The 71,293-nt window shown below is 32.2% G+C and overlaps 7 protein-coding genes and 1 long non-coding RNA gene across 12 annotated transcripts; 5 read left to right on the top strand and 3 right to left on the bottom strand.

Moving 5' to 3' along the window:
- Positions 1 to 1,108: 1,108 nt before the first annotated feature.
- Positions 1,109 to 1,961, top strand: LOC142629538 (uncharacterized). The gene is made up of 3 exons (XR_012843074.1): positions 1,109 to 1,256; positions 1,355 to 1,413; positions 1,631 to 1,961. It is a non-coding gene; the product is annotated as an uncharacterized LOC142629538 (long non-coding RNA).
- A 16,490-nt stretch (positions 1,962 to 18,451) lies between these two features.
- LOC142627443 (myb family transcription factor PHL8) lies at positions 18,452 to 20,442 on the top strand. The gene is made up of 6 exons (XM_075801306.1): positions 18,452 to 18,903; positions 18,993 to 19,069; positions 19,163 to 19,220; positions 19,313 to 19,391; positions 19,486 to 19,555; positions 19,646 to 20,442. Exons 1-6 carry the CDS (start codon positions 18,771 to 18,773, stop codon positions 20,291 to 20,293), a joined length of 1,065 nt encoding a protein of 354 aa, XP_075657421.1. The 5' UTR covers positions 18,452 to 18,770; the 3' UTR covers positions 20,294 to 20,442.
- A 665-nt stretch (positions 20,443 to 21,107) lies between these two features.
- On the top strand, positions 21,108 to 23,167 carry LOC142629670 ((R)-mandelonitrile lyase-like). The gene is made up of 3 exons (XM_075803697.1): positions 21,108 to 21,251; positions 21,351 to 21,992; positions 22,150 to 23,167. The coding sequence occupies exons 1-3, from the start codon at positions 21,155 to 21,157 to the stop codon at positions 23,025 to 23,027; spliced, it is 1,617 nt and encodes a 538-aa protein (XP_075659812.1). The 5' UTR covers positions 21,108 to 21,154; the 3' UTR covers positions 23,028 to 23,167.
- An 82-nt stretch (positions 23,168 to 23,249) lies between these two features.
- LOC142629671 (E3 ubiquitin-protein ligase MPSR1-like) lies at positions 23,250 to 24,326 on the bottom strand. Its single transcript, XM_075803698.1, has one exon. It carries the CDS (start codon positions 24,046 to 24,048, stop codon positions 23,368 to 23,370), a length of 681 nt encoding a protein of 226 aa, XP_075659813.1. The 5' UTR covers positions 24,049 to 24,326; the 3' UTR covers positions 23,250 to 23,367.
- A 2,345-nt stretch (positions 24,327 to 26,671) lies between these two features.
- On the top strand, positions 26,672 to 29,092 carry LOC142627617 (uncharacterized). 4 transcript variants are annotated; one of them, XM_075801492.1, is made up of 5 exons: positions 26,672 to 26,790; positions 27,150 to 27,325; positions 27,598 to 27,692; positions 28,365 to 28,517; positions 28,783 to 29,092. In XM_075801492.1, the coding sequence occupies exons 2-5, from the start codon at positions 27,214 to 27,216 to the stop codon at positions 28,936 to 28,938; spliced, it is 516 nt and encodes a 171-aa protein (XP_075657607.1). In that variant the 5' UTR covers positions 26,672 to 26,790; positions 27,150 to 27,213; the 3' UTR covers positions 28,939 to 29,092. The 4 variants fall into 4 exon arrangements, with proteins under 4 accessions (XP_075657607.1, XP_075657608.1, XP_075657605.1 ...); XM_075801493.1 differs by having other exon boundaries at positions 26,728 to 26,790; positions 27,145 to 27,325; XM_075801490.1 differs by lacking the exon at positions 26,672 to 26,790 and adding an exon at positions 26,813 to 26,941.
- A 2,272-nt stretch (positions 29,093 to 31,364) lies between these two features.
- On the top strand, positions 31,365 to 32,015 carry LOC142629185 (protein DMP9-like). Its single transcript, XM_075803155.1, has one exon. The coding sequence runs from the start codon at positions 31,365 to 31,367 to the stop codon at positions 32,013 to 32,015; it is 651 nt and encodes a 216-aa protein (XP_075659270.1).
- A 1,375-nt stretch (positions 32,016 to 33,390) lies between these two features.
- On the bottom strand, positions 33,391 to 39,394 carry LOC142629477 (beta-1,3-galactosyltransferase GALT1). Of its 2 annotated transcripts, none has more exons than XM_075803479.1 (9): positions 39,182 to 39,394; positions 37,582 to 37,688; positions 36,649 to 37,458; positions 35,703 to 35,932; positions 35,302 to 35,583; positions 34,830 to 34,958; positions 34,579 to 34,758; positions 34,198 to 34,305; positions 33,391 to 34,028 (listed from the first exon to the last, which is right to left on the bottom strand). In XM_075803479.1, the coding sequence occupies exons 3-9, from the start codon at positions 37,451 to 37,453 to the stop codon at positions 33,819 to 33,821; spliced, it is 1,944 nt and encodes a 647-aa protein (XP_075659594.1). In that variant the 5' UTR covers positions 37,454 to 37,458; positions 37,582 to 37,688; positions 39,182 to 39,394; the 3' UTR covers positions 33,391 to 33,818. The 2 variants fall into 2 exon arrangements, with proteins under 2 accessions (XP_075659594.1, XP_075659593.1); XM_075803478.1 differs by having other exon boundaries at positions 37,582 to 37,772; positions 39,182 to 39,376.
- A 20,543-nt stretch (positions 39,395 to 59,937) lies between these two features.
- On the bottom strand, positions 59,938 to 62,925 carry LOC142629435 (ribonuclease 3-like). Its single transcript, XM_075803426.1, has 3 exons — positions 62,725 to 62,925; positions 62,464 to 62,619; positions 59,938 to 60,632 (listed from the first exon to the last, which is right to left on the bottom strand). The coding sequence occupies exons 1-3, from the start codon at positions 62,824 to 62,826 to the stop codon at positions 60,210 to 60,212; spliced, it is 681 nt and encodes a 226-aa protein (XP_075659541.1). The 5' UTR covers positions 62,827 to 62,925; the 3' UTR covers positions 59,938 to 60,209.
- Between the last annotated feature and the right edge of the window lie 8,368 nt (positions 62,926 to 71,293).

The following is a 71,293-nucleotide window of genomic DNA, read 5'->3' as shown; positions in this document are numbered from 1 at the left end:
AAGTAGATAATCATCTTCAAAGTTCACAAATTTTTTTCTAAAAAGTACCATCTTTGAACAACATTTCAAACCTTTGTATTGATTGACATTTGACACAATTTGGATTTTCTCAAAGCTGATGGCCTTTTAAAAAGATATTTTTTTACTTCACCCTAGGGTTAAAACGGCACACAACTAATGTCAATTTCTCTCTCTCTCTCTTGTCATCCCCCACTTCCATGGTGATTGTACTTTCCAAACTGTTTTCAGTCTTCCTTTTATTATTTTCTTCTTGACATTTTCTCGCGATGGAACTCCACTATAATTGAACTATTGAACTCCTAGACCTTACTGACCTTAGAAAAGTCAGAGCGTCACCTTAATTTAGTTAATATTTTTTAATTTTGCTAGGCTAAGTAGTCTAACTTATCCGATTAAAGTCACTTTTTGTATTATTATTATTTTTTCAATAATAATTTGATAGTTAAGGGAGAAGAAAAACAAATCTTAGAAATCTATGTTAGGTGTGTGTTTGACTCTAAATTAAAAAGTCAGTTTATTTTACTATTTAGTTTATTTTTGTTATTATTTATAAGTTTTACTTCATTTTTTGATACTATTTATATGTCACACCGTATTATTTCAACTCACTTTTACCTTTTTCTACGGTACTTTTAGCAAAAAAATTTTAGTTTCAGTAAAATAAATAGAATCTAAACAGACGATAGAAGTACTTAAAAATTAATTAATGTAAGTTGAACTTGAACTATAAGGTTTTTTTTTGCTATTTTGTCGCTTTCAAGCAAACTAACTTAGCCAAAACATGGTGCTTAACAACTATTATTAGCACTCTTGAGCAAATCCTTGAAAGACACCTGAGGTTCCTTTCTTTTCTAGGCAGAAAGTTTGCTTTTTGTAGAGAAAGAGAGAGAACCGAGCCCTGGGGAGTTTTTATTTATTTATTTTTTTTATGGGGGGAGTAGGGTTCATGTATACAAGTTTGGTAATCCTCCATACGATAGTGTGCTCTCTGCCTTTTTGACTTTGGTGAAACTACGTATATATTTCAGCTTATTCACCAACCCCAACCTAAAAAAATATATATTAAATTTACTTCACTATAAAAGCAGAACTATAGCTCAGTGAGAAACAAATGATTATCATCATTAACTTGTGTTTAATGAGAATGGCAGGCAATAACCTTCATCTACTTTTGATCATATTGATATTGGTTTTCTCCAACTTTTTCTTCTTGGATGCTGTCCCAATATTTCCAAGTGAAGATCCAAAGCTTATTTATCCATCTATCAATCTCAAAGTGGTACTATTTCTGTTCTAGTTCATGCTGAAGCATTGCTTTGTTTTGTGATTACAGGAGGAAGAAATTTATTGCATGCCAGTCAAGATATTGTAGCTTCTAGGAGTATTCACAGGGTATATGATCAAATACTTACTCTTTTTTTGGCAAAACTGATCAAATACTTACTCTTGTTTATGTACTTTTTAATCAAGAATATGTGACACTCAGTATATATTAATTAGGCTGTTGATATATATATAGAGGCCAGTGAAGATGAAATTGCAGTTATGTTTTCATCTCTTTTTTCCCATTTTTTTTGGGTTTGTTTGTTTGTTTGTCTCATGAAAACAGGCTAGCACAAAGCAACCTGAGGAAGAAGAGCTCACCCATGGCAGGAATGATTTGGAATTCACTGATTATCCAGGATCAGGAGCTAATAACCACCACACTCCAACGCCACCAGCAGTGAAAGTCTAAGTTATTTGTTTAGTTCTTGCTGATATATGCTAAATTTACAACCTTAAGTAAGAATTATATATATATAAGTATAGTTGCTTGTGTTTATTAAGTTACTGTAATAAAAAAAAGGGCAGTATGAAAGCCCACTTCAGTAGGAGGCAAGAAGAGTGACTCCATACATGTCTTCTATTGGATTGAAATAAAATTGTAATATGATCAAATATATAGTAGGAAGGACTTGGGCAATGTTTGTATTGGGAAAACATTTACATTAGTACCAACAAATGGTTAATTAATCATAGTCATCATACTGTTACCTGCTACATATATGTTTCTACCACAACATATAAATTCTTTGTTCAATATTTACTTCTAGGGTAGATTATAATTTACTTCATTTTGGTTGACAGGTTGAGCCTAATTATTACCTCCATGATGTTTAAAATGTTACACTGCACCTTCTTATAGTTTTAAACAAAATTGATATGTTTTGTTAAACTATTAAATGATGTCACACCATCATCATTTAACATTCTAGTTGTATCAGATGTTCTTCCTCCTTTTTCCTTAAATATTCCATCCAAAGTGTATTAATTAATAAAATCCAATTCATGAAGAGGCCATAACCATTTTTTTTTCTAAAAAAAAAAAAAAACTATGAAAAGAAAAGATTATAGACAACAAGTGTCAATTAATTGATGATGTGTCATCACTTGGTTAATTCAACTAAAATTTATAAATACAATCCATTTTATAATATATATATATATATATTAATAGGTAAAACAGAGAGAAAATTCAATTAGATTTTAAATTGGATTCTAATTAATGTTGCCTAATTTTGTGCCACAAGTCCTATTTAATTTTTTATTTATTTAAATTTTGTTCTAGGTGAGTTAATGAGATGCAAAAGACGAAAGGTCTAATATAAATAAATCATCAAAAACTCAATAAAAAAGAAAAAGAAAAAGTAAACTCATGTGTATATTCAAAAGAAATTAAAATTAAAAAAAATAAAAGAGAGAGAGAGAGTATAATTTGAATCCATATACGTATATATGTGTAATTATAATTTTTTTTTATAATTGTACCGTGCATATGCACCAGTTATAAACTAGTAGAAAATAAAAGAAAGAAACAGAGATAGAGTCCATGTACCACAACCAATTTGGCATTCACATGGAGTGGATTAGAGGTGGAGACGCAACGTAAGTCGACAAGCAGCATGGTATGGTGTTGAGTTAGGGAAAGCTCTAATACTAGATTGCTGAACAAAAGACTAAACAATAAGCTTTTATTTAAAACTTGACTCTTTGAATTACAATACTTTACAAGCTTTGACATAAATTAATTAATAGTTTACCCTCCTTATTTTCATATACCACGTTTTATTATTTTATTAAAAAAATTACTTACAATAGTGAGGGATAAGGATACAAATTTTAGTTCTCTTCATAAAGAAGAACAAGCAATGCCAATAAACTTCAACACTTTTAGCTTTTATATATATAATGTAGGGTCACATAAGTTTATGAGCTCTTCTTGTTGGTTTTGGATTCTAAATTGATAAGTAAACTAGTATTTGAAAATCTACATAATAAACTAATGTATGAAAAGTCCGAATTTGGTAAGGATGGGGTGTAAAACCTATATTTTACTCTATCTAATAAGAAATTGTTACATCAGCTTTTAGTAAAACTCAATATATCCTGCCACATCTAATAACATCTCAATAAACTCTCAATTAATTTAGTTAAATTTTCAAATGAGTATTAGAATGGATTGAGTTTCGTTGTACTTATTTTTAATACATGATAAGATGATGTGATATATTAAGATTGAAGGGTGTAAAACTTGAATTTTATACCACATTCTTATAAAATTTAATATCATATAAGAATAGTAGTTCGCACTTCACATTGATAAGGAGAGTAGGGGGTGTGGCCTTCGCTATAAATTAGTGGTAGTATTAGTTTAACTTTTTTTTGTATATGAAAGTCAAAAGAAAAGCTTTTTCTAGCATATGAATTAGTATGGGAATACCTTCAAGTGTATTTGGGATTTTGGTTTTGAGAATAAAGTCCGAGAATAGTAAAAGCTTGTGCTTGGTATCCTTAATACTGAATGAATTTGTAAATTTTTTTTTTGAGAAATAAATAATGTAGGCAATCGGCCAGCAAACTATGTTTAAACCTTTTGCTGTTTTGCTTTATGTGTTCTTCTCCGACACATTCCTCTCGAGCATAAAAAGCAAGAGTTTTTATTTTTTATTTTTTTATGCCTAAATTCTCTCGAGGTAGCAAGGATTCTTCCACCGAGAAAGGGATCATATTTAAAGAGGCTAATAAGTAGTGAATTTGACATTTCATTCTAGTGACCATTCAGTTTGTTTATCAGAATAAAATATTTTGATACTAATCTATATATCACAAAATAGATACATCTAACTTTTCATCACAAAAAAGTAGAAGAAGATATAGAATCAGTAATTATAAACATTATCTTATTATCCTCAGCATTCATGCATTTGTCATTGTTTACATTACTGTAGGAGCTGGAATCTGAATATTTCTCAATCAATTTAGTACTTTCTGTTCAGAAATCCGAATATTAATCAATCAGTTATCAAAAGAATCATGTTCCCAATACTAATCAATCAATTACCAAGAGAACCTGTTATGTGTGGATGATCTGTGACTTTAAAGCATTAGTGTTTGCGCGTCCTTTTCTGCTCCAAGATGAAGGTTTCCAAGAAATAAGCAAAATCAATGAGAGAAAGAAAGAGAGATAGAATGTTAGGATAAAACCCTTGACGATTACATTTTTATTGTCTCAATTGTTCATCTTACAATGAACCCTAAATAGGGTTTATATAGGGATTGCGAGATATGGTTAGGATTACATGGGTTGAGGAATTAATAAAATTGGATCTTTGGGCTAATACACATAAATTTAATATCTCTAACTCGAGGGATGTGTGTCATGTGACCAAATGTCTGGTATATAAGATATGCCACACCTTTTGTTATTCTATGATTCACTTTCATTATCGTTGTTGTAGTAGTAGTAGTAGTAGTAGTATTGTAATGTGGTGAAAGTTCAAATGTTTGAGGATATCGTGTATAAATAGACAACGAGTCGTCGTTTTGTTTTCTTTTTCTTTTTCTATAGGTAACTAATTGAAGGAGAGAAAAGATTAAGCCCATAAATGAGTGATACACACACACACACACACACACACACACACATATATATATATTGTCCTTATACTTTCTTATAAACAATTGTTTTTACGCTTTAAAATGTTAGTATTTATATATTCCATAAAAATCCTTATCGTCATTTGATAAATAAAGAATGTTGATATGACAAATAAAATTCATGTCACATTAAAGATTTCATGTCATCAATATTGTGACCTTGATTTCATGAATTCCAATCATTACATCAGTATTTCAACATTACCCCAAATGATAGATATTTCCATTCTACCTTTGTTCTATATTAACATCTTCAATATATTACACTTCTACAGGCCCCAAATTATTATGCTAACTCCTAAGGTAAAATTTATGGTTTTGCTCCTAATGTGAATCTCTACATATGGCAGATGGCTAGTGCATAAAAAAGGTGGAATTGTGGGAGCGAGCTCCACACTAGATGACTTCACCATCCCTAGTACTAATGAATTTCATACAATTCGAATACAAGTGCTAAGGCAAAGCAAACGAGGTGCTTGAACTAAACTTATATTGTGGGGTTGCCAATGGCTAGTGCCTAGCGATACATGAATGATGATAAATATCATACAAAAGTGAGAAAAGGGATAATGAGCAAAGTAGTGGCTGGCCATCCATCATCCAAGTTATGTACCAGAAACCATAAGTCTCCATTAGCCACATCTAATTGATGAGTCCAACTCACGATGGGAATAGTTTGGAGACTTTATTATATGATTAAATTACTCATTTGAGTTCTTTCTGATGTGGAATAAAAATTCATTCATTATCAAAAAAGGTAATGTTATGTTTCTAGTCCACAAAAAATATGTATTAAAAACCTTTTATATAGATAGAGAGATAGTATTGTAAAGAATTTGGTGGAGTAGCTCTAGTGTGTGTTAAAGTTAGAAGATAAAGTTTTATCCAGTAGGAGAGTATAGTAATGTGAGATGAAGTATCATTTATGAGGTTTATGAGAATTTGTGTGGTTAAATTTGTGATTTCCATTAATTGTTGGTGGTGGATTTTTAGTTGGCGTTACTAGGTATATAGTTTATTCAAAGTTTATTCAATCGTGTTAAAATTTGTTTGTCATGATAGTATTATTTTATTATTTTACGTATAATTTTTTATATATAACAAATTAGTATCAAAGCTTTCGTTGCTACAAAACTAAAACTGGTTGGATTTCTATAAATGAAAGTGTTTAAAATAAATCTTGCCTAGATGGTGGCCATATATGCCACTAGACAATAAGCACGATATAGCCTTTGAAAAGTATGGATGTGATCGAGGAACTTTTACCATGCTCGATCAAAAGCTTCTTGTATCTAAATTACTAATTGTTTTCCTTGAATGGCTTGGGCTTCCAAGGACTTGGGCATTATTTTATTTTAACTTTAAAGTGCTAAAAAAAGCACGTTAGGTGAGTAATCATAAAGATCAAAAGCATAGAACTAGAACAACTAGTGGAGGAAGTGGGTCTGAGGTGGTAGTCACTACCTCTCCATTCTATCACTTTGATGTTTCTTTCATTTTAGCAAATGAGCATTTTGCCCAATAATAATACAACTAAAGCCCATTGGTACTGATTGGGTAGAACAAGATTGCTTTTTTTTAATTGTATTTTTGCTAACGAGGCATTTATAGCTCTCGAGAATGGATTTTAACTTTTTACATATAGTAAGAGTATTCTCATCAACAATTGTAAAATTTTAGTATTTACAATTTCAAAACACTACTTTTACGATTTTAACACCCCATTTTACAATGTACCAAACATCAAACATTCTATTTTTTTTACAATTTCATTTAAATAATCTTTCTTTCATATTTTTATTCTTTTTTTTTACAACTTCATTCAATTTTTATTCTTTCTTTAAAAGAAAGCAAGGCCGACTTGAATAAAAAATAATATAAGTTTTTCAATTTGTGAACAGTGCGGTCTCAAATTTGAGATTGCATTGTTCATCAATACCAAATATTATAGCATTTAAAACACTTGATGAAAGTAGGTTTTTAGAGTTTGGTGTGTCAAATGTCAAATATTTGGCATTCGACACACTTGATGGGAATGCTCTAAATCCATTGCAAAGTTAGTATAAATTAATTATGATAAGATATGTATTCCAAGAAAAACATTGAATAAAGTCATCACAAAATGGTTAGTTAGGAAAATTATTTTTAAAAAATTTCAAATTCACCACGTGAAGGCAAGATAACCACCCACATATATATATATATATATATATTTTAAAATCAAATCATCCATTAAGTGATTCATATAGGTCAAATGATAGTAATAGACAATGGGATTAAAAATAGACCTTTAATCCCATTGTCTATTATCATTTAAATGATAATAGACATTTAGCTAGCATGATATTTTTGACATTATCTTGTATTGGTATGGTCCTTGATTAGGCGTGAATAAAGGACAATTGATGTGCTATAATCTAAGCCACAATTAATCAATGGCTGAATAAGGACAATGCTAATTATGTGTACAACGTTAAAAATGCGTAAATATGCTAATATTTTGAGGGAGATTTTAATTGAGTAGTTAATAATAATATAACATATAGAGATACCACTTGACTCAAAAATAGACATTTAATCCCATTTTCTATTATCATTTAAATGATAATAGACATTTAGCTAGCATGATATTTGACATTTATCTTGTATTGGTATGGTCCTTGATTAGGCGTGAATAAAGGACAATTGATGTGCCATAATCTAAGCCACAATTATTCAATGGCTGAATAAGGACAATGCTAATTATGTGTACAATGTTAAAAAATGCGTAAAATATACTAACATTTTTGGGGAGATTTTAATTGAGTAGTTAATAATAATATAACATATAGAGATACCCACATGACTCAAAAGCTTAAACTAACAAATATAGACTCTATTATATTATATTAACCACTCATTCTTTTCATCAATATATATATAAAAGCAGAGACCTCATGTGAGAATGCATGAAGTCCTACCACGTGGCATTCTAATATTACATTTAACATTTTTTTAACTTTTTTCATTAAGTTTTTTTTAACTGTTACCCAATAAATCATAGTAACTCATTTTTACTATTATATAAATTTAGCATTTTTTACATTTTTTTATTAAGTTTTTTTTTTACTGCTACCCAATAGATTATAGTAACTTCTTTTTACTGTTATATAAAATATGGGTTGTTCTTGACAATTAGACCCATTAAACCAAAATTAATTCACTATAAAATAAACTACTTTTAAAAGTAGACAAAACTTTATGAAAAACTCAAACCAGTTCTTACCTTACATATTATGACCCAAGTTTGACCATTCCCACGTGTAAATAAAAAAAAAAACTCTTACCCTCTTACAAACTCTCTTCTTCCTCTTCCACCTATAGGTGATACTTCTAGAAAATCTCATCCTCATGAAATCATGTCTTCATTTTCCCCCAATTTCAATTCAATATGCATTTGTCTATTAATAATGTTCTATGCAATTTATGCAGACAAATTCTCTGTCATCGACCAGTGCAACAAAAATATATATAAATCTTAAAATCCTTGAGGTTGCTAAAACAATTGACAAGTGCATATTTCTAAAATTTATAATAACAAAAAAATCTAATAAATATCATATACTATCTCACAAAATGCCATTAACTTAATATTGTCTTTAAAAAAATTCAATGATAGGAATGGTAAAAAACATGATCCTATACAAGAAATACCAAAAATACATGCAAAAAAAATTTCATAGTAGGATTTATCTTTAAATATTATGAAGACAATAGTAAAGATAAAATGCATTGAATGAGATCTTACGAAACAAGTTTGTTAATCATTTCAATTTATACTCATTATTTACGTTAAAAAAAAAATCATACATCATATTATTTACATTAAAAAAATAATACATATTAATTTCAAAATTCATTGCAAGATGTAAACTGCTAGGGAATTGCAATAATAAGTAATATTGATACAACAATAGGTTGGTATTACATTTTATGCATACTTTGTGAAAGGAATGTCAAACCACAAGCAAAATCATTTTGGTATGCAAAATGTGAAACAAAAATAAATCTTTCTATCCCAAAGTTAGAGACACTCACATTAACTACATACTCTCCAAATATTTATAATATATTTATCTCACTATAACTACTATATATATACAATTGCAAACTACTTCAGATACATTATTCAAATTGAAGTTTTTGATGCAACTATCAAAACAAATTTTAAGATATTTGATTGAGATGCCGAGAAAATCTCAATTGAATCTACAAGATATTTTGCTGAAAAATAAACTGAGGTACAACTTATTTAAATTATTGTAAAAATATTGATATTGGAGAACGAATTCCACGTGATTTGAAAAAAAAATTAGGAAAAAAATGGATTTCTCTACTTCATTTGAATGAATTCAATCTAAAGGGTGGTTTTGAAAATTACATAGTTGCTAAGATTTTTTATGCACCTTCAAATGATAAAAAGGTATGGAAGAAAAAAAGAATACACAATTCAATATGTTATATTAATTCTTTTTGCTACACTATTCCAAAATTAACAAAAATAAAAAATAAAAATATTTACAAAAACCTGTAACATCATTGGAATTTAATATAAATGCAAATACTATGAAAAATCTTAGCGACAAAGTCCAAACTTTGTAAGATCCAATTAAGAATCTTTCGATGCCAATTCATTAGTGATCAACACAAATGATGTAACAAAAGGAAAAAAAAATGATGAAAGCTCAAAAATTGAATAAATATGGACGGACTCAACTTCAAACGTTGAAAATAGAGAAACTGATGATGATAACAAGCATCACCATACCTTAATAACAAAGATTGAAGAAACAAAAAAATAAAATAAAGATTTCGTAATGAAGTTTTTTATTACATCATATAATAAAAATCAATAATATAGAATGAATTAATATGCTTTTATCAACTTTTATTATACAACATTACTCCAAGTTGTTTTAATTATTGCTCATTGCTTGAACAAAATAATTATAATAGATATATGTAAGCAATTTATAATTGTTACTTTTTATGATGAACTCATTACTAACAAAGTTTTATAATAAATATGCTATAATATATGTCTAATATTTTCGAAAAACAAATTTACATAAAATATTACAACTGTATCTGTGTATCGCACGGAAAACTTACTAGTTAATATCTAATGTGAGACTTTACTATTTAACCAACTACAATATTTACACGGGTATCACAACAAATCTCTCATTTCATGTGTGAGCCTTTTACAAAGTCAATTCTAGCACCTTAGTTAGTCTCCCATTTGAATGTAAGTCTTTTTCTTAACAATACAAGTGTCACGCATTACCATCACTATCACTAATAGTATGTCATTTACTCAACCATAGGTGGGGTGAACATGAGAGTTTATGAGAGTCACCAACACACGTTTAGTAGAACCCTTTTACTAAACCATGGGCGGAGGTATGAAAGTCTTCTTTATTCTACTTGTGGAACCCATTAATGAACTCTTGCCCGTTAAACCATTGATGAGAACACTTGCCCGTCAAAACCATCAAATTGATACATGAATCTCTGCTGATTAATGTAGTGTTTGGTAATAATAAAAACATGTATTTATTGTAATTATCCGTTGAATTTAAGTCTAAAAGTTCATGTTTTATGTTCTGAAAGATAAAGATGAATGCAATGAAAGTTTCATCTATATAGTGAGTGGATATTCCATTGCCTAGAGGAGCATCTAGGCCCGGGAGTTGCAATGTTTATCATTGCAAAGTTGCCTTAACAACCTAAACCGTCACTTCAATATTTAAAAAATAAACGGTGCGTTTTGACGCAGAGCGGAAAAAAGATGAAACGGCAGCGTTGTAGAGCTCTTAGTCTTACCTATCTTCTTTGAAACAAAGTGGAGAAATATTTTCATTACCATATTTGTGTTCTGCTAAAGCTCAAGTCAAGCCTGGCTTAACTCTCTCATTAACATGGTTTCTCTACAGCCTCAAGAGCTCAAAAAATAGCCTACTAAAAAGAATCATTGCAATCTATTTTTATCTCAACTTCAATATATAAAAAAGAATATACAATCAATTTATTCCTTACAAAGAAAAGCATGATCAAGTTCAAAGCCTTTTTGCTATGCATTTTATTCCCAATTTTTTACAAATTTTTCCTAGATTTCCATTTCATGTTCAGTTCTAGGACTAGGACTTGAGAAAGAATCATTGGAATCTCTTGAACTATTGAAAGAAAAAAAAAATGACCCGAATCTCTTTCTCAACCCTCTTCCCCATCCTCATCATCTTTATACAACTTACATGGCATACTGAATCACGTAAACCACGTGTTTGTTCTATCTTCTTCATGTTTTCACTTATCATCCAACGTCATAGCAACTTTAACAGAACTTATGCCTAATAAAGAAAGTTCAACCAATTTTTAGCAAATAAGAAAAATCAACAAAGTGCTCATCCAAATGCATAGTAATAGCTACACATTCTCGAAATGCCACACACTGATACAGTAACCTAAGGTACGTTTCATTTAAATCTTAAACTTTTAAAATATTTTATTTGAATTTGGAAGTTTTCAAAAACATTTCATTTATATATGCGAAAAAAAAAATCATTTAAACCTAGCTAATTTTATTTAAACTTTAAACATTGAGGCTTAGAGTTTTGGATAAATTTTATTCAAATTTCAAATTTTGAAATTAACTTCATTATTAAATCTCAAAGTTTGAAATAAATTTTATTTAAACCAGTTAGTTACGTGATGTTTAGCAATGTTAACAACTTATAATAATAATAATAATAATAAGATACAATGTTAACAGGAAAATTGTGATAAAAATGGTTTAAAGGAAAATTTTAGAAAACTAGATTTAATTAACAGAAGCATTTAAAATTTTAAGATTTAAATGAAATGTTTCCAAATTTCTAAGGTTTAAAAGTACTTGTTTTTGTGAGTTACAGTTAGCTCAATGGTAAAGTTTTTTATCGTTAAATGAGATTTGAGATTCGATCCCTGCTTACTTGCTTACATAAAAAATTAATTGGATCTTAGTCTGATGATAATAAAAAAACAATTATCATGGAGCAAACTGCTTTTTTTTCTCTCAAAAAAACCTCTCTCTCTCTCTCTCTCTCTCTCTCTCTCTCTCTCTCTCTCTCTCTCTCTCTCTCTCTCTCTCTCTCTCTCTCTCTCTCTCTCTCTCTCTCTCTCTCTCTCTCTCTCTCTCTCTCTCTCTCTCTCTCTCTCTCTCAGATGACTAGCAAAACTTCATCTACACAAATCTACAATCTATGTGGTATGTCAATAAAAAATAACAAAAAATAAATAAAAAGAATTGAGGACTCACTTGAAAGAGAAGCTAGGGCTCGAAGGGAGATCTGAGGCACAGATGTTCAAGTTATTATTGGTAGGAAAAAAAAATGGTGTTAGTCTTGGTTCTAAAACTGGAGAACTAGTAAAGCTTACCAATTAAATTATTGTTAAAAAAATTTAAAAATTATTGTGTCTGTAACTTTGTATAGTATTTTATGCATATGATAATTAGGTATTTAGTTTTACCCATTTTACTCTATTATAGTAAAACACTATGACTAAATTTTTTAGTTTTTCACAAATATAGTATGGTTATATTTAATAAATAACTATAGTAGAATAATTTTTCGTTTATAAGCTAATAAAAATTAGATTTACCAAAATGGTATTGTTAAAAATTGCATATGACTTTTATTACAAAATGGACTATTTAATATTTATATTACAAATACATTATGAATTCCTAGTCACAACTCGCAAGGTCTAAAGGTTTTGCTCCATTTCTTGATGTTCAAGTCTTTTTTGTAATGGTCCTCTCCATTCCCTCGCTGACCTCTTTTATGATGGGTCACCAAGGGCTTTGGTAAGCCCCATGACTAACTGAATTGTTCAATCAACTGAAAGGGTCGACACAGGATTTTTCAAAGTACTTACTCTCCCATTTTCAAGGCTTGTTTAAATATGTGTATGAGTTTGATCGGTTAATCATCACTTATGCATAGACCCGCAATTTTCTTTTCACCAATCATATTGTCACCTGAAGAAGTTATGAAAATTTTTGTGATACTAAACTTTTTCAGTAGGCTTTCCCAAAAGTTCCAACCTGTCACTACACATTTAATGCAGCATGAGCCAAAAAAGAAAAAAGGAAAGAAGGGGGGGCTCGGTTTTATGCTATATGGTTCTGTAGTGGGCCCACAGGCCTTTGTTGAATCATGAGGCCTTATGGGCCCTCTTGATTTCAAAGTTGGGCTACCACTTTAATAATGTAAAAAAAAATAGGGAAATATGGGCCGACCTCCTCTAGTAGGACCTGTATAACTTAAATTATAATTTTCAAACCATAATAATCTCATACAAAGCCACAAGTATTGTATACTCTCTGCCTGGCTGCCTTGCCTTCCATTACTTATGCAGGTTCAACAACTCCCTCTCTCTCTCTTAGAACAAACAACAAAAGTTCATTAATAAGTGCAAATGGGTGCAAGACAAGTATGTGGAATCTAAACAAAAGGAATCCCAGAAGATAAAAACAAACATGGGAACAGACAGAGAATGAAATATATATATATATATATATGTATGTATGTATGTATGTATGTATTAAACAGTCCTAGGAATTTAAGAAGAGAAGTGGATCAACCGATCAAGGTCCTAAATTCCTTATCTTTGAGATTTTGATATATCTGACATACTTTCAAGAATGAGGTCTAGGAGGCTATGGCTTAATGGTTATGTTATCTTTTTTATCTTTTATTGGTACTCTATGATGACATTTTTTTTTTTTTTTGTAAGATACTCTCGGTGGAAATGTTATTTATGCTTATCCTCCTACTATAGATGCTGAGAAGATGAAGAAAGAAAAGTAAGTTTGGAGTACTCTGATAAGAACCATTCCAAACTCACGTACCTGCAGAATTTCAAATTCTATATTCCCTCTTTCTTCTTGATACCAAAAAAAGCCTTATCATTTCAGGAATCATTATCGCTTTTTTCTGACGCAAACTTTCAAATTTTGTATTTATGGAAAAATGCAATGTCAAGGTCTTAAATGTCTGAATTAAATATCAAAGCTCTGTATATGTTGGCCTTAGTCATCTCCACTTGTCAGGTTGAAAAAACTAGGAAAAAACAATTATTTTCCTAATAACTACAAGAGTTGTGTGTCGGCACAACTATTTGCAGCACTTATTATAGCTCTTCACTTTGAAAAAGCATGGTAATTAGAAGTTATAATTGAAGCATATATAGTACTATAGACAGTAATAAGTTTTCCATATTGGCTTTGAGGCCTCTTACACTTTGCTTCTGCCTCTATTCTTCAACAGGCTGCCTTCTCCATGCAAGTAATTAACCCATATGCTTTCTTTTGGGTTGAGTCATGTCAACCAAGAAGTATTATGGATATGGATGTACCATTTTATCAGGAATGGGTAATTCTTGCCTGAATTATTCGAGGGAATATTTCTGCATGATTCTATTTTGTCTCCATCAATCAAGTTGTGGGGTCTTAGACAAAGATGTTGTGCCTCATAAGATTCTATAAACCAGACATCACTTAATGAGATAAGTGACATTTACTGTCTTGGTGGAAAAATCAATCATCTCTACCACATATACGCAATGTGATATGTTAGATTCTTGCTTACATCTCATATTGTAAAGACATAGATGACCTTAACACCTTAAACCTTGCATCATCAGTTACCTATTTTGCACATGTAGATATTGGTGAAAAGTTTTATTACAACTAATGCAGCAAGTTGGTCGTTTTAAACACTTTTTTTTTTTTGAGCTTCAGTATATTCTGGATAATGTAGCAAATTGGATTTTTTTTTTTTTGGGTGTATATATGCTTAATATAGTAAATGGTTTACCATTTGAAAATAGAACATTTATGTTGAAGCTAGACCATGATTATTGTGTCTATGCTCCAAATGGGAGATGATTCACAGAGTTTTTTTTTTTTTTGGAAACTCCACAAAAATAGAAGAACATTATTTTGTTCAATATTGCCTAGAAAACAGCTTTAGTTTGATCTTCTCAATGCACTTAAAAATGAAACTCTTTCTCATATTTAAAAAAGAGTATAAAATGTCGTTTATGAATGTTCTATTATTACTATTATTGTATTGACATTTTTTTTTTTCCTCAAGTTTTTCACTTGATTTGAATTTCCTATAGACCTAAGCCACCCCCACCCCCAAATTATAATAATGATAACAGTAATAATAAAAGAAGAAACTCCTATAAAGTTGTAACATTCATTGAAATATGACCACCTTATAAGACTTTGGAATGGAACCCGATGACAATGATGGCATAACCAAGGTTGAGTAGACATGAGTCCTTTTGTGTATATGCTTCTATTGTTAATACTGATGACTGCATTTAGTTTGTTTTTACTTTCTATATTCTACTCCCACTGCAAACATTTATGTGCGACAAAAATATTTGTAAACGGTCATTTGAATGCAATCATGCTTATTCTTTTCCTTTCATGAAGTCCAAGATCACTTACTATACAATTCTGCTATAGGCTCCAAAAATTTCACAAAAATATTCAAACCACCATAAAGAAAGAAGAGAGAGAGTTAATTATATGCTTATGAGAAAATTTGTGAATACAACTTTTGTGCCACAATCTTGATGTGACTTACTGCGAAGTATAAAGAAAAAGTAATGAGTCCATGTAAAAAAGATCATAGTTTATCACGTCAAAGTTGCGGTAGAAAAATTGCATATTACCATTAATAAGTTAATAAATATAAATAAAATTTATTGCTGACATATTGGTGACATCAGCTTTGAGTAAGTAAGTGTGTTTCTTGACATAAAAATTTGATCAATTTAATTCCAATTATTCTTCGGTGAGATAGTGACATGTTCCTTTTGTTTCTCTTTTCCTGATTCCTGAGGCCATATTCTTCTCATCTTCTTTCCATGCTTTTAGATGTGTGAGATCTCTCATCTAATGGGACCCTTTAAAGAATAATAATTGATCATGAAGCACCTTTGTTTAAATGACTTTTGATTCACCGGACCTTCTCCTACTGATCTAAAAAATACCAGGGGGTCATTTGGCATCATCCTAGAATCTCCTTTACTTGTTACGGAATATATTAAAGTAAGAAAGTAGCTCCAAGTACAGCAGCTGGTTAAAGAGAAAGGTACTTCAATAACTCTTCCCTTCTTTTCTTGTTTTTCAAACATTCGGGCCACATACCATTAAAACTTGTCAATAATTATATTCCTTCCTTTGAATGTGAACTATGAGCTTGCCACTAAGGAATAATATTTCTCATGACAGAAGAAGCAGATGCTTGTTCAGGAAGAACCTCCCCTAGTGAATTTGGACCCACCACTTGTTTTGATCCATACAATGATCTTTCAATTAATATTTATTGAGAAAATGGTGATAGTAACAGTTTTGATCAATGAACTTCTTCTGTTTTTCACTCTAAGCTGACTGTTACGTGTCTTACTCTTTAACTGTTTACTAACATGTGGCCTGTCAACTGACTAGGATCTTTCTGTAATAACAACATATTCAAAGACTTAAAAGACATCCATGTATATATATATATATTTATCTTCTAGTTTGTTCATTAATTAATAGTTAATACTTAAGTATCTAAATTTTTCACCTTTGAATCCTGAGAAATTGTTTATCAATGCAGCAGACCAACTGAATGTTTGGCACTGAGATGGCAACACTTTGAAGATCAATCATTGGATTTTGATTCCAGTGATCAAACTCTTGACCGCAACCCAAGAAAATGTGAAGATTGATCTGATACAATTGACTTTTACGATTTGTTGTTGGCCATTGTGGTCTCCCTTTTTCTTTTTCTCTTTTCTTTTCTAGATGAAAATTTCTTTTCTTCAGTTCAGCCTTGGATATGGATTACAGAATTAAAGCTAACACTTCCCTTTGGAATATGTTTCTTTATGGGACTTTTATGCAGAGGAGTGCTATTGATTGCTTTCATATTGCAAGGAAAAGTCTGCAACCATAAATTATGTGGAACTTTTTGTCATTTCAATATGAGTTTGTGTTTGTCCCAATTAGAGAGAAAAGATTCAATGGGGATTGTGTTGCTTTCTGTGATTGTATCTCAAATCCCATGGGGTGCTGCCTAAGATATAGTAGTTTGTTACTTTTTTAGGTTTATATTGCAATCATGTGAGTATGTTAGTTCAACTTTAGGGTGTTAGTTATATAATACTAGAATTGGTCACAGAATGAGAGGTATCTCCAAGTATCTTTATAATTGAACTATGCAGAAGTTTGCAATGAAACATGCAAGTTCAGTCTTCAAAGAATAAGAACTCATAGGGTGTTCTCTTTTTTTCTTTTTTTTTCTTTGTCGTCTTTGTATATGCCATTTGATGGCTGGATGCAATTGAAATCATTTTAGAGTCTGAGCCAAAAAAGGATCTTTGGTAATGTCGGGTCTTGGATGCTCATATATCTGTAAGGCAGGACACATCACACATTGATTGATATAGATTGGTGCTATTAGTACTGTATGTTAAAAGCAATGTGTAGTAATGGCCATATTGACAGCCTCTATATAAAACTCAGGGCCTGAGATTCCCTTCTATTTGGATAATCTTGCAATTACATGACACCATTTGGTTCAATTTTCATAAAAAGAAAATAAAAAAATGGAGGATGCGGTTACGTGGGAACATCACCTACAAATTCAATAAGAGAGCTGATTTGATTCTCTTTTGCTGGAGTACTTTAAGAGAGAAAAAAAGAAAAAAAAAAAAAAAAAGAGTAAGTTTGGGTCCAAAAATCTAGGGTTAGATTCTTTGATTCCTCCTTCCCTACTAAGAACAAAAAGAATCTGCCAATGAGGCCACTCTCTTCTCAGGAAAGAAAACATGAAAGAAAAAGGGAAAGATAAATTAAAAGAAAGAAAGAAAGAAAAACCCATTTGTTATTCCCTTTCAGTCATCAAAAAGAAATATCCATACCATATCCCCATGAATTTATTTATTTTCAATAATAAAATACAATAAATTTACTAGTTTTTTCCACAACTTTTCCACAACTTGTTAGTCCAATATTACTCTCAAATGAAATCACTACTTATATACTTTTATCGTATACCAATCATAATCACCATCTCAGTAGTTGTGGAAATTTTTTTTTATGGAATTTGTTGTTTCTTCTTTTAGACATATTGATTGATTGATTTACTTAATTTTTGCTTCAAAGCTTCTCACAAGTCACAGTGCTAGGAAAGTTGCACCCATTATTCATCATGGTGGGGCTACCTAATTCAGTAAGGAATCAAGCACAAAGAGGTAGAGAGAGAGAGATTGGAAAACAGCAAGATAAAAACAAACCATACACTTTTCCTCTTTTCTCTCCTTTTAAGACTCAAATTGAAATGTGTGGGCTTTCTCTGTTTTTGCTGCATCAGAGATTCTCTCTACCTCTTTCAAGTCAAAGAAGCATGAAAAAATACATATTATAATAGAAGAAAAAAAGAAAAGAAAAAGGAAAGTGGTATGAAATGGGAAATGAGAGAGAGGTAGAGCCACAGCTCATGGCATATATTCCCCCAACATAACCCCACTTATGTTTCCAGATATGGAGTGAGAACATAGGACAGGCCAACAACTCCTCCAAATTATAAAGAGAACTATAGCTGCCACATATCCACCCAGAGCTAATCAAACACCAATATTTATGTTTCAGTCATCTACCTCTATATCTCATTCACAAAACACACATGGGTCTGCAGAATATGCAAAATCAGAACATGAATTTGGTTTTGTCCACTGATGCAAAACCCAGATTAAAATGGACTCCAGAACTTCATCAAAGATTTGTTGAAGCAGTGAATCAACTTGGAGGGCCAGACAGTGAGTCTAGAAGCTTATTGATCCCTTTGTAATATTTTAGTCATAGTATATACTATAAAGTTTCTAATGTCTTTTTATATATTGGCCAGAGGCAACACCAAAGAGTTTGATGAGGGTGATGGGAATTCCTGGCTTGACTTTGTACCACCTGAAGAGTCATTTACAGGCACTTTCTCTTGACAATGATTCTTTAGGTCTTTGTTGATTATATAACCAAACATGAAAGCTGAACTGTAAGTGTATGTGTTTATTGTTGCAGAAATACAGGCTGGGGAAAAGCCAACAGTCAGAGTCCTGCACTGACAGCAAGCAAGAAGGTAACTTTGAGGCATCAGATAAGGCAATCATAGCATGATCCATTGATTTTCTTCTCATTTTGGTTTTGATGGCATTCTTGTTATTGGTGCAGATTACAGAGAGATTCAGACAACTGATGGGCATTTCAGTAGGGAAATCACCAGTGATGCAAACCACAATCAGAATAATGAGTAATAGTTAGAGATAGATCACATCTATTTGATGAATTTGGATGGAAAATGATAATCCCAAGAGCTTCTATTGATTAAGTGTTGTGTTTATCAGAAGCTTGCAGATTGCTCAGGCTCTCAAATTGCAAATGGAAGTGCAAAGGAAACTGCATGAGCAGATTGAGGTATGACGAATAAACCGATCCCATTAGCAATATGCAAAATTTCAATTTATGTACCATTACATCCTGATCATGTTAGAATTCTGTTTGCAGGTACAGAGGCATTTGCAGCTGAGAATTGAAGCCCAAGGGAAGTACTTACAATCAGTACTAAAGAAAGCTCAGGAAACACTTGCTGGGTATAATTCTTCTTCACTGGGAGTAGAACTTGCTAAAGCTGAACTCTCTCAGTTAGTCTCAATGGTTAACACTGGCTGCCCCAGCTCTTCAATCTCAGAATTGACAGAATTAGGAGGTTTGAGTCTAAAAACTGTAGAGAGGAATCAAATGAGAGGCACAATATGTTCCATGGAGAGCTCCTTAACATCATCTGAAAGCTCTGGGAGGAAGGAAGAAAAGAGACCAATGAAAGAGAGTGGTGACCTCCAAAAGTCTAATACAACTACTCTTGAACTTTCATTAATGAACATACACCCAGAAGACAAGCCAAGGAGCATTGAAACAAGCAATCAAGCTAGTGGGAAGAAGAGAACTGGTAGTGCCATTTCTAATACTACTTGTGTAGAGCAACCAGTTGCTAAAAGATCACCAACTCACAGAGACAAAAGTAGCAACCAATTGAGAAAATCTGGATTGTTGGGGACACTAGATCTCAACAGCCAATATCAGAATGACATTGATTCAGGTCCAAAAGCAATAGACCTGAACTGCAAGGGAATGGAACAATGCAATGGGTTTTAGTCAGATAGCCTATGCAGCAAACTTAATTCTTAGAGCTAATCTTTTGTTAATAGCCTATGTATATTGTTATATGTATGGACCCTCAAGAACTTTCGAAAGTGTATTCATATTAAAAGAAGCTATTATAATATATATTTATATATATTGCGTGGATAGATCTCTCTCTCATTTTACCACGCATTGCCAAGGTTCTATTTGTGGCAAATTATTAATGACTGACAGAGAGTTCCACAAGTTTTTACTTCAAAACTTAGTTTATGGGTAATCTGTAATTATAGTTTGTAGGCAGCCTCTCCAAAAAAAGATAATAATAAATGCGGGTGCGCTATCTCCCAATTACCTCTCCAAAACCCACAAAAATAGGAGTTTTATGCACTGGATACGACTTTTTCTTCCCTGTAATCATAGTTTTAAGCGAAATTCTCAAGTTTTGTTGTATCCTGTTGTGTTGCTGCATGTCTCATGTCTCTACCCTATCCCATCAATCAGTGCGCACTATGTTCCCAACAAACATTCTGACCTAGACAATTCCAGTATCTGCTTGAATTCTTTTTATTATAATTCTCAAGAGACAGTAAAGTAGGGCATATTTAACGTTTAAGTATAGTTTTCCTCTCCATGTTCCGAGTGAGAAAGCAAAGATGGGTAAGAAATCATCATAACAGCAAAATCATTAGTTATCCAACCAACAAATACAGAATCATTGACCAAACCATGCGTATGCTTAAATATAAATGGACATAAAGGAACTGCAATCAATTTATGCCACTAAGCCTAAGACTAGATAATTATGAAGCCTGCACACAAGGTCAATAAATATTGTCCTCCTTATACTCCTCAAACCAGTGATGTGGAAACAGCATGGAGCTTTCACAAACCATTCATGGCCATGGGCTTCTCACTGCATCTTTGCTCTTACTGATTAACTTTTATTTAGCTTCTTCTTCACTGCCTCAAGGTATGAACTTCCCATTAATTAGCCTTTATATTATATATATAAGCACAACTCATTCCAGTTGACTGAGTTGAGCATTGACCTCATTCTTATTCACTGTAGGAAACAGACTTCCCTACATTACTTCAGATGTCGAGGAAGTTTCAGGTAAATCTTTCGATTACATTGTTGTTGGGGGAGGCACTGCTGGCTGCGCTCTAGCTGCAACGTTGTCTGAGAAATTCTCGGTGCTATTGGCAGAACGAGGTGGCTCACCATATGGAAACCCCTTGGTATTAGATAAAAAGTTCTACGGGTTTGCACTGATTGAAACTGATGAATACACATCAGTTGCACAAAGCTTCATCTCCAAGGATGGAGTCATGAATCAAAGAGGAAGAGTTCTTGGAGGATCATCAGCTATAAATTTTGGGTTCTATAGTAGAGCAAGCGAGTATTTTATTGAAAAAGTCGGGTTGGAGAAGGAACTAGTTAGGGATGCTTATGAATGGGTGGAATCTAGAATTGTCTCTAAACCAGAGTTGACCCTGTGGCAGACTGTCGCAGAATTTGGCCTTCTTGAAGCAGGAATTCTACCTTACAATGGTTTTAGTTTGGAACATATCGAGGGAACAAAGGTGGGTGCAACTATGTTTGATGAACATGGAATGAGACACACCTCAGCAAATCTTTTGGAGGCAGGAAATCCAGAAAATATCACAGTTGTTTTGAATGCAACAGTAAAGAATGTCATCTTCTACAATGGTAAGCAAAAAAGCTTATAGTAAAGTTCTTAAAAGTAATATGATGCTGTAAAGTTCTTATAGTCGTCTTTTGTATTGACTAAAACCTTTTGATTCAGCATTTTCTTTTAGAACATCTAGTTCTTAATTAACCGCACATTTGTCTTGAAATGATGCAGAAAACAGGAATGAGAGTAGAGCTAGGGGTATAAGGTTTATCAAGAGCAATGGCAGCCCTGATCAAACTCATGAAGCATATCTCAACCAACCTGAATGTTCCAGTTCATGGGGAGAGGTGATATTATCAGCAGGGGCTTTAGGCAGCCCCCAAATTTTATTGCTAAGTGGCATTGGACCTCAAGCACACCTCAGAGAGTTCAATATCCCAATTGTGCTTGACTTAGAGGGTGTTGGACAAAGAATGCAAGACAACCCCGGCATTGCCCTCTTAGTGGACAATAAGCCACAAAATCAGCTACCAGACACACCCCAAGTTGTTGGTATAGCAGATAACTTCAAGTTCATAGTTGAAGCAGGAATCGTACCTGTAAGCTTGAATGCAACAAGAATGACAGTTGCTGCCAAACTTGCATTCCCAGCATCAAATGGAAAGCTTGAATTGAATAGCACAGATCCAAGGGAAAATCCATCAGTGCAGTTCAACTATCTAGCAAAGGAAAAGGACATGAATGAATGTGTAAAGATGAGCCAACTGCTTGAAAGAGTTGCAAGGTCTCAATCAATTACTATGTTTGTGGGGGCGGAACACAAAAGCAAGCTCATGTCTAGTGAAGATGAGCTGAGAGAATCTTGCAAGAAAAATGTGAGGACCTTTTATCACTACCATGGTGGTTGTACAGTTGGATCAGTTGTGGACAAGGATTACAAGGTGTATGGGGTCGAGGGATTGAGAGTAGTGGATGGCTCAACATTCCTGGAATCACCAGGCACAAATCCAATGGCCACTCTCTTAATGTTAGGAAGATACCAAGGGATCAAGATTCTCAAAGAAAAATCAGATGCTGGTGCATTTAATACCCAGCAACAAAGGCCATAAGAAATTCTGCTTCAGCATGTATCAGCTGACTAAAAGTAAGAATGTGAAAACAAATATTGAAATAAAATATTTCAGTTCTTGTAATCAATCTAACTCAATAAATTTTTGTCGCCTCTAGCCAAGGTCACCTATGTGAACAATATGCCTTATGTTCTATCTTGTATGAAGTTGCTTTAGTGTGTGTCACTTTGTCCTTACCTTAGTATCCCAACTTCAATTAAATAAAGAAAAAGTATACAATCTATTTATTCCTCACAAGAAAAACATAATCAAAGTCAAAATTCTTTTTGATATACATTTTATTTTTTTTCCCAAAAACAAAAAATTTACAAAAATTTGTCTAGGCCTCCATTTCATGATCAGGTTCAGGTCCAGTAGGACTTGAGGAAGAATCATTGGGATCAGTTGAGGGAGTTTGATCGGAGTCAGGCCTATTTCTCCTACCACTATTGAAAGAAAAACTAACCCAAATCTCTCTCTCAACCCTCTTCTTGCCCACTTCATCCTCATCAACAGGCATCTTGTACCTGCAAACAGGGCAAGACCCATGAATCCCCAACCACTTCTCTATACAACTTGCATGGAATTTATGCTTACAAGGCATTTCTTTGACCACCCCACCGCAATGCTCCCACTCCTCCAAGCAAATCACACACTCCCCACTATCATCTACACTCACCTCCACATCTGGTAAGGCCTCTATAGAAGCCTTTGATGCTGGTGGCTGACCATCCTTGGTACCCAGCTCATGTATCAGTGAATCCAAGCTTGATGCTGTGTTTCCTTCAATCACTACCATGCCTTGTGTAAAAGGGTCTATGAGGATGATTCTGTCATTTGGGCTTCTGGGTCTATCTCTATTTTCAGTTTCTTGATCTGGGTGTTCTTGTTGCTGTGGTTCAGGGTCTCTTCTTGGAGTGGTGAAGCCAAAGATGAAAGGCAGCAACAGAGAGAGGTCTCTGTTTCTCACTAGCCTCTCAAACATTGGTTCATTCTCTGACACCTCAGGTTCAGAAGCCATTAGATTCACAACACACACACACACACACTCAAAAAAGTTTAGTGCTTTGTGGGATTCACAACACAAAACACAAAAAGTTTGATACTTTCTGAGATTCAGAGCACACAAAATACAAAAAGTTGAAAGCTTTATGGATTGAGAGAGAGAGAGCGAGAGAGAGAGAGAGAGATAATGGAGATGTAGGAAGTGGGATTTGGGGAGATTATAAGGTTGAAGAGAATGGGTGTGCGCCCACTGGAAGATTGTGGAAGGATCTGGAATGTGAGCACTGTACGTCTGAGACAGACAGAGACTTAGAGAGAGACTTGTAATTGTAGTACAATGTTTTTTATTTTTATTTTTTCAATTCATGATTATCATCTTCTTTTTTCTTTTTTTTTCTTTTTTTTTGAGAAACATCATCTTCATTAATCTTCAATGCAAAGTAGCAGTATTTTCCAAGTAGGGTAGAGAGGATATTTATGGGTGTGATCATATACTGATGGGCATACCCTAGTATCTCTGTAGTGTTGAATCTTTAATTTACAGCAACTTACCGGCAATGAGTTTTTTTTTTTTTTTGGGTAAAATAGGATGAGTATTTTCGTAGATTGTGATTAGTTCTTGTAAAATTGTGATTTACAACTATATTTTATGTTGATTTTAATTTCGTGTCAAATTTTATTGTAATTTTGTTCAATTATTTTTCTTGTATTTTTGTGAGATTTAATGTAAGGGCCTTAGGTGAAAGTTTGGTGAAGAATTTGTGAAAAAGTGGTTTTCACGATTAAACTCGTGACTGATGACTCACGAAACAAGTCACTTGAGAAATTCATGCTGGAATTTGAAGAGTCATTGACAGGTTGGTTTTCGCGATTGACTTGCGACTCAAGCCAAGCCTCGAGTGACTCATGAAACCCACTGCATGTTGCTTTTTGGAGTGTGACTTTTTTCATTCTTTACCAACACTATATAAACTCTCATTACCCACGAAATGTAAAGAAAAAGAAGGAGTATTTTCTGAAGAAACTTTTGAGAGAGAAACCCTAGCCAAAAACTTGAGTGTTAAAGATTGTTTTACCCGTAATCCTCTACATCGTTTCTCTAAAGTTTCCTTCTGCTCCCACCTTTCTATCTATATAGACTTTAGAGGTTCTTAGCCTAGACACTTACCTCACCCATCTTAAGTGTTGAGAGAAGTTTTGATGCCTTTGGGAAGTATTGGAAGAAGCCATTGAGTGACAGATGCAATCAGGCAAAATTGCGGGATCCGGAAAGCTAGTAAAGACAAGACCTCGAGAAGTTCGTTGGTAGCAGGAGCTTGGAGGGCTCAAGTACAATAAGAAGATTAGGCTTAGAGGGTCTTTTTGATATTCGTGTACTCCAACTTATTCACTAGTGGATCGATTTCGATTTGGAGGGCTGCGGAGAGATTTTTCACTAAGTACTTCGGTTTCCTCTTCGATAACACATCTCAGTGTTATCTTGTATTTGCATCTCTCTTCCCTACTCTTTAAGTTTTACATTTATTGCTCATTGTACTTACTTATGGCTTAGAGTAATATTACCGGTTTATTGTGTGTGCTTTACTCTTGTTCCACACTTAGATAAGTTAGAGTAAAAGCAATTAAGTCGTAATTTAAAATTGGAGGTCTAAACAAGTATTAGTATTTTCACACTAATTAAGCTTTCAGTGCTATTTTACATGAGACTATTTTTAATATCATTTATATTGAATACCAATCATAACTTATCATTTTAGCTATTTTGTAAATTTATTGTATTTCTAAACTTATTGATATGCTTGGAACAAAATTAATAGCACATTTTTCTTTATAAAATAATTTTTTAAAAAAATCATTTGTGAAACCTAATTGCGTTGAAATTCTAGATGGGCAAGGTTGGGGATACAATTTTTTATAATCTTTTTTTTTTTCATACTTATTAAGGCAATAACTTGTGATTAAAGCAATATCATTAATACATGGTTATGTTATTAAAGTCACTTTTTTTATGCACCTATTACACTTCCATGTCAATAATTGTGAACGTATTTGTGAAGGAAAATGTATTCATTAATTTATTAATTATGACTTTGTGGTTGCCTTTTAAATATATGGTTTTTTTTATTAAAAGCATAATAAAAAATTTATATATATATTTTTTTACAAAAGTCAAGGTAGTAAGATTAGTCATTTCGAGGTAAATTCTCTTCATATATGGTCCCATTAGCCATGACCCCGAATGTTAATGGTAACTTAAATCCAAACACTTATGCCGAGGACGACAAAGGTCAACTATTAAATCCCTTATCATGAGTTTTATACCGTTAATGTTTCATCTTCTTTTAACTTATTATTAACAAGTAATGATGAATTATGAAACACACAGTTACAAATGGTAAGACTCTTGGATGCTTTTATTCTTAGCTCTAATCATTGGTTTAATAGAGTTATCTTTTTTCACAAGTAATTATGCTCTTACTTTTGGCTTTTGGGATGGTGGAAGCATTGGAACTGTAAAGTAAATTGGGGACCCTTCCATCATGTAAAAGAGTGTTTCCAACTCAAGTGAATCAAGCAATTAAGTATATTTGAGTACTTCTTGGCTAAGTTGATGACATGTTGCTATGCAATTGGGGGGTTTCAATAAGTTTGCATGTGCTATTTTGTAGAAAAATGGAACCCCTTTTGTTGGTTTGGTGGGTTTGTTGATGCCTTGATGGGATGGGAACCCCTTAGTCTCCACTAGGGACAAGGCAAGGTATCTACTTTATTCTACCTAAGATGCGTGTACAAGCCACCAGTGAAGCCCTTGTATTCTTCTCTTATTTTTCTTGGCCATCATAGTCAATCTCATTTTTTGTGGAAAACCCAGAAGAAAAAAAGGCCAAAATGCTAGCTTTTAAAAATGGGTCGGTTAACGTGTGATCCTTAAAAAAAAAAAAAACCCAAATAGCTGATTTATGTATTTAACTCTTACTTTCTTTGACTTTAGATATAGTACCTGTTGTTTTGAGAATAAACTGTTTACTGACATTTGCACATAACGTGTTTGATAAAATTCCTGAACAACTAGTCTTTGTGTTTCTGAAGTTTTAACACATGTTTTAGCAAGGTAAGGTGGTCTTGTAAGTCATTGCTAAAGCGTCTTACTCAGTTCTGGGTGCTGCAAAATTTTCAAGAAATGCACAGAATGGCTCTAGTGAATGCTCCTGCACTGCAATTCAAGTCTTCAGCTATGTTTGGGATCTCTTCAAAACCATTTAACTTCCTTCCCATGCAGAGTAGAAGTAAGGGTAAGAAAACCATCAATTGACATTTCTTTACACACATAGGGGAACTCGTGGTTAGAATGTATTCTTTCCAATTTTGTGCACAGCGTTGGAGATGCATGCAGTACTCGTAGTTGTAGGTAAACGTGAGGTGCTGCATATATAGGACCAGTTAGCATATAATTATATCACAATGCCAACTTTGTATTTATAAAATAAAAAAATAAAAAAAATCACTCTGCCAACTTTGTTCCCTTTATCACTCTTGGTTGAGTTAAATGCTGGGCTTTTCATAGGTTTCTCTGTGAGGCCATTGGTTGTTGAAGCGAGAGCAAGAGCAAGAGCAAGAAAAGAAAGTCCAAAAATCAGAAACATAAGGATGCAAAAGAAGGTATGACTTCTCTTTATTTTAAAATAATTTGCTAATGTGATGCGTAGGGCATTTTATTTTTTGGTGTCATGCTTATTATTTGTACTTTATAGTGTGCTGCCCTATTTTGTAGTTGAGGAAGCTGTCTGTAGTTTAAACTAGTTTAGGTTTTCTCGAAGTAGATTCGTGTACGCTTTGGAGATATATACATTTTTCTCTTCCAACTTAATCAGGAGGGGAGAGTATTGTAGTAGACTGAACTATTGTTTTCAGGTTCTTCATGTCAGAAGCTCTCCACCTCAATGTCTTGGATGTATAGCCCTCATGAAGTTGTCTTATGTCCGTAAATAACATTCAGGGTTTATTCGTAGACTACAAAAAGCCATGATGTAATTCCATGAACTTCCTTTTCATGTACAAGTCCTCGTCACAAAATCTATGAGATAGTCTTCTTTCTTTCTTTGGGCGTCAATGAAGTTTTTATTGGGCTTATCTCTTAGAAGAACATAACTATATAACAAAAAAAAAAAAACACATAACTATAACAAGATATAACAACAGAATATGAGTCTAGATGATGCTGCTGTGCTGGATTTCTTTGGTTATACGGCACTAACCGCACAATTATTTTATGTCGTGGTAGTATGAGTCAACTAATCTATCAGAGCCATAATTTGTGTAATTCTTGACCAGTTTAATGGCACACCTACGAGTCCAAGGCTTTCGGTATTCTGTTCAGATAAGCAGTTGTATGCTATGCTGGTAGATGACAAAAATAAGAAGTGCTTGTTTTATGGAAGCACTTTGCAGAAATCTATTCGTCAGAATCCCTCTTGTACCACTATAGTAAGTATTCCATCTTCAGTTAGAGGCTGTTATCAAAATTATTAAAATAATAAATTAGTAAAAGTACATGTTTGTGGAGAGATCATGACCACTGTCATCATAGACGTCTATTTGATTGTGCAGTTTTCATACTTCAATTCCATTATTCCTTTCAAATTATTAAATGCAATCCCCCACCCCCAAGAAAAAAAACTCCCCTTAATGGTTCGTATTGTAATGCCCCATTGTCTTGATTTTGTTCTGTTTTGACTGTTGATTATATCAGGAAGCTGCTAAGCTTGTTGGTGAGGAACTTGTCAAGGCTTGTAATGATCTAAACATAAATGAAATATCATCTTATGATCGCAATGGTTTTGCTTGTGGGGAAAGAATGCAAGCATTTGAGATAGCAATTTCTCGTCATGGGTTCTTGCCACGATAGATTTGTATCTACATCAAATTGAGCACTTGATAATTTTTGTAACTAGAGCTCTGCAATAAAGAACTCGGTTAACTTCTTGCTAGCTAGGATGTTCAAACTATCACACATGGTTCTTATATATATATTGAATGTTATGCTCTCTGAGTTGCCAAAACAGAGTTTTGCCTGGTCTATTCGAAGTTGATTTTTTTCTTGGAAGTGGATGTTGCAATAAAGGGATAAATTAAATGTTATGCTCTCTGATTTATCCCCCAAAATAGCCAAAAAAGAAAAGGACAGTCTTATGTTTATACTTGGCATTTGTGGAAGTTAATATTATCCCCTCTTGTTAATAGGCGACGAGAACATTCAAATTCTTTTACCAATAGCGAAAATACTACCCCTAAGATTTCCCTGCCATATATACTCTGGCTGGTTCAGAAAACAAGAATATAACTGTTATCAACATTCTTGGTGAATGTTTTTCCTTTTTTTCCTTTGGATTGGAGGTGGGGGGTGTTTGATAATTAAGAATACTTGCATTAAGAAGAAAGAGGGGGCCCTAAACCATCTTTACCATCTGGGCAACAAACCAAGCAGGGAGGTTAGAGGTGGTTAAAGGCCCATCCCAATTACAAAAGGATGCCCAAGAAGCAACATTATGGGCCAAAAAATTCAGGTTCCTAGGCACAAAACTTAAATCCCAGCAAGAGAGATCTTAAATATTCAAAATAGGAAAAACGAAATCTGGTGTAGAGGTAGCAAAAGCCGTATTTTGGAGAGCTTCTATTATTGCCAATGAAATTTCCTTCAAATTGAACGTAAGTAAAATTGTGTTGGATAGAAAGTTTTAAGGCTAAGTGTCCATTTGGAATTTGCTTATTTTGTTAAAATTGAATTTTTTTTTTTTGCTAAAAATAAAAGTTAGCTGAAATAGTATAATTGACTTATGAATAATACCAAAAAGTACAGTAAGACTCATAAATAGTAGTAAAAATAAACTGAATAATAAAATAAGTTGACAAAAATAATCCATGTCATACACACACAAAGAGTTGTATTGACACTAAAAGAGTTGTATTGACTTTACCAAGGAGGGGGTGATGGAGGCAGTAAAGATGAATGTGTAGTTTATTGATGGGGTTACATTAAATCTAATACTCGGGAAATAGAACTTTTAGCGTTGGTTTTTTTATACCAAAAACTCATTATTATGGAAATAGTTTTGTAGTTTGACTGCTATTTACTATTGTTTTCAACTGAAAGGTTTAGAATTCCAATCTCTCTTCTTCCAACTATTGAATTATAAAATAAAATAAAAAATCATATTATCTTCTTCTTTTTTTTTGAACAAATCATATTATCTAATTGAAATCAATTTAAGACCCCCCAAAATAAGGATATATAAAAGTATATCGACATATTTAATATTGTCCATCAAATTATATTTGAGTACTTCACTAGGAGAAATTTCATATGTCTAAATAGCGAACTTATATAACATTTCTCTCACTGACATGTAGGATTCATGTGTCAGTGAGAGAGATGTATAAGCCTAGCACAAAAGATACCATCTTTTCTATATGTGGAACCTAAATGTTAGTGAGAAGAATGTTATATAAGTGTGAGAGAGATGTATAAGCCTAGCACAAAAGATACCATCTTTTCTATATGTGGAACCTAAATGTTAGTGAGAAGAATGTTATATAAGTGTGACGCAGGAGATAACATCTCTCCCACTAGGGCTCTAACAATTATACTCTCATAATAAATAAAGAATTCTGTTATTTGGTGTTATTATGAAAATTGTTAATAAATTATTTTTAAAAAAAATATTAACCCTACTTTCTTGAAAAATATAGAAAACTATTTATAAAAAAAATGAATTTCTTTTTTATTGTCCGTTTCTAAAAATATTTATTAAACTAATAACTTTAGAGCTTCCCGAAAATCAAGATCCCGAAAATTAAACACTCATTTATACCTTTTGAGATCCCTGTCGCATGCATGTTATTTCTTGGGTTTTGCTTCAACTCTCTTCGCAAATCGCAATTCTTATTGAAGAAAAAAAAAAAAAAAAAAAAACTCTCTTCGTAATTTTGCTTCTTCCCTCTTTCATTTTATTTATTTTTTATATTTTTTCTTAAATCTGTCTTTAAAAAAAAAAATTGATGATGCTTGAATCTCTCACGATGACATGGATAAGATTGTAACAACTCTACAGAGTAAACAGTGTATTTCGTGAAAATGTGTGAATTGCAACCTTTGAGAGACAGTTTCCTAACCGTTACAAACAACTTTAAAAAAAAACTACAAAAACCGACACCCCCCAAACCCCATAAACACACACATTTACGCTCACTGCTCTCTCTCACTCCATATTCATCTGTGTCTCAATTTATTTTTGGCTTTGTTACACACCAAAAAAAAAAAAAAAAAACTCAACAATGGAGCCAAAACCTGAAGACATTGGAATCAAAATCTACACCACTGAACCCGTTGAACACACAACCAAAGACCCATCTTCAGAATCCACTGACCCTCTTCAACATGGTCGAAAAAGAAGAGCAGTGGCCAAAGGGGTCCAAAAAACAATCTCAAAAACATCAATGCTTGTGAACTTTCTTCCAACAGGGACTCTTCTCACATTTGAGATGGTTCTTCCTTCTGTGTCAGGCAATGGCCTATGCTCCAATGTTACCACAATCATGATTCATGTCCTTTTAGCCATATGCGCACTCTCTTGCTTTTTCTTTCACTTCACTGACAGTTTCAAAGGCCCTGATGGGAAAACTTACTATGGCTTTGTGACAACTAAAGGTTTGGCTTTGTTTAAGACAGGGCTTGGTGTTGAGGTTCCTAAGGATGATAGGTACAAAGTTGCGTTCACTGATTTCGTCCATGCAATCATGTCTGTGATGGTTTTCGTGGCTATTGCTTTCTCGGATCATCGTGTCACGGACTGTCTTTTCCCTGGTCATGTCAAGGACATGGATGAAGTCATGGAGAGTTTCCCTTTGATGATTGGGATTATTTGTAGTGGACTGTTCTTGGTGTTTCCAAATACTCGATACGGCATTGGATGCATGTCTGCTTGATTATGATAGTATTAGTATTACTGGTTTGCTAGAATTGTTCAAAGATGACTATGTTTTGATTCAGTATGAATGTAATGTTTTTGTCATTAGAAGAAATTTGAAAAATCGAAATTTGTTTTATGAATTGTAATTATTGTCATCGTATAATGTTTGAAGTGAAGGGGGATTATGTTTTAAATTTGATTAGACTTGATATTTCATATCAAATTATTGGATGATTCTGTTTATTGACATTTGTGCATATCATGTTTGAATAAAATTCCTAAATGACCGTTCGTAGTGTTTCTAAATTTTCAGCACATGTTTTGGGATTTATATAATGGGCATTTTGCAGGGTAAGGTGGTATTGTAAGTCAGTTCAGAGTGCTTAAAATGTTTCAAGAATTGCACGGTTTGGCTCTAGTGAATGCTCTTGCACTACAATTAGGGTCTTCTGTTGTGCTTGGATTATGTTCTTTCATGTCCTTCCCATACAGAGTAAAAGTAAGTTTAAGTGTTTAACCAAACTTATATGTCTCATTTCTTTACACACATTGTGGCTAGAATGTGTTTGGGATTTGATTTATATAGTCATATTCCTCAGATTAGCATTGCATTATCAAATTTGCATTATTTGTGGATGAATATGTGGCCTTCTAAGTCAATTTTGTCTTTCTATTAAATTCACTGCTCAATTTGGAGAAAATGAATTTACTGTTATTAGTTAGTTGCGGATGATAGACTGTAATTATCAATGAGGTATTGAGGGTTATTGCAAAACTATATAATGGAACTATTGTTCTTGTATGATGATGCTGAGGATGATGATGGGTGTGTGTGTGTGTGTGTTATCGTTGCTTTTCTGCGACTTAATGCTCTAGCAAACACTTAGATGATAAAAATCTTATTACTTAATTCGGAAATTGAATTAAAAAAAATTTATATTAATCGAAGAGAACTGATGGTAGTAAATTAAATTCTCTAACCAGTTGAAGCTGTGTGTGTGTGTAAGAGTGAGAGAGAGAATTTTTTCTTATGCAATTTTTGCAAATTCCCAAACAGGAGTTTAACACATCATTGTAGATGTATTTAAGTGTAACACTAAACACAATTTGTTCTTAAATGCTTTTCCCTAGAGCGCACCTTTGTCTTATAGACTAACCTGGATACTTCATACCACTTACTCCCAAGATTGTTGATTTACTTAAAATTGTTTCTGCTGAAATGATTCTAGTTGTAAGTGTATATCATCCCATCCGATAGGGCTTCAATTAACTTTCTGATCCAAATCATTTTGAAGGAAATGATTGTACTGCCGATCGATTTGGCAGGCAGGTCGGGGAAAAATAAAAACATGTACAACCTAGTCTCTTTGAAGTGATTCATCATACAATGATTAAGGTATAAGGAACTTGGTATTAATGATACAAAAAATTGGAGCAACATTATAGGTAGTATTAGTGATATCCTATTACAGAGTGGACTCTATACAAGGTACTGCTCTCTATCTCTCTACATATAATACAGATCCTTCCAAGTCATGAAAAATGCGTACGTAGCATATCTTAAAACTCTGAACTATGCTAATTACTAATTAAGAATTCCTACTTATACAACAATGCTAAGCCCCTCTCTCTGTCTCCACCGCAAAAAATTCCCTTGCTCCCTTTAATTAGAAAGAAAAAGAGAGAAATTTCTTCTTCTTTTTGGTCTATATCACAATCCTGGTCAGTTAAATTTTTTAAAGTCCCGTTACCAAGATTTTTACTCTTCTTGCCAAGTATCCTGTAGCCTGAAAAAGCTGCAGTGAAACTAATATGTTTATCAATCGCCACAGCACATAGCACGATTTCCTTCTTGGAGTTTCTGCCACAAACAGAGCAACTCTCTGGGACCTTGGTAATGAGCAACGACATAACCATCCTTGCACCCCTCGTTATAGACCCTCCCTTCTTTCTCATACCGAACTTTCAAACCATCCTTCGCCAAATCTGCAATCCATATTCCCATTGCCACATCTTCTAGCTTAAACATCTGTTGTATAGCATTCATTTTGTCAGATTGAGTAGTTAATGTTTAAACCATGCGGTGTGGAAATGTGTAGAATATAACTGTAGACTCCATTTTTTTTTTCAACTCTCTATTACTGTCACAAAATTACTCTTTAAAAAAGGCTCTTCAAAATGTGAATTGCTTATAATACCTTTAGATTTCCTTCCTTATATTTCTTGTAGATTGCCTTTGAAATGTCATGTGACACGACATAACCAGGACCATGTGCCCAAGGTGGGTAAGTTTCATCGCGCCATTCCTACAGTAGAGCACAGACAATGGAGGCAAGAAAAAAGTGAGAAGAAAGAGGCAAGAATATCAGTCTGAAAGTTAAATCGTAAATTCTGAAACAAATCTGATTGTGAATTTGAAATAGTAAATTACCATAAACAAACAAGATTGGTAATTATTTTTAGTTCAAGGTAATGGAGCTAAAACACCAAGTTATTTATATCCAACAAGAACAATATGCAAAGTAAACACTGAAGAAAATTGCTGAATGAAATGTGCGTTTTCCAGAATTTAGAGTTACCTCGGGGCTGATGTACCACTTGCTATCAGGATTTCGATGTGGTCTGGAGTCTGAATTTATGAGCCCATAAAGCAATGCATGAGTCACATTAATCCTGTTAAGAGAAGCGAGCACTTCATCCACACGAACGAATGCATCATCATCTGTCTTCATAACAAACTTTGCAGAAACAACCTCTGTCTGTTGAAGATATTAGGTCAGTGAGGCAAACAAAGGATTCTCCTCATTTTAAGGAAAAGATAAGAACTTACACCAAATATGCAAATCGCTAAAGTCTTCCAGGTGATAAGACTGTAGTAGTCAACAAAAGGCATCAACTGTATGTCTCCATATGTCTGTGCCTCATTCCAGAGTTCCTCATTCACTATTTGGTTTTTATGCTGCAATCCAAGCAATAGGCTTAAACTTTTGTTTTGTTGTAAAAGAATTCAAAGCTAGAGGAGAGGACGACAGAAATAAACAGATTAAATTTTCAATGCAACATGCAACAATGGCAATCTAATGTTGCCTAAGTTACATGCCTGAGGCATCTAACTCATCTCAGTGCTAAAATAATTTGCCATATGCTTGTGGTCTTAAACCAAAGATCAGGACCTATTTAAGGAAGGATCATCCTTAAGATGAACAAATCATTTTTTGTAGTTTGAAATCACCAAGCATGTAGAAGACCCATCACCTAAAAAAATGTCATACTGATCACAAAATTTCACATGTGAAACTTACCAAACCAACAAAAAATCGAACTGCAACTGTCCCTGACCGCACTGCAGGATACTGCATCCATGTCCTTCGAACAGCCATCCTACGCTTAAAATTGTTCGCATTTGAGAAAACACCAATGAAGAGATCCAATGGTTTTCGAGGAGAGAGAGGAGATGATTTGAGTGATTCTAAATCGATTATATGCTCAGAATCCTCTGATGTGGGTAAACCACTCGCAAGGACAGATATTAACTTTAAATCTCCTGAAATTTTTATTTCGCTTACAAGCCATGGCTCCAATGTCTGAAAAGATAACCAGCCAAGACAGTTAATATATGGAAAGGAATATGTATTTATCCACAGATTTCTAGATGCAACTGGAGTGAATATGTTAAAAAAAAAAAAAAGGATAAGAAGATTACTTCACGGACAGCAAAGGATGTTATGTGCTTTCCATCAACTGTCATCTGGATCCCCTCTGATCCCACTCTAAGAGTTGCAACAAATGGATAATTTTGCTTAAAAGGAAAATATTTTCTAGCCTTAGATCCTTCTTGCAACATTGAAGACCGCCTTGAAATGTTGGAATGCATGCTAGCCATCCGGTTATCATCTTTTCCCACCATCTTGTTGCATTGGTCCAATTCATCCACTGGCATAAGAAACTATTAGAGATATTATACAATTTAAATGACTAATAAACCATGTTATGTTAAATAGATCGCAAAGAAGTAAACATAAAAGAGCAAAAAAGGGAATTTGGATATGATTTCAGATATAACATTCTAAGAAGTTGAGAACAAGACAAGCATTACTATAACGAAAGCCGTATAAATGGTATAGATGCCTATAGCCAGCTGCTAAGACAGATTGTGTAGCACAATAAAGCTTTGCGCCTCAATACAAAACAATAAATTGACCAATGTGGTGAACATGTGTTTGAAGGCAACAAAGATACCAGTCTTTTCTAACACATTTTGCTTTCAAGATTACCATTTTGCAAACTTCAGTTTTTTTTTGGATATATTACACATGCATCCAATGGGTCTTGATTATCCAGTCTCGCTCTCCACCCCTTTTTTATGGGGGGTGGGGGGGATGGAGGAGGAAGTACATTTGAGCTACAACTCCTAGGCTAAAGCTTCATTATTGAACTGAGAGTCCAAAATGGGCACAACTCAAAATTTTATGCATGAAAAAGTTCTGCTCAGTTGGCCATGGGGATAACATTTTCTTTTTTAATGTAAGAGTGTCACATGGAGGTTGAACATGCATATTATACAAACTAAAACATGAAATCAATTAAAAATAAATAAATTTTAAATTAAGTACTCAATAAGTAGAAAGATATGAGAAAGGTATCTGTACCTTTCTTAATTTTTTCAGGAGTAGGAGATGGACAACGCTCCTCTTCACCCCAATCATGAGCTGTAGTCCAGGTGTTTTGGACAATTACAGGGTCCTCAGTTATCTTATCGCCATGAAGTCTTACATTGTAATGCAAGATGTTGGGTGGATCAGGCTCCCCTGGAAGTGGTTCACCAGTTAAGTCAATACGGAAATTACCAAGAAGACCATTTGGAATTCCTATAATTGTAATGGCAGAACCCTGAGTCAGACCACAAGGAACCCTCAACTTATAACTGTTACTATTAAGGTCCGTGGCATTCATTTTATTAAGAAAATGAGGACATTGTTTCTCTTTTGCTCTCCCATGTGAACTTTCATTCTGAAGTCTTTGCTTGTCAACTGAATCCACAAGTATATTCCACGCTCCTCCAGCTTCTTTAATGGCATCTACTGCATTGGGTAGACCCTGAGCATGATTAATCAAGTCCTTCAAACAGTTCCATGTTTGAAGGGAATTTTGCTCTTCATTGGATATATTCCTCTTAGCAAAGAGACTTAAGACTATGATATCAGCAGATACCACTTTAGAAGCATTCTCTGGATTTTGAGCTGCAGGTGGAACTCCTGGATCAAGCCATTCAAGAGGATTGATGCCAGTAGTATTGAAGATCGGAGCTGTCAAAAAATTTTTCCCAATAGTATTTTTCGTGATGCCATATCTCAGGACCAGCAGCATAAACACTGATGCAACTAAAACAACACCAAACCATTTCTTCATTCTACTGATTGACAGGGCATCAAAAGTTTTGAACCTGATCTCCATGGTAACTGAGCATAGAGAAACCAAAAGACCACCAGTTGGTGATCATCATATGCATTAGAAACAAACTGAGTTTTAACACAGAAAATAAAGCCCTTCAGTAATAAATAACCAGATCAATAGAGGCATACATGGAAGGATTTTCACTTCTCAGAAGTGAATGCTTCAGATCTTCTCATTCTCAGTCTGTTCTCATTGGACGTCAACTTGTCAGGTTATGCAAGAATGCTCTTCTTGCCTGAAATTAATTGCTCTTGAGTATGAAAAATCTATTACCAAAGTTACTCATAAAGCCTATGACATGAGACACTCAACACTGAACCTATATTCAAAACAATCAGTCTATAAGTTTGCAAACAAAATTAACTAAACAAAGTACATAAACATATTTGCATCTAAAACCATGTAAGCAACAGGTCAACTAACTGAACATCCGCTCCTTATTTTGCCCAAAATAAGAAAATGTGGTGAACCTCCATGTATTACAATCACATAACGAAAACAGTTCTAATGAAACAAACACATAATGTGGAACTAAATAAAAAAAGTTTGAACATTACCCTTTGTTGAGACAAGTTCCCACAATAAGCTCAATTGGGTTTTGCACCAATTTCATTCCACTATAAAATCCCAATTTGACCATTGACTCAATTAATGTTCTCGAGCCGCCCCCCCACTGTGGAACATTTTCTCTCAAATTCCTGAAGGACGTTTTGTAAATAAAAACAATCTATTTGTGCTGTCTACGCGTGTATGTATATATATGGGTTTGTCTCTATGGGTACGCAAATATATATTATTATTAACAAATCACACCTATAAAAATATGAGTCAACACCTTCCTGAGCTCTTCACCAACACCAACACCAAATGCTTAAAAATGGAGACGGCAATTACTACCCTCATTCAAAAACAATATAATACATACACTAAGGTTAGCCCAATATTATATTAGTGAAGACTTGTTGAATTGAACTAGAAGAACTCGTAGTTGGAGACAAAATTATACATATATTACTAGGAAACCATCTTAGAATCACCTATACTAAGCTAAGAAGCAAATGGGACCACACTATTTCTTTCAACCACTATTCAAAAAATATAATTTATCAAATTGAAATCCTAACTTCATTCAAAATTATTGTTAAATTATTCGATTTTAATCAGGCTATTTTGATTAATCAGGCTAACTTCATTCAAAATTAGTGTTAATTTACTCATTCAAAACCTAATCTCCTTTCCATAATTACTTGACTGCCATTGAAGCTTAATGCCACCATTGACTCAGCCAAAGAAAAAAAAAATATAAAATAAAATAAAATAAAAATAAATCTCTAATTATTCAATAGCTCAAAAATATCTTATACTGCCCTGACTGGTTACTGAGAAAATGAGAGAAAATAACAGATTCACAAAAATAAAATAAAAAAAAAGTTTCGTTCTGCTCTAAACTAAACAACTTTACTAATTTAAGCACGATTCAACTGATCAACTTCATTTCAACACCAAAAAACAGAGTTCAAGTTTACTCCAAAAATTTTCTCGGCAACCAAACAGATCCGAACTCACCGTACTTCAAAAAAAACATAAAAAGAAAGAGCAAAATAAAAAAAAAGGAAAAATATTTAATCAAACAATAAACAGAAAAGGAAATTCACAGTTCCACCACACGTAATTAAAAATGTTTGAAATTCAAAAAAAGAAAAAAAAAAGTTGAAGTTAGTTAGTTACCTTGGAATTCTACTCGTGAGAATGCCGGAAAATGCGACAGCGAGAAAATTTGCGAAAAAATCTCAGAGAAACAAAGATAGAGAAAGACAGAGAGAGAGAGAGAGAGAGAGAGTTCGATGCTGTGTCGTTTTGAAACTTGAAGACTACGCGTTAACGGTGGGAAAGACTTGAAAATTTAGAGAGCGAGAGAGAGAGAGAGAGAGAAACGGTTTTTTGGTCTAAAATGGTGACTTTGTTCATAATTCTTTTATAGAGTGAAATAGAAAGTCTTTATAGTTGTTAGCATTCGCGCTTTGACTGTCTTAAAAAATCTCTCTCTCTCTCTCTCTCTCTCTCTCTCTCTATTTTGTTTGTGGAGTCTTTGTTAACAGGTGCTCTCAAAATTAATTGTTTTTTCCCTCACGAAATTGGTTGGACTATAAGCGCGATGATTTACTTCGCAGACAAAAACTCTAGTTCAAGGATGGCCCAGCTGCGTTTCGTCGTTAAATTCATTTAAAAATATGTCATAAACCAATGTTCTAGGCCATTCGATAACATTTATTTTAATGTATTTGTTAATGCACAGTTTTAGTTGCCACTTTCATAAGAAGTATAAAAACTTGCGCAAAAAATGAGTTGGTTTTGCAGCCTTTAATTTTTTTCTTTATTAAATGGGTAGTTTAACATTTACCTTTTAAGGCATTTATTAATAATTTTTATTTTTATTTTTTTTAATATTACTTTTATTAAAAATATAAAAAATTTTAAAAAGTCCGATTTTTTTTTTCTTTTCTCAAAAAATTATTTTGAAAATATATTATAAATTAATATCTTTAGGATATTAGTTAACTTTTAATTAGTTTTTTTTATTATAAAATATTGATTAGTTAAATTAATTACGCGGGGAATTTAAATTTAAAAACCAAATCCAACCCAACAAAAGAGAGATTATTAGTAAAGTTGAAACTGGGGACGGCGTTATTCTTTCTAGTCTTCTTTTTTTTTTTTTTTGTCAACTCTTTGACGTGGACTGCTGTGGTTGGAAGAATGTGAAATCTATGGTGGAGAAGCAAAATACTTTTATGCCTTTCTTTTCTTATTTTTAATTTTTTAACTATTTTGAATTCATTTGTGAACAATTCTAGAGTTACTTCCTAGTGATCAACGACCATTACTATGATTTTTATTTTTTACTTTTTTTGGAGAGTTGGGAAGGGGAATTTTTGCAATTGGGCGTATTCTTTGAGACTTGAAAACATCTTAGAGGTTGTAGTTAAACTATAAGATTCATGACAATGATCATTATTATTGTTATATAGCAATGTTAGAAGAATAAATTCATTCATAATTTGTTAAAGTTGGTAAATTTTGATTAAAATAATATCAATTTTATATGGTAATCAAAACACTTAAAGTTAACTATTATGAAAAAAAATTATTACTTTTTTTTGTTTGTTGATAATATGATAGTTAAGACATAGAGAGTTTAAACCATAGATATATTTGTTAGAAACACTAAAAAGTGCTAGTTAAACTACGAGTCTCTTAACAAAATTATTAGATTTATTGTTGAGTGTGTTTTGATGAGTTTATTTTTATTGATTTATTTTACATAACTTGTGTAAAAATAGAAAAAGATAAATTAACATTTTTTTTCTAAATACAATTAGATTTGAATCTATAGTGTCTGTTTTAGAATAATTACTCCGTGATGATTATTGATGCAAATTACTTTTTTAGTGTAAGTGAAATTGCTAGATAACAAAAAAAAATTATAAGTTGAGTTAAATGGAATACAAGTAACTTAGCATTATAAAGTAAAAGAATAAACCATTTTCAATAAAAGATTAAATTTCACAAAGATATAGTGTAAAACTCAAGTTTTACGCCCTCTAATATATTTTTTGAGAAACAAACATGGGCACACATACAAAGGAGAGGAAAATGAGTTCTAACATAAAAGTACACTACAACTCCACTCAAAAGCCATGGTTACACCCTTTAATATCAACATGTTACATTGTCATATCACATATTAAAGTATAGGTAAAACTATACTCAATCGATTCTAATACCCATGTCACAATCCAATCCAATTGGAAATTTATTGTAATGTTATGATTATATATGATAGGATATATTGTGTTTAACTTAAAAATAGAAAAAAAAGCTATCAAAAAAATTGCTAAAAGAGATATTTAAAAAAATTGTCAAAAATTGAAAAATTATCAAAAGTTAAAAAAGACTACACAAAAAATTACTCAAAATGTGTTGTTAACGGGCACCTCACGGTGCCTCTTAACACAACCCTTCTAATAAATGGACTGCAACATTGTTTGGTAAATATAAATTTTTGGAGTGATATCATTTAAGACAAAGAAGAATCAAAGGGAATGGATTTGCTAATGAGGAAGAACCAGACCAACATGTGGATTAATTATAACACAAATCTGAACAAACAATGCTTGTGTCTTAGTTTTGTTTAAACAACAACAAAAAACAAAATTGCTGGCCAAGGCCTGTAGCAATGTAGAAAGGCCAAGCCAAAACAGCTGGATTTTATAGATTTTTACAATGAAATCCTCACTGCTTTTGTACAATTACGAGGTACTACAAAATAAAAAAAAGAAAAGATAATGGCGTTGTTTGCGGATGAAAGGTGACTTTCAAACAGGAAGTCACGTACTCACGTTATAATGGAGAGAGGCAGACACTCCACTTTACAAAAGCTGAAGTAAAATCCAATCCAAACAAGCCACCTAATCAGACAACATTAAACTTTATATACAAACTCATTTTTAAAACTAGTTAGGCATACCAATTTTTTTTTTTAATAATGTTAAGCATATAATATTATTCCTAATTTGTTAAGATTGTGCTAGTTGAGAATAGATTAGCACTCAAATGCACTAGATATAACACGGACACCGAACGTTATACATGTTTTAAAATAATTATGTTTTAAGTTCGTATCTTGTCATTGACATTTATGAAAAAATACAATACAAACAGTTGGACACTATACATATTTTAAAATAATTATGTGTTAATTTTGTTTCGTGTCATCAACATATATGGAAAAATTGTGACTCTAGATTTATGATAATTTTTTATAGTCTTTTTTTTAGTACTTGTTAAGTTAATAAGTTAGGATTTGACTAACATTATTTATTTATTGATTTATATCATATATCATGTTATTTTTCACTAATCATAATATGTCCTCCTAATAATTTTGGTGATGCTAGAGTTATGGGCCACTTAATCATTGGTTCCTATGTTAAACAAACAATGGCACCGACAGCCTACCTATTTTGCTGGTGAAAAATAACACAACACAAGGGACCAAATTGCTTTTCTTTGTGGATTTCAATTTCATGAAACAATCAATAGTTAAATCAGATAGTCAAAAACAATTGGGGCACGTGTAAGAGTGGACAAAAAGAGAGATGGGATTTGACACATACATTCATGCCATCCACCTAAACAAATGAACCTCTTTTATTTTTTTTATAGGAACAAATGAACCTCTTTTATTATTTTTATTTTTTGATAGGAACAAATGAACCTCTATGTTAAATAAAGAAAAAGAAAAGAGGTAAATGGGTCTTTCACATATTTATTTGTTTGTTTTTCTTAATGAGTAAGACACCCATTTAAGGAGGCTTTCATGTGAATATAGGGAGGGGCATATAATGTGTAGTCCCCCCCTTTTGGTTTGGGTACACGTTGTTGTTGTGCAAGTATGTACGGAAATAAAGGTCGGCACAATGTCAAGGTCAATTTGGTGAAGCTATGTAGACATACAATTTTCTATGACACCTCACAAACTTCTTGCATTCTTTTTCTTTTTATTAGTGTTTTTTTTATTATGATTTTTGTGTTAAGCAAAAAAAAAAAAAAAGGATTGTAATTATTTTAAAACTATACAATTCTTTTAATTCTTTTATGCTTTAAAATTATACAAAAAGCTAAGAGAACTATAACTCGTATTTCTTACTATTTCTAATAAAAATAGCTAAAGTTTAAATTTCTCCATCATATATATATATATATATAAAGCAATTAAAGATAGACCCTGTTCTTGCCTCTTAGGTCACTAGTTGACACATTCTAGTTTTTTCAAAATATCTAGAATGCAAATCACTATTTTCCATTGTAATTATCAAATTATCAACAAAAAAAAAAATCTTTTTTTAAAAAAATTTCTTTACACATTTTTCTCACCATTTTCTCCTCCAATTTGAAAGTACAAAGCTTTGGTGGTCCAAATCCACCCTTTTCTTCCCACTCACATTTTCCACCCAACTAAAAGGATGAAAACTCAATTCATCATCTCCCTTTTTCCTTCCGTAGGTTCCCATCAACACCTTTTTTTTCTGCCTAACCAAACAGACCCTAGAGTCTGTAATCTGTAGACCTATAGTACTAGGTATATCAATGTGAGATAAGCTGAATTATTTCGCCGACCGTTTGGTAGCTGGAGCAGTGGTCATCTCAAGTTCTCAACCCCCATAATATGACCTTCTTATTATTGAACATCATCTCATTGGGCCTCAATTAACTATTTGGATGGAAGATATTTCTTGGGCTATTATTAAGCTTTTCTTTTCCTTTTTTTCTCCAATCATTGTCTGGGCTATGGGGGCCCTCCTTATCTTTTGAAGTTTAAATTTTCTCCAGCAAACTGGCCCTATGGGCTAAAATTAGCTTCATGCTTCAAAGTTCAGATTGAAGATGGGATGGGTGCAAGATTCTTTATCAATATTTAATAGGGTAACAAAGACATTTACTTTCTTTTTTAAGCCACCCATTTTTTTTTGGGGGGTGGGTAATTAAGAGGTGAAAAAGACTAGGTTTTGTTTTTGTCTTTTTTTTTTAAATAAGTAGAGGTGATGGAATTTGGATCTAAATTCACCTATTGAGAAAAGCAAATAATGCTACTATGGGCATGAGACTTTTGGTGAATGATATTAGTGATTATGGCTTATAAGACTTTGTTGTGATGGAAATTTTTTTATGAAAAATGAATAATTTTATAGATAATTAAAAAAAAAAACCTTACTTGTTTCTGTGCCTTTGGTTTCATCCCGAAAATGAAGAAAAAAAAACATTTTTTATTGTTTGATTTGCATGGAAAACCATCAATATTTCATATCATTTGAAATAATTATATATAAAACAATTCATTTACAAAAAAAAATCTCAAATAGAAAAAAAAAATGGAACCATTTAGGAGAGTCTCAAACGAAAAGAAAAACAAAAAACAAATTTAGACCCTGTGAAAGAAATAAAAAGAAAAAAGAAAAAAAAAGGAAAGAGAATGATTTGAGTAAAAAGGATAATTTGGAAAAAAAAGAGTCTAAGAGTCAGTCAACACAGAGGGGAAGAATAGAGAGAAGTTTCATTTAAGAGGGATTTTTGTGTTGTGGAGTTCATTTGCAATAATTTGTTGAACATGTAATTCTACTTTATTGTGTATTTTTTTTTTTGAGAAAAATTCTGGTGCGTATTATTAGAGGAGACTGTTTAAATCAGCCTGAAATATAGGTAAAAGTTCTAGTAGAACATTTTCTATCCAAACAGGCTGGGTTTATTTTTAGTTGATCATATAAAACATTTTTCGCCCACTTCCAAAAAACAGTATTTTTTTAAAAGGGGGTCGGGGGAGACACACCACCCCCCCCCCCCCCCCCCCCCCCCGCCAGCTTTCACACGTGATCCATGCCTTTCAATCCAGCAGTCCAAAATCTCTCAAAAACATTTCTGCAACACAGGAGCGTCCTTTGTTAAGTAGTACGGGTTGTCTGGTCATATGGAAAAATTGCCTTATGTGGGAAATGGGAATGTATTTCCAAGAAAATGTTCTAAACATAAATACACAAAGTGCTTGGGGTTTAGGGGGAAAATATTTGAGTTGCGAGGTTAATAGCATGTTGTAATTATTTCTAAAAAAAAAAAAAAAAAAGTACTTAGATTAGATTATATTTTATGAATGTATGTTACATGGACATATATTGAATCCCACACTGGTCATGTATTAAGTTGAACTAGCTAGAGTTCTATATAGCCTTTATAGGGAACTCCAACTGTAGTTTAATTAGTCATTTTAAAGTATAGTGTAAATGTGATAACCCTTTCCTTGGGAGTTGGTTCATGACAAAATAATATTTTACCAAAATTTAGAAAATCTCAACAATTAAGTTTTCAAATAAAATATATATTATTGACTCAATTTTCAAAATTTTGAACATACTAGTAGTAGTCCTGTGCATTGCACATTTTTGGTCCAATTCGGTCTATTTAGTCCATTCGGTCCACTTCAGTCTAAATCGGTCCATTTCGTCTAATTTAGTCGACTTTGTTTCATTTTGGTTTAATTCGGTCCATTAGGTCTATTTCAGTTCAATTCGGTCAATTAGGTCTAATTCAATTCATTCAGCAGTTTGGTCTATTTCGGTCTAACTTGGTCCATTTCAGTCCTTTAGGTCCAATTCAGTCTATTTGATCCAATTTCTTCCATTTGGTGTACTTACTTAATAATGAGAAAATACAAGTTTGGGTTGAGAGTATCGTTTTAAAAATTGGAACAGTTCAAGAACCGGAAAATGGTCCGATTCTCAGTTTTAATCAATTGAACTACTGGTTTTTCGATTTTTAACACTTGGATTGGGAGTACTTATTCTAAATATGAATTTATTAAAAAAAAAACTACATTAAGTAACAGTTTTACCTATATAATTACAAGTGGGAGTCTTAAAAGATATTTTAGTGCTTAAGTGGTTTTTTTTTTTTTTTTTAGAGACAAAATAGATTTTGAGTTGATGCTAATGTGGTTGTTTCATTTCAAATCCTAAATTGTAGGTTGGATAAGAACAAAAGATCCCTATATTCAAAAAAAATTGTTAATAACATATCAACTAAATGTAAAATCAAATAGGATAGATTTAAAAAAAGAAAACGAAAAAGTATATACTGTTGTGTCTATCACAATATTATTAACCAAATGTAAAATCAAATAGTTTAGAACTATCTTATAAAAAAAAAAGTTTAAAACTAAAAAAAAAAAATTAATAAAAACAATTAAGCTGTTGGAAATGTAAAACAATAGTTTTTTAAAAAAATTTTAGAATATATAACACTAACGGTAGTTAATAAGAACAAATAAATATTTGGCGCAATCACTTCTAAACCCAATTTTTATTATATAGTATATGATTTTGAAAATCATCATGCTTTAAAATTTTATCTAGAAAAGTAAGCTTATGATATATATCTAAAAAATGGAAATATATATAATAAAAGTATGGCATGCAACAAATCATAATTTTTAAAGGCAAAATATCTCAGAAAAATTATTAAACGTATCTTAAAAAAGGATATATAATAAAAATATGGCATGCGTCTAAAAAATAATGCATCTCCCAATATAAAGGAGACCACGTTTTCAAATAAATTAAGAAAATATTTAAAAATAAAAAATAAAATAAAAAACAGCATGTTTTCAAAAGAAAATTCACGTGACTTATTTTTAAATCATATTTGCCTATAAAAATATATGTACTGTTTTTAATAATAAAAAAAATTGTCAATTTTTGCAAAAAAGTAAGTAGCATTTTTTGAGAGAGTTTAAACACGTTTTTCAAAAAAATAAAGACACATTTTCCAGAAAAAACTATCAACATTTTTTTTTCATAGAAATTAGAGTAAGTTTAGTGATACAACATTTTTCACAACTTATAAAAGTAGTAAGTTGTGAGTAGTAGAAAATAAAAAAATTTGTTAATAGTAGATCCACACGTGAATGAGATACAAAAGCTAAAAGTTTTATAATTCAATTGGGACATTATGGCATTTTCAATGGAGACATTCATCGCTCACATCACGTGCCCCTCCCAGCTATCGAATTATTATTATTGCAGGGACACGATTTTCAGACCAAACTCAAAATGTAAGGGATCTTGGCCTTGTGAACCTAGTACAATAAGTTTGTAAAGAGTGAGTCAAAGAGCTAGGTTTTAGTGCCTGGATAACAGTTAATATGCTTTTGGATGATGAGCCAACAAGAATTGAACTCGGTTTGTGTGAGAAAGTTTGTCCTCGGCACAGTCCGAGGAGCTCTGTTCTAGTATATATTGGATGACAATGGTTACTGGAGTTGTTGAGATTGCTATAGTACTTTCTCTTTTCCTTTTTTCATCCTCCTCCTCCTCTGGGATCTCTACTCTTATTTATATTACATCTCTCCCTTCATCCTTACCCTACACGTGGACTACATGTGGACAGTTGATAATTTATGTTGATACTTGTCCCATCAGCCCCCTCTAAAAGTCCTCTAGGGTGGCTGTAAGACTGTCATAATACTGTTCAGAAGTCACTTCCTCATTAATGCGGTGGTAGTAGTTTTCTCTTAGATATTTTTGAGTCCTTATCCCTCTTATACGTTCATGATGCTCGTTGCTATCATTAGAACTTCCTGAAAGGTCATCCTTGATCATTAGGATCTATACCAGATTTGCGTTTAGCTTTATCCGAGGAGATAGTACTCCTCGGACTCGGACTACTCATGCTTCTCGGCCAAAACCACATGCTCTCGGCCAAATTCCAAAATCCATGACCTCACAATTATTATTATTATCTTAAAAAATATAAATAATACACAAAATGGAGTGTACCTAGCTATTGTAAGTGCACAATTTGTACCCGGACCCAAACGAGTGATGAGCTCGGCCCAAAGAGCCTTATACAATGAAATTTGTAGAGTATGAGTTTGAAACTTAGGTTAGGGATGTTGGGGAACTGATAAACATCTAGAAGGCCGCAATCTATGCAAATAATAGATGAATATGATAAAAAACTCTCCTCGGACGTAAGTCGAGGACCACTGGTATGACCTTTCTTTTTCTAAGCAAAAGATTACAATTTTTAGTTTCCCAAAGAGGTCCCCCTTCTTCTTTCCTCTCTCGTCTTCTTATAACCTTCTTCTTCTTCCCTGTTTCATCCACATGTAACACAGATTTTCCTCATGGATACTTGTCCCATCCACCACCTTCTTAAAGTCTTCAAATAATAGCTGGAAGGCTGAATATTACTGTTCAGAGGTCATTTCTCCATTAATGCGGCCAAGGAGGTAGATGCAGGACCTTTAATGCGATGGTTGCGGCTTTTTCCTCAGATATTTCTCATTCATTCCTCCTTCTAACGAGTGCTTGGAACACGCCTTTACCCAACAGATCTTCCAGAATTCTGTCTCTAAATCCTTTAGCACATCCCATGGCCTTTACTGGGCCCATCCGAGGAGATACTCCTCCTCGGACAACTTCTCTGCCCCTTGTAGCGCGGACTGGCCTTTGGGCCTCGAAGACTCTGATTGAACAGACTTATACTAACTAATCAGGCCTAAGGCCCAAACGTGCATTTAAGCATTTTTACCCCCCACAACTATTTTACAACTTTTATTGAAAATAATTTTATTGACTCAATTTTCAAGAATTTGCACATACTTTGAAATATATTATATTCAGAATTCTTTTTTGAGAAGAATATTTTCTAGAAGAAAATTTATGATAAGCATCTAAAAAAATGACATATATATATATAGACACACGGCATGCGTTTCAAACAAGATTAATATGCATCTTCCAATAAAAATTAGGTCACATTTCCAAAATAAAAAATAAAAAGAAAGACATATATAATAAAAATATTGCATGCCTCTCAAGGAAAAGAATATGCATCTCCCAACAAAAATGAGACCACGTTTCCAAATACATTAGAACATGAGACATCCCTTTTCAAAAATAAAAAAATTCACGTTTTTAAAAGAATATTCATGTTACTTATATAATATATTTCCGAAAAAAAAAAAAAAAAAACTAAGGCATTGTTTTTAGAGAGGTGCTACGTCCACAACATTTTCACAATATTTTTACAACAATTCATAAGTGGTTAGTTGTTAATTGTTATTGATTCAAACTTGAATCTAACACTAAGATTATTTTTTGCCCCAATAATAACAGCCAGTAACAACTTGCCCCTTAAAATTTGTTGTAAAATTGTTGTGAAAATATTGTGGACATATCATTTCTCTTGTTTTTAAAGAAGAATAATGCTAGAGATACAAACTATTTTACAAATTTTTTTACAAACTGCCGATGTGGTGAGTGATTAATCACTACAAAAAAAAAAGGTTCTATAGCCACGTTTTTAAAACGTGGCTATAGCTCAGAAAAACGTGGCTGTAGGACAATTTGGTTTATAGTCGCTTTTTTTAAACCACGTTTTCTACCGTAGCCTAAAATGTGTAACTATAGGCTTGAGGGGTCTATGGCCACATTTTTTCAACCGTGGCTATAGGACAAGACCAATGGCCACGTTTTTATAAACGTGGCCATAGGACATACTCTAGCCACGTTTTAAAAACGCGGCTTTAGGCCAGGACTATAGCCGCGTTTTAAAAACGCAGCTTCAGGCCATCACTATGACCACGTTTTTAAAACGCAGCTTTATCCCACAACTATAGCTGCATTTTGAACGCAGCTATAACTCCTGAATACTTTTTTGAATTAAATCATGGAAATCTCTCTTGACAATCAGCACCATTCACATGTTTTTGACTACCTATTAGTTATGGAACACTGTTTTTAACTAGCTTAGGATTGTGTATCACTATAAGGATTATCAAAATGCATAGAACTTACAGAAAGTCTTTCGAACTGTATCAGAAACTAGAAATATGCAAACTGACATGCGCATAATTGGTGGAATGGATGGCTTATGAGAAACTCAACATGACTAAATATCATAGAGTCAAAAGCATATATAATAATGTGGCTAAGTGTTTATTTTTTCACCCTAATATTTTTATTACTTCAAAGATTAGCAATAGAAAGAGGATTCTAATTGTGAAATAAAATTTTGTAACCTGGATAATGCAATCAGGACTTTATATATGAAAACTTATCAAAGAGGCAGGATTGTTGGAAACTTTTATCACATATAAAGAAAGTTAAATAAAATGATACCCCACAAATGCATTATCCATTCTTTTAAATAAATAAATAAAAGGAAAAAGAAAAAAAAAAAAGAAGAAGGAATTTTTACCACCAAGTCCCATATATCAGATGCCACTTGCTAGCAAAAAATTAGAATATAACGAGCTTTCAATTAATTTAACCATTAATTTGTCACTTTTCATTCACATTGGAAATCAATCTAGTCAAGCATCTCTAATCATCTCTACAACAGCTTTCATGACATCAAATGGTATGAACCAAATAAGAAACTATATCATAGTGGTCAAAGTAGATAAGTACTACTGCTAAAACCAACTTGACTAGTGGCAATGCCAAATAAGTCCAAGTGATCAATATGATATTCTTGTAGAAAGAAGACAAACAGTACCATAATAATGTATGGAATTTTCCATTTAGCATTAGGTCATTAATATATTCAATCAATAAGAAAGTAGGTACAATTGCAGGCAAGTTGAACAACTAGTTACCAAATACTTTCACCAGAACAAACAAAGCTTTAACATTTACTAGAGCCACAAAAGATTATTGCATGCAAGGATTCAAGATTTTAATTGATATTGTATAAACTTTCAATAAAAACTTTGTGAAGGAATCAACGTCTGAAAAGAGGCAGAAAGAAATTTATGGAAAGAATAATTAAAAGTTGCAGTGAAGAAAGAAAATGCAAGAACCACTCTACCTTAACATTAGTTCATAGTAAATCCGCTTCAACTCCAATAGAAATGGTATATCAGCAGGAGCCTCTTCAACAAGATTGTCACCTTCTTTAGGCTTTTTCTTTTCTTTTGAAGTATCAATATCAAAAACCCTTGGATTGATCTTCCTTGACAGGATTTGGGCACAAACATAATCCTGGCTGTCTAAGCACAAACGAACCTGCAAACGCGGCTGAAAAAAACGCGACCTAAGACCCGCGTGTTTTGTAGTGATTATTGGTAAATGAAAAAGTGATATTAATGATGAGTTTAGATAATAACCAATAAGAGGTTGGCCATATCAACATTTTGTAAAAATATTATAAAATAGTTTGTGGCTATAGTAGCATTACTCTTTAAGGAAAAATAAAAGAACTTTTCTTTTTTCCATGGGAATTTGAAAACATTCTTCAACAATATAAAGACACATGTAAAAATAAAATAAAAACCTACCGCATTCATTCATAAAAAAATAGAATAGTTTTGGTGACACAACTTGTCTACATCTTGTTAAAGTAACATGTAGTGAGTAGTATAAAATAAAAGTAGTTATGAAAAAATTGAAAATAACAAATGTGAAATAAGCTGTCTATCCATAGAAAAGTTGTAAAAATTATAGTATGCTTCTTAGGTGAAATAATTTACTTGCATTATTTAGACCGACAAAGTTTACATCCAAACCTTTGGAGGAAAGTTTTGATTTTTCAAATATCTCCTACCCTCCTCTGTTTTATTAATTAAACTTTTAAAATAGGTATAAATTTATCAAGGTCTTCATTTATACTCATTTAATTAATTATTTTTAATTTTTTATAATATTAAATATAATATCCAAAGCATTTTCATTTTATATAACTCATTAATTTTATAAGTATTTAAAGCATTTATTTCCAAAAATAACATATAATATATTAAAGTGGAATTTCAATCAAGAATTCAAGTTAAATTCTAATTGCATTACAATTATCTTCTAATTGTACTGTAGTCAATTTTTTTTTTCCTAAGATTTTCAATGCCCTCCAATTTCAAGTCAAGTTTCCTTCCTGTAAGGACGCTGTTTGGAGCCTAAGCCCAAAAGGAAAAGGATTTAGGCCCAAAGAGTCCAAAATAATGAATTTGTAGAAAGTGGGCTAGAAAACTAAGTTTTAATGAATTAGATAGTGATTATAGTGAGCCTAGATGGCAAAAAAACAAGAATAAACTAGTTTTGTCTCAAAGAAAATCGTCCTCGGCACAATTAGAGGAGACTGATTTTTATATATATTTCTTTTGAATTTGGTTACAAGTCTAACTCTTGTTACTACACTGTTTTTTTTTTTTCCTCTCAAATCTCAGATAGCCCCCCTGTAAGGGGCTTCCTTCTCCATTATATATCCCTCATTTCTTCATCTCCACCATCCACGTATAGGTCAAACTGTTGGCTTTGATCCTTATCCCATCAGCACATTCTTGAAGTCTTTTGGAGTAGCTGCAAGGCTGCTTACCACTGTTCAAGTATCACCTCCACATTAATGCGGCCAGAGGGTTAGCTGCAGAGCATTTAATGTGGTGGTGACAACTTTTCCTTAGATATTTCTTAGATTTCCTCTGTCCTATATTTCCTTGATGTTTATCCTTATTAGTAGAAACTTTTGAAGTGTTGCCCTTAAGAGCAGACTAATCCTTCTGACTTCTGCCTTACTGAGTCAAGGAGACATTTCTCCTTGGACTACCTTCCCAAACCTACATAGTCATGGTTTGTTCATGCCGCTTCGATTTTTATGTCTTCCCTATCGTCCATCTGTTCTCGGACCACTAAGCGTCCTTGGACAAGGCCCATTGCCCAATATATACTTCTAGACCTTTTATCTCCACACTATACTTTAATTTTATATTATTTTATTTTTTGAGAACCAATTTTATATAAATTATATCTATATACAAATCATGCATCTAAACTTATTGGAAAAAAAAAATTCAAATTTATTATACTTCTACGTAATACTAATTATACTATGGAAGAGTACAATCTATTACTTAATAGATAAAAAGTTCCATATGCATACACATATATACACAAACACATACATGAACATATACATACATACATATATATATATATATACACACACACACACACACATACATATATGTATGTAGGTATGTATGTAATTGTAGTTATAACAAAAATTACACCCTTGCGTATGTAGGGGTTACAAGTTTATTTTTTGATAAACTAGGGGTTACAAGCTTGTCTTGTATAAGTAAATCACTTTAGTAAAAATGTCTTTTCTCTTCCAAAAACAAATCCATTAATTTTTGTATTTAAAATGTTATGGATATAGGGATGCATGAATGTTTTTCAATTAAAATAAAGTAGGTTATGATTTTTCATGGTTGCAAATTTGGGGCATGTTCTATTTTTTCAATTAAAAATAAAATGAAATTTTTATTTAGTATTATTATTATTATTTTCTTATTTTACAAAGCATATGTTAAGATATATAAAAGTGAGATATATAAAAGTGAAATTTATATTCAAATTATCTAAAATTAATTGATTTGTATACATTATATATTTTTTAGAACTATTATTTTATACTTTAATGTGTAAGTTCTAACCAAAAAGTTATATTATTGATGTTAATTATATTTATATGCAAATTTATGTATCTATAAAAGACGCAATTTGAAATTATTATGCTTTTACGCAATAGCCAAAATAGTCAGGTTCGGAGTCATGTAGTATGAGAAGGTGTTAATCATCTCATCTCATGTTTGATCGAATGATTAACCTTCATTAGTATGTACAAATTTAGAGAAGGGTTTATTAAGTAGGATCCTCACAAAAAAAAAAAATGCTATTGACAAAAAACTATAATAAAGAATCATGAAATCATGTATATACATTAGGATATATGGATCAAATTAACATAATCAAACATAAACATGCATTCAAGGATATATGTACGTTTTCAGGCTTTCTGCTAAGCAAACTCTCAGTGTGTATACACAGAAGATACATATGCACCATTACCATATACACTTGTATATGCACAGAGTCCAATAAAATTTCAAGAACCCTAAGAACCCTAGCTAGTCCCTAAGAATTGTATACACTTGTATACATTTCTCACAAAAATCTTAACTTTCCGCACCTGGAACACATACACAGAGACATAAATCGTGATATTTAAACATAAAATCATCAAACTTAACTTCAAGAATGCATTTCGAGACCCCGGATTTACATGACCAAAGCGCCTGCTTCTTATGATGTCTATCATCGTCTACTTTGCTTTCCTATGTCCTCTAGCTTCTTGTTTGTTTTGTTTTGTACTCCTCACTCCACAGACCCAAAAATAGATAGTTGAAAACAAATATTCTTTCTGATTTTTGTTTCTCTTCCCAAGATAGTCCTAGATTTTTTTTTAAAAATGTTAAATCCAAGAAGCAAATTACTGCTGAAATAGGAAAAAAGAAAAAAAGAAAAAGGTATGGCAATTGTATTATAGTAATTGATTTGTTGCAGCCTGCGGGTTACAGATAGAGGAATTACCATGATTAAACTATTAAACTAAATGAATTTCCAAGGAAGTTCATTCAACTTATCCTCGAGTAGTGTTTTGTTACACGCACTGTGTAAAATCTTTTTAATCACGTCACAAAATCAGTTTAAAATTTTTTTACACAACTTTACGTACGTGTGTATTCAGGGCTAAGGTCCCAAGTAAAAAAAAAAAAAAAAAGGCCTCCAAATTTTAACCAATAGAGTTATTTATAATCAATAAGTAAAATAATATTTTTTTACCAGATAAAAAATAGAGAAAAATGTAACGTCTATATTGAAAATGGAGGAGCACTGGATAAGGGCTCATATTGAAAACCTTTTGCTTCTGGCGCCTGTAACTTGGATATGCATATGCTTGGACAAATCATGCACGATCAAAGTACATAATTGAGCACTTGAGCATGGTGGAGCAATGGGCACATTTACATTGGCCATTGATGAATTTGAACATGTTGAGGACACTTTTTTGAGCCACATATATCACGCAGCCTAGCTATGAATCTTATTTAACCACAAAGATGAAATCCAAATGTATGGAACAACCCCATATTTAAATTCAAGGAAAATCGTGGAAGTTGTGACTTAAAAGGGAAAGAGAGGACTTTTTCTTCACATAATTAATTTGGGTTCTATGAGGTTGGAAATGGACTTGGGTTTTTTGCAAGTCCATTATTCCATGATAGTTATGTGTGTAAAAAAGGTAAGTGCACGAGGAAAACTCATACACTTGTTGGATATAAAAGCTTAGGCCCACGGCTTTAAATCTGCTTTTAATTTTGGCTTAATTACAATTAATATTCATTGTCCTGCACCCACACATTTAACAACCACAAGGGTTGTCAATCTCATTTTACCATTGTGCACCCTTGGAGCGGTGGTTACTCCACAAGTAATGGGATGTGGGGGGTAAGGGCCGGGGTTCAAGTTTCCAGGAGAGAGTTTCACACACATATACACTTAAAGTAGACTAGAGTAGAAATTTTATCTTATATAAATAAATAAAAAATCTCATTTCCACTTAAAAAAAATATGATCATATTTTAAAATTTTAATAGATGGATTACATGTTCTTTATATTCTTAACAAGCATGTCAAATTTCATTCTAATAAGATTTTATTTACTATTTGATTCATAATCTTATTTTATATACATAATTTAGGTTACAAAAATTTGAAATTTAAACATTTGATTGATGACATAGTTATTGATCTTTAATTTTCTGAAAATATTGCAAGCATAAAGATCTAAGAAAAAAAAAAAGTAATCTAATAGTTTATTTGTCAAAATTCGCATCCAATAAAAAAATATCAAGTGGAGTTGTAGCTAAACTTTATCCTTTCCTTTATAGTAATAAACCAAATTGAACATGTAAAATTGTAATTTAAAACTATTTTGTGTTGGCTTTAATGCCATACCACATTTTATTGTAATTTTATTCAATCATTTTCTCTGTATTTTTGTGGATTTTTTTTAATTATAAGGGATGAGTGTGAGAGAGTGTGAAGACTCATGCTTAAATTGAAGAACAAGTAAATTTTGCAAGAAGCTCGCAAGAAGTTAACCCGCAAAGTAGCCACGTGTAGAGCACATGACTAGAATGCGAAGAGTCATGATAGCCTAAAGTTTTTGCGAGTGTCTCGTGGGTAAGGCCTTTCCGCGAAATACTCGTGAAACATTCTATTTGGCTAATTTGTCAAGTTTTGTTTTACCAAGTCTTTACCTACACTATATATACCCCCATTACTCACATATTGTAAGGAGTGCTTTTCAGAGAGAAAACCCTAAAAAATACACTTGAGAGTTAGAGATTGTTATACACACAATCATCTACACATTTATTTGTGATTTTCCTTTACTTTTACCTCTTCATATCCAAATTCTTGAAATGTTGATAATCCAAACACTTACCAATCCCAATCTGAGTGTAAAGTGAGGTTTTGGTGTTGCTGGGAAGCATTAGAAGAAGCCAATCATTAGTGGATGCAATCAGGCTGAATTGCGGGATTTGGGAAAGGTAGAGAAGACAAGGTTCCGAGAAGTTAGTTGGTAGCAGGAGCTTGAAGGGCTCAAGTATATTGGGTAGACTAGGCCTGGAGGGTCTTTTATTATTCGTGTATTCTAACTTATTCTCTAGTGGATCAATTTACCACTTGGAGATCGGTGGAAAGGTTTTTCGCCGAGTTTTTCGGTTTCCTTTTTGATAACACGTCTCAGTATTATTTTGTGTTTGCATCCTTCTTCCCCACTCTTTAAACTTATCTTTTATTGTTGATAATGGATGAATATGGCTTAGGGTAGTTTTATCGGTTGTTTGCATTCATTTACTCTTATTCCGCACTTAGTTTAAATTAGAAAAAAAGCAATTGAGCCATGTTTTTTATTGGGAGTCTAAACAAGCTCTTGTATTTTCACACAAATCCGAACTTTCGGAACCATTTAACCAAATTGCCTTACTTAGCACAAAACAAATGCAACTGGATCTCCCATGAGTTTCACTGTCCAAAGCCTCCAATTCTACTAATATAATAAGGATTTTATTAACGAATGCCTAAGCTAATGACTAAGATAACATTAAACTTTAACATTAACTCATCCCTACCAAACTCTCTGTTTCAATTAATTTTACACATAAAAAACTTTCATTTTTTATCATCAGCAAGTCCAACATTGAGTCTTCCCTCATTTAGCAGCACAAACGAAATGCCCTTTTTTTATTCTTGCTCTTCATCTAATTCCTGAGTAGTTCTAGTATTACAAATAAAACTATAACTTTTACCATAACTATCTTACATAGTAGATTATAACAAGCTGTCAATCACTCTCATATAAATCCACAATTTTTTCTCCACTAATCACAATTACACATACAAATATTTGTAGTAAAAATTGTGGCATAGTTTGTGGTACAAGAAAGTTATGAATTCCTATCGTCTCTCATTATTCATTCATTAGTGTAAGTTATTAATTATGATTAGTTTCCTCTCACCCTCTCTCTGTTATCACATTGATATGGCATGAATAAAGAGCACTTGTAAGTTGTAACCATTACTGCATCACATATCTTGCTTATGAGAATTTTGGGCTTCACATTAATCTTACATGGGCACGAATATTTATTTGGTACGGAGCATCAGAAATAAATCACTGATATGATTTCCCAAAAAAAAAAAAAAAAAATCATCACTGGTATAATATTCAATAGAGTAAAATTTTTATTTTTGGCAAAGAGAAAAATGGGATATTTCTTTGTCGATATGATCACCAAGATAATTTTCTCTCCCATTCTATTGGATACATTTATATTTACTAAACATTAATTTATTGCTAAATACTTTAAAGCTTAATCATTTTCACTAAAGAATGTATTTTCGAATTATTTTCTACTCTTCTCACTCCTTACATTATTTTACTGTTTAAGAAAAAAAAAAAAAACAATAGAAGCGGCCAACGAATGACCCATTAGGGTGAATTTTAGACTCGAACATCTTAAAAAACTCAGTTCTAACTGCTGATGTTCTAAAATACAACATTCTTACCAGCCACAGATAGGCCTAAAAATAGTGTAGAGTGTAGGCATAATCTTCTTATTCACCCCAAGAAGCTAGAACATATATAGATTCATGAATTCATTTTCTTGGGCATTGGCATCCTAGAGCTTAAACATTTTCTTCTTTTTTTTTTATTCAAAATTAAAAACATAATAAGTGAGAGGGAGGGAGGATTTGAATCCAGATTTTCCACTTGGAGAGAAACAAGAAATGTCATTTAGTTGTAACCTTGTAAGATCCCAAGAGTTTTTTTTTTTATAAGACTTCTAGAGCTTAAAACTTTAGTATTGCACGGTTCTTAAATTTATTATAAGCCTAAAATATTAATGGTTATTCGAAATTCTTTTTTGAGCATTGGTTATTTGAATTAATTACACAACTTTGCCTTTTTACAAACATAAATTGTTTTAAGAGTAACGCTAGAGATACAAACTTTTTTACAAAAATTATTACAAACTACTAATGTGGTGAGTGTTTATCAGTAAATGAAAAAAGTAATGTTAATGGTGACTTAGATAAAAACCAATAAAAAGTTGGATACATCAACAGTTTATAAAATGTGGTAAAATAATTTGTGGCTGCAGTGGTAGCTCTAAGAATTTTTTTGAGGGTGGTCATTAAGAAACTTAATTTATACAAACATCTAATTAAAAAAGAACTTCATATATTGACAAAAAAAAAAAAAATCCCACACACACACATGCACACACATAAAATCTTACAATTTCCTTCTATGAATTTTCATATTTTAAAATCTTTACATGATAGTCTCATTATCAATCTTCTAAAAAAAAAAAAAAACTTATAATCAATGTTGCAAGCTACATATCTTCAAGAGTTTAGTTAAAAAAAAAATTTCTTGGACTTTTTCTTTTTATATGTAAAGACCCTAATATATTGTTAAGAGGACCAAAGTTTAAGGACAGAGTTTGGCTACAAACTTAGTTGTAGCCTAAGGCTACAACTCTCACTATACAAATTAACATTGCTAAATATTTTGAAAATTTAACCGTTGAATTGCATGCTCAATATGTTCTTAAAACACATGCCAAATTTAATGCCAATTGGATATTATTTACTATTTGATCCATAAGCATATTTTTATGTATAATTTTAGATTAAAAAAACTCAAAATTTAAACATTTGATTGATGACATAATTATTAATCTTTAATCTTTTTGAAATTTTGTACGAATGGAGAACATAAGAAGAAAATGTAATTAAATGTTGGATTTGTTAAAATTCACATCTAATAAAAAAAATATATTGTATGGAGTTGCAATCTCAGTCTACAACCAAGCTTGTTGCCAAATTTTGTCTAAAGATTAATTATTTTGGGCTTAAAAATATTTAAGGTGTTCCCAAAGTTTTTTTAAGGATAAAAAAATCATAAATTTTTAAAATTTATACATAATTTTTTTTTTCCAAGTTAGGGTAGTCCTGTGACCATACTAGACCCTATGTAGAGCTGCCCTTGTTTAGTTGTAGCATTACTTTTGTTTTAATTTCTAACTCTAATGTGAGAAAATTGCTTCGAGAATCTTGACTAATCAATAATTTATTACACGTTTCATCTCTCAAACATTAGGATCTTAATCATAGAGTGACAATATTGGTAGGGTGGTTCTGTGACCACACTAGACTTTATGTAGAGCCGCTCTTGTGTAGCTGTAGCATTATTCTTGATTTAATTTCTAACTTGAATCACTGAATGTGAGAAAATTGCTTCTAGAATCTTAACTAATCAATAATTTATTGCATGTTTCATCTCTCAAACATGAGGATCTTAATCATAGAGTGACAATATTGGCAGAGAGAAATATGTGGAAATTAATTTATTACATAAAGATTGGGATCGTCAACTTCTTTTCCACATAAATTAATTATGTGCAAATTAATTTATTATAGAAAGTAATCTTAGAGTGACAATATTGGCGGAAAGAATTATGTGGAAATTAATTTATTACAGAAAGTAACCTGGTCGTCAAGTTCTTTTCAATTAAACAGAAATGATACTAAGTAAATATTTTGAGGAGAACTATTCCTCAGATAACTTTAGCCAACAATAATTATCTCATACATTTACCATATGCATGATTTCTTTGACATCATGTGGACAACTTAAAATTTTGGAACTTACATGTTGGGAGAGAGATGATGCATATATCGGCTGCACATAATACCTTCTCATTGACCACAATCTCTAGTTCTGATCTCTAGAACTTAGCAAACTGGACATTTGAAGCACATCTGCCCTTTGGAAGGACAGGGCACTCAATGATTTCAGTTCCAGAAGTGTCCACACACAAGAAAATTTGGTAAATTTGGCTGTGACCAGCTGAATCCTTATTGCACTCTATCCCAGGGGTGAAACCAACTGCCTCTTTTATGGCTTCTACAACGCTTTCTATGCTGTAAAATCCATCATCTGGTACAATTTCTGCTTTCTTAAGGATTTGTAAGAGGTTTACTTTCTCCTTCAGTTTGAGAGCTGCTTCAAAGTACTCACGCTGGTCAAGTTCAGACTCTGAGCAAGTCCCATGCTTTTCCCATTCATGTGACCAGAACCTATAGCCATTGCTACTTGGGCAGCTAAGTGATGGCCAATCCTTTTGCAGACTGCTCATGATTTCTGAGAGCTGCATCAGACATTATATCAAGAAAACGTGAAAAACAATATATAGAAAGTTAAGAATTGTGTTAAACTCGTGACTAGACAAAATAAACAATACCTCATAAATTACACTTGAGGCAAAATGTGCCAGTGGAGGGGTGTTCAAGTTCCATGCCAGTTTGTAACGATTTCTTTGTTACTAATGGTTTTGGTATGAAAATGTATTTCATGTGGGTTCTTGAAAGTGATAAGAAAATTGGCTTCCATGTGACATTAATTAGCTTTATTCATAATCTTGGGGAGGGGATGATTACGCATTTTAGTCACTACAGGTTTTGCTTAAGAATGTACATTCAACCCACCAACCCAATTTAACTATACCCAAACTAATCCAATTCGATTTTTGATATTGCTTTTTAGTGGGTTGATAGGTTGAGTTGAATTGGTTTTATTTATTTAATCTAATTTATTTATAAAATATATCCAAAAAAAAAAATTCAACTTGACTAATCCAACCTAACATATGTTGTTAATAGTTATATATATATATATATATATATATATATATATATATATATATATATATATATATATATATATATTAACTTCGTTGGACTCTGATTTATTTTGAAATTTGGGATTTAGTTTACATTTGTTAATTTGATTTATTTTGATGTTTGAGCTTTGGTTTTGATGAAATAATATTAAACCAAATTATGTAAACTCTAATCATCTACAAAATAATGAGTTTAAATAGTTGAATGAAGACCTTTATTTTTTTTATTAAAATTGATAAAGTAACTCTGACAGAACGGTTAAATTGATTCACACGTCTTGAGTTATGTTGACTTTTAGAATAACCGTGAGTTAGCTAGGTTGGGTTAGAAAACTTTCAACTTGAGGGGTTGGGTTGGGTTGGGTTGGGTTCAAAAAGACTCTAAACCCAATCTAGCTCGACCCTCATGTACATATCCCTAATCTTGCACCATCTCCTGAAGCAGGATAGATTTAATTTGTAATATATATATATATATATATATATATATATATATATATATATATATATATATTAAATACCATTTTTCTGTTATCTAATCATGTATTATATTTTTACAATCAGAATTGCTCAAAATGGACCATGGAGAATGTCAAATAAATTATAAAAATTTACCTTTGGATATAAATAGAAAATATATATGGACGATACAAAAAGCTAATAGGGACACCCAATCAAACTTTTACTTGGTAGCTCAGTTGGGTTATTGCCATTTGGTACGTGACAATATAACTTATAAGGGAACGGTGTGGTCCTGCCTATGATGGTCACAAAGCAAACTAATGGGATTTGCCCAACTTTATGAAGATTGGAGTAAAGTAATATATAAAGAATATATAAAACTTTCATCTTATATATATTACCGAGCATTATAATAAAAAAATGTCATTGTACTTAGATTTGGACATTTATCTATAAGATAAAATGTCTCATCCAGATTTATTTTATCTCTTTCAAATGTCTCATCCAGATTTATTTTTTCTCTTTCATCGATGAATGAAAATTTTCAAATATTGGATATTTGATCGAGATCTAGATATATCCGTACCTTTCAGCTACTTTTTGACATGCTTAATTAACCCTAAAAACTAAGGGTCTCACTCATATTTTAAAGGTACTTAAGAAAAAAAAATATATATATATATATATACATATATATATATATATAGAGAGAATCAAAAGTACAATAAAATAAAATGAAAAATGATACATGTTAACGGTAATTAATTTGAATTAAACTTCAACCATTTTTTTTCATTTGTAAGAGATCAGATCACAGTAAAAAATGAAAGTAATATACCTGAGATTTATCAAAGACACTGTCTGGATCACAGTTTGACGGGTATGATCCATCCTTGTAATTAGGCCAGAGTCCATGAATGCCAAAATCTGCTGCAGGCTTCCCAGTCTTAGGGTAGCAACATGTGTGCTTTGTGTCACAGTATGCTCCTGGCCACTGTGTCAACAAAAAATTTTCAAAACCAAAAGAAAAAAGAGGGAAACGAACTTGTTACGTTGAAGAAAACTGCATGTGTTAAAGTAAGAGCAACACCAGACTAACCTGTTGAACAAAGTAAAAGAAATCAAAATCCTGGGAAACACAAAGAACTGATAGATATTGCACTATCAGAAGCTTGATCAATATTGACCATTTGAGCTCCATGTTTGTTACTCTCTTTTCAACAACTCTTTGGGGATTGGTTTGTGAGCTTTGGAATAATGAGAATGTACTAGCTAGGGTTAGGTTAAAGAGACTTTAAAGCTTTGTATTCTTTTAGATGAGTAGGTTTAGGCTTTATTTATAGGGAAAAAAAAGGAAAGGTTAAGGTCCTTGAGGATAGAATATCCGAGACAGTATATGCTTGTAGCTTATCGATCTTCATTATTAATTTATTGTCTTGGCTTACGTGAGTATCGTTCTCACGTTTGTTATGTCTTACCCTTTTTTGTATTTGCTTTGAAGTTAATTGTTTAATAACAATGTCTATGGTATTTTCCTTCATATTCAATGCCAAAATGAAGAGCTAGCTAGGGAGGTGGAAGAGAAGCCTTAGTTTTATCGATCATCCGGTGGATAAATCATAAATGTGAATATGATGTCTTACCTCATTCATGATCTCTTACCTCTTGGGTGAAAATAAATCCAACCAACCAAAACAATACCCCATTTCAAAAACAAGAGCGGTGTTACCGAATATAAATTTTACGCGTAAATTACATTTAAAGTCTATAGTTTAGGGGCATAACAAATTAAATCAAATATTTTCAATAGTAATATATATTAAACGATAATATTTCAAAAGTAACAAGTTAAACCCCAATACATCAATTTAATTGTGGAATAACATTGCATTTGAGATTTCGTATTGTTGAAAATTTTAATTTGTTACATTTGGAATTATAAGGTAAAATTTGTTATAACTATAAGGTTTAAAATATAAATTTTTCTAAATTTAACTATATAGGCTTTATAAATTAATGTGTCAACTTTTAAAATATTAAAAAAAAGTAATTAATAAATTTATTATGTGTATTGTTCAGATGACACCATTAACAATCATTGTTACGTCAATTTTGAGTATAATACTTTTTTTTTTAATGGACAAAATTTGGTTCCAAGCATATTTGGAGTTTTGGACTTTAACCATCAATAGGAAAATGACGAGATGCATCATTTTTCTTGGAATCCAAGTCTCCAGATATGTTTGGAGACAAACCCTTTTATCTTTTTATTTTTATTATAAAATTTGTATTATACTCAAAAACTCAAGAGAGCTAAGCGTTGCACAATTATATATTTACACATAAAATACTATATACTACAAAGAATTAAGATACTATATACTACAAAGAATTAAGAGTTAAGATCAAAATCTAGAGGGTTCTAGTTTTAAAACTAGAACCCTCTAGATCTAGAGGAAGGGTTTTGTGTAATTTTCCTTAAGGTTATTGATAGGATAAATCTTACTTTAATTAAGTTAGCATTAATCAGTTACCATACGAATATTCGTATATATTCGTATGGTAACTGACTAATGCTAACTTAATTAAAGTAATTAAAAGCAAGCAAGTTTCCTCTAAGTTTCATTTTAAATTTTCCACATCTTAATGGAAAGTTCCATGTGCCTGTCCTGGTCCATTTATAATATTGTCCCCTCTAATTGGACTTTTGAGAACCGTTTTTTTTTTTTTTTTTGAGAATCAACTTTTGAGAACCTAATTAATGATAAAAATGCACTATATATATATATATATATTTTTTTTTTTTTGCTTTTAAATTCATAAGTGAGCAATGGTATCCATAGATTTTCCTTCAAGTTATTAATTAATGTGAAAGCTTTCAAGCTTATCTTCTTGTATCAAATGGATTCGATACGTTATTTTGACTAGGCATTTATATCAATTTAATGCTTTTTATATATGTGGATGAACAGGCTGGTTTCACAGCATTGCGTGCAAGTCAATTTTGTTTGGCATCAAATCTATTAATCTCTTGACACGTTCCTACATGCCAATTGGATGCACACATTGGACGGCGATGTGGGTTTTTCCCTGGAATCTCATATTCTCATGCAATTGTTTTCACTAAGAAATAATAACATTTTAGGTGTAATTGCTCTCATAATTGAAAACTATCATGGATTTTGTTTTCCCTGGCCTCTCTCGGAATGATTACTCTTGGAGTTAATTAAAGATTGTTTTTAAATTCAAATCTTGAAAATTAAGCTCTCCTTTTAGACAAAACAAGACCAAGACCTACACTTTCTAAAATATGTCTAGGCCTTTTTAGTCAACAAGAATAAGAATTGTAGCGTATATTTTCAAATTTAGCTTGATCCAAAAAAGAAAGTTAGATGTTTAGAACTCTAGGACTATGACCATGTCTCTATCATTAGGTGCCATGATGATTAATTGTTAACTTATTATTACCTCTCTTGGAAAATAGTCCCTTGATTCATGAATTTGTTCCGCAAATTAATCCAACAACCCCAAGCTTGAACTCCAAGATTGCACTTTTTTTTTCTTTTTAATTTATTATTATAGGGCTACTTAATTTTGGATTTTCCTTTGGGAATTCGGCTTTGGGAAAAAAAAATGTTTTCATTTTTACCTTGAACCGAAAATGGCTCCAAAAAATCCTGATTAATCATTAGTTTAAACTTTTCATAAATATTTCATATCTCAAATCATTAAAATTATACATCAAATACAAATTTAAATAAATTATTGCATGTGTGGAAATTAAAATTCGATTCATAGGAATGGTATTGCAAGGAATTTCGATAGGGAGTGCCAACAATTAGAATAGGGCTAGTGATCTATAATTTATGAACTTAAGTTTACTTGTGTGAGCCAAACAAATCAAGATCACAATTTGCTACTATAGTAAATTGAATTTAGGTGAACATTAAATTAAAATTTGAAGTGGTACGACGATTTGCAATTATTATGGACAGCTACAGAACTTTGGGACATTTATTTTATTAAATAGACATTTCTGAGATCTGAGCAAGGTTTGTTCAGACTGATAATTGTACGGAAAAAGGGAGAAAAAAAAACAGATAATTGATTTTCTAATATACAATAACCTCTTGATTTAGTGCAAGCAAGAGATATCTTTATCAATTTAGTACACAACAATTTTTACAAAAATTTTCATAAAACTTTAATTAACAGGTTTTTATTAAATTTCATTTGAACTTATCATTAATATCACTTTTTATTTACTATTTATAAATTATTACGTCAACAATTGAAAATTGTCCTGATTGTAGACTTATTGCTGCGTGGAATAGTTCTAGAATTGGCATTTTGTGGTAGCTAGGTGTGGTCGTGTGGAATCATTAGCATAACGTAACTTCTATGCCTTTTGTTACTTTCTAAATTTGTTGATGCTCTTTCACTGCATTACATGACACGAAACTTGCATGAGAACCATCATCTTCATGCTCTGGTTTTGGTCTTTCGCTCTCACAAATCTCAAAGGCAAAGCTTTATCAACTGTGAAACGTTGAAAGCAACTTGACCCAATGTGACTGTCTGATGCTAATTGATCGAAAGGACATGTATGTGTATATGATGAGATCCCTAAGGAAAGAAAGTGGTTCTCCTAACTTAATAAATCACCGTCCAAACAGTTTGAAACTTTTGGGTCTACTTCACGTTGACAGAAATGCACGTGTTAAGGTAGGTGTTCCTTAACCAAAATAATTTTGACTTGCACGTTAATTCTACCTACCAGCCTGGTCCTCCATGCTATGCATAAAATCATGATTGCACTTGTGCATTAGACTTACGTATCGAACCTTATCGAAGATAAAGCTTGAAAGCCTTAACCCTTAAGCACTTTAAAATTAGGCAAAGTTTATTTACTATAACACCTTAAAAAGAAAAAAAAGAAGAGGACAACACATTTCATTAAACCAAAAAGTACTGTGTAATATAACTTGTCACGCGACTCACGCCATCTTTTAAAAGTCATGATAGTTTTTGAGTGGACTTTGTAGTGTGTTTTTGTATTAGAATCTTCTCTCTCTTTTGTGTGCATATTTGTTTCTAAAAAAAATAAAAGATAGAAAATAAAAATAAAAAGTTGTATTAACATCATTTTGTAAAGCTCTTGGGGTTTCCTCAATTCATACAGCAACAGTTGCAATCATTGTAATAAATAGACCAATTTCCCTCTTAAACACAATGTTGGATACCTTAGCATTTCATCTTATAGAAATTAGCTGGATGAAAAAACATTTTGTATCAAATGATACCACATCATTTATATTAAAACCCAATAAATGAGAGATATATGTATAAAAATAACTACCCACTAATATATGTCTTTTATTTGTTAGTGGGGTAGTTATTTTTTGCTGACATGTCTCACACTAATTAAATTTTGATACTGCTAACATGGTATCATTCGATACTAAATACAACTTTTAGTTTCTGCTGTCACCATTCTATTCTCTGTAAATGCTGTAGATTTATTTGGAGTGATTCATATTCCTACAAATACTTCTTGGCATATTCTGGTATGATATTGGGGTCTAATAGAACTATAGAAGTCCCCCATGTATGAAGTGATTTCTTTGACTCCAGATATGCCATGTTGCATTAAAAAAATAAAAAATTAAAAAAATAAAAAATAAATAATACGGAGAAAGGATATGCCATGTTGTAGTGATAAATAGTTCCATTTCAGTGCCCTCCGGCCAGTTTTTACATCAGCTTATTTATCACACGCAAAAAGTTAGCGTCCCTTGACAAACTTCTAGATATCGGTACAATAACATGAGCAGAAGCTAATCACCAATCGGTAATGCCTGTCTGAGCCCAACCAAAGTCCAAACATCCTACTGAGCCCAAGCCCCAAGGCTCAAACTTTTTGCTTGGATCAGGGGCCAGATAACCAAGCCCTACCTGCTGAGCCAACCAATGTTGCATCGGATTTTTGATTGTCTATGAGTTTCTTGAAAATTTTGCTTTTTCTTTCATCCATTTGTGAACACTATTACCTAGGAATTTTTTTATCCTGAAATTTGAAGATACCTATGATCTATAAGCTAACAATTAAAATTTTCAAACATGAATAACTAAATGTAACTAAATGAATTTCAGTAAACAATAAAAGAAAGGCACCAACAAATGAGAGAACATGTCCTTACACTGCACAATTTTAACAAGAATTTGAAAAATATACCATATAGACATTAATTCAGAATCCCTCAATTAGACTAAGTCGACTACCCATGACTTTACTAGCAGCAAGCCTTTTGTAATAAAATTTTAGTGTGGGAATAGTAATAGGATTCGAGGATGATTAGGGTTTTGAATATATATATATATATATATATATATATATAAAGGGAATGGAACCGCCCAATCCGATTTTCTGGTTCTTTGGGTTCATGTTGGGTTCATTTAACCCGACCATTTTTTTTAAAAGACAGTACAGGTAGGAACAGACCCAAAGGGCCCGGGTGGGTATAGTAATAGGATTAGAGTTACTCATGTTGAGGTCTGCTATGCAATTTGGGAGTAGCTGATGTGATGATAAGAGTGATTTGGGATTTTAGAATATGATTGAAACTATATAGTTTAGGATTGGAGTTTTGTATTTTAGCTTGGGCAAAACTGTACTGTTTGGATGGTGCTAGGCAAGCTTTTATTTTTTTTATTGAAACGATGTAGTTTTGGGGTTGATTTGACAAAAATAAAACAAGTCAACATGCACATGTGTCACTTAACAACAAAAACTAACTGTGAAGGTGAATTGCTAATGGAACCAAACTTCAGGGTATAAATTCAAAGTTCTAAAACTTTGAGGTATAAAGTCCAAGCAACCCAAATTTCAAGGGTGTAATTTGCAATTTACCCTAAATCTTATATCAAAATGAAACTAGACATTCCTTTAAAATCATTTATGATTGATTCTATGTTAAATTTAGTAGCACTCTCTTTTTCAAAGTACAAAATGAAGAACCTATTAAGACCTCATATTCCATAATAAAAAAATTCTTTATAAAATTTTGTTTGTGAATTTTTAGAGATTGAGATATTGGCATTAGAGGTTACAATATTGCGTAGCATTGACTTTCGAAATATTTGCATTTTTTTTTCTTGAAGCTAAATTGTAGTTAATTGTCACATAATCTACAAATCAATATATATATATATATATATATATATATATATATATATATATATATATATATACATATATTATTTCAGTATATGTTCAATATTGATCTAACTAAAAATAATAATAAGTTTTGAGAAAAAGAAAAAGAAATAGAAAAAAAACCAAATGAATTCTTTAGGTGCAGTCAAATAGCAAAAAGCAAAATGTTAATCAACTTAACACACTATCATGCACCACATAACTATACACACAACTTCACAGCCAATGATACACATGCCAGTTAGGGATTTTTGATTTGTAAAGTTGGGTTTGTTAGGGGCCACGGACCAAAGAATGGGCCAACATGGCCATTTTATTTTTAGATTATTTGGGCTAATTTTAGTTTTTGCGGTGACTAGTTTTAATTCTTGAAGGGGATCAAGTACTATATTTCTTAGGTTTAAATTTTAAAGATAAATCTACCATTTAATTTTCAACTCCAATGAGCATGTATCATCGATTCATCATTGGAAATTTTGTTGATGACCCCACAGAAATTTTCTTAACATTTGATTGTTATCATCACACTACAACAACAACAACAACAAAAAGTTATAACAGTGGTGTTGTATTTGTGCTATTGCTCATTTTATTTGCAAGTAAACGCTTTTGTGTGCAGTTTTTGAGGCAAAAGCACTAGCCTTCACCACGATACTGTTGACAAGAGTAGTGAGTTAATTCAGCATCCATTTTGAACCTTGGTCTAAAACTAAAAGTGAAGCCAATCCAAGCACCAATACATGTCAATGCCAAAGAAAAAGACCTTATCTAGACTACATATATATAGTTATGCGGTCGATGGATTTTCTTTACTGTGGCTTCCATAATAATGAACCAAGATTTGGCTTCTACTCCAAGAATTAGGTTTCACTCAGATTTCCCACCTCAGTACTAGCATGATATATCAAGGAGAACAAAAAGTCATGAATTTAGCAGGAAATTGGGAAGGGAAGCTAACTCATAACAGTCATGGCGCACACGCAAACAATGCAATAAACTATAGGTATGTTTGAGATTTGTTTATTTTGCCAAAACTGAAAACTTTTTGCTGAAAATACTGTAGATAAAGGTAAAAGTTAGTTGAAATAGTATAGTAGGACCCATGTAGTATCAAAAAATGTAGTGGGAATCTTGAATAGTAGCAAAAATAAGCTAAATAGTAAAATAAGTTGACAAAAATAATTTTTGCCAAACACACACTAACAAAACTACTAATCCTTGAGCATATATTGTAACCGTCCTCCCAGATATTCAGTTCACGGTGAAAATGGTCAAATACCACCATTGTCAGAAATTTGTAGTAATTAAGCACTGTTTCGAAACTAAATGGGAACGTACCACTTTTTGTGTACTCGAGCTCACTAAACTCGAGTTCTAAACAGTATTTGAGTTTAGTTCGAGTTCCTAGTTTCATTTCACTATGGCACTGCTGACCTGAAATTTGTGCAATTAAAAAAAATAATATGGTACTCGAGCTTGGTAAACTCGAGTTCCATGCAACACAATACTCGAGCATACTAGGCTCGAGTCCTTTGTAAATAAACATAAAAAAAAAAAAAATTTCCTATGGTACTCGAGCTCACCATGCTCGAGTTCCTTGTAATATGGAACTCGAGCTTGGTAAACTCGAGCTCCTTTTAACTTTTTTTTTTTTGGATAATCGACAAATAAACATAAACATAAAAATAAGTAATTTTTTTTTATGTTTTTATTTATTTAAATAGAAGCATTGTAAAATATAGAGATTTTAATTTCAAAATATGAATTTTTAGGCCACTCATACTCCTTGTTCATTCATTTTTAACACATTCATCAATTTCTTACTTCTTGAAAGCGTTATGGTCAAATTGGTTAAAATATTGGGGTTACAATGACAAATTAGAACAATCTCACTCCATTTTTAGCCATAGAGTGGCTAAAAATGATTGATAAGTATTGCAGAAAGAGTGGACCACTCGGATATAAAGAAGAACTTAAGCTTTACCACATCTAGATATATAAGTTCTTGACTTGTAGTGTTTCTAAAAGGAATGTGAAACATTTTTTTATGTATATCTAAATGTTTGGCTGATGATGTGAAAGTCGCTTTGGCAACTTTTTTTCTTGGCGAGTTGTAGCACTCCATGTTTAGATATTGTTCACTATTTTCTCATAAAACACCTCCTAAAAATGTGTTCTCTAAATTTAAAAGTCAAATCTGTATGCTTTTTCATGTTTAAATTTCACAATAATCGAATCTATTTTTTTGCATTGATAAAATCTATTTCTACATTAATAAAATTTGCTCTCTGAACATCATGTTTACTATATATTCAAATCTGCTTACTGCATTCATAAAATCTATTTTTTGCATTAATTAAAACTATTCACCGTTTTCTCATAAAAATTATTCACTATTTTCTGCATAAACTGTTTTTAGCATTGGCGCAGTTATTGCACTTAAATGGTTTTT

The sequence above is a fragment of the Castanea sativa genome, chromosome 3, assembly GCF_040712315.1.
Source record: "Castanea sativa cultivar Marrone di Chiusa Pesio chromosome 3, ASM4071231v1".
NCBI classification, from domain to species: Eukaryota; Viridiplantae; Streptophyta; class Magnoliopsida; order Fagales; family Fagaceae; genus Castanea; species Castanea sativa.
Note: the sequence above shows the minus strand (reverse complement) of the source record. Positions and strands in the feature narration are given on the sequence as shown.

What these genes read in the sequence shown, in the direction of transcription:
- LOC142629435 (XM_075803426.1), bottom strand. Translation starts at nt 62,826, where the DNA reads ATGGAGCTCAAATGGTCAATATTGATCAAGCTTCTGATAGTGCAATAT. An exon ending in TCTTTTACTTTGTTCAACAG is followed by an intron (nt 62,620 to 62,724) that starts GTTAGTCTGGTG and finishes TTGTTGACACAG; the next exon opens with TGGCCAGGAGCATACTGTGA. An exon ending in GTGTCTTTGATAAATCTCAG is followed by an intron (nt 60,633 to 62,463) that starts GTATATTACTTT and finishes TGTCTGATGCAG; the next exon opens with CTCTCAGAAATCATGAGCAG.
- LOC142627443 (XM_075801306.1), top strand. Translation starts at nt 18,771, where the DNA reads ATGGGTCTGCAGAATATGCAAAATCAGAACATGAATTTGGTTTTGTCC. An exon ending in CACTGACAGCAAGCAAGAAG is followed by an intron (nt 19,221 to 19,312) that starts GTAACTTTGAGG and finishes TTATTGGTGCAG; the next exon opens with ATTACAGAGAGATTCAGACA. An exon ending in AACCACAATCAGAATAATGA is followed by an intron (nt 19,392 to 19,485) that starts GTAATAGTTAGA and finishes TGTGTTTATCAG; the next exon opens with AAGCTTGCAGATTGCTCAGG.
- LOC142629477 (XM_075803479.1), bottom strand. Translation starts at nt 37,453, where the DNA reads ATGGAGATCAGGTTCAAAACTTTTGATGCCCTGTCAATCAGTAGAATG. An exon ending in TCCTGAAAAAATTAAGAAAG is followed by an intron (nt 35,933 to 36,648) that starts GTACAGATACCT and finishes TTCTTATGCCAG; the next exon opens with TGGATGAATTGGACCAATGC. An exon ending in AGTGGTACATCAGCCCCGAG is followed by an intron (nt 34,306 to 34,578) that starts GTAACTCTAAAT and finishes GCTCTACTGTAG; the next exon opens with GAATGGCGCGATGAAACTTA.
- LOC142627617 (XM_075801490.1), top strand. Translation starts at nt 26,922, where the DNA reads ATGCTAGCTTTTAAAAATGG. An exon ending in CATGCAGAGTAGAAGTAAGG is followed by an intron (nt 27,326 to 27,597) that starts GTAAGAAAACCA and finishes GGCTTTTCATAG; the next exon opens with GTTTCTCTGTGAGGCCATTG. An exon ending in ATCCCTCTTGTACCACTATA is followed by an intron (nt 28,518 to 28,782) that starts GTAAGTATTCCA and finishes TGATTATATCAG; the next exon opens with GAAGCTGCTAAGCTTGTTGG.
- LOC142629670 (XM_075803697.1), top strand. Translation starts at nt 21,155, where the DNA reads ATGGAGCTTTCACAAACCATTCATGGCCATGGGCTTCTCACTGCATCT. An exon ending in TTCTTCTTCACTGCCTCAAG is followed by an intron (nt 21,252 to 21,350) that starts GTATGAACTTCC and finishes TATTCACTGTAG; the next exon opens with GAAACAGACTTCCCTACATT. An exon ending in GAATGTCATCTTCTACAATG is followed by an intron (nt 21,993 to 22,149) that starts GTAAGCAAAAAA and finishes GAAATGATGCAG; the next exon opens with AAAACAGGAATGAGAGTAGA.
- LOC142629185 (XM_075803155.1), top strand. Translation starts at nt 31,365, where the DNA reads ATGGAGCCAAAACCTGAAGACATTGGAATCAAAATCTACACCACTGAA.
- LOC142629671 (XM_075803698.1), bottom strand. Translation starts at nt 24,048, where the DNA reads ATGGCTTCTGAACCTGAGGTGTCAGAGAATGAACCAATGTTTGAGAGG.